General features: G+C 45.1%; 1 protein-coding gene and 1 pseudogene across 3 annotated transcripts; both read right to left on the reverse strand.

The window, feature by feature from the left end:
• Window positions 1-22170: 22170 nt before the first annotated feature.
• Window positions 22171-36552, reverse strand: LOC147911313 (butyrophilin-like protein 9). Of its 3 annotated transcripts, none has more exons than XM_087428111.1 (8): window positions 36404-36552; window positions 34779-35062; window positions 31984-32016; window positions 31688-31708; window positions 30302-30322; window positions 30053-30079; window positions 27107-27133; window positions 22171-26259 (listed from the first exon to the last, which is right to left on the reverse strand). In XM_087428111.1, the coding sequence occupies exons 2-8, from the start codon at window positions 34960-34962 to the stop codon at window positions 25622-25624; spliced, it is 951 nt and encodes a 316-aa protein (XP_087284237.1). In that variant the 5' UTR covers window positions 34963-35062; window positions 36404-36552; the 3' UTR covers window positions 22171-25621. The 3 variants fall into 3 exon arrangements, with proteins under 3 accessions (XP_087284237.1, XP_087284239.1, XP_087284240.1); XM_087428113.1 differs by lacking the exon at window positions 36404-36552 and adding an exon at window positions 35380-35488; XM_087428114.1 differs by lacking the exon at window positions 36404-36552 and adding an exon at window positions 32687-32848 and having other exon boundaries at window positions 34779-34874.
• On the reverse strand, window positions 36407-56011 carry LOC147911314 (butyrophilin-like protein 9 pseudogene; annotated as a pseudogene).
• Window positions 56012-57576: the final 1565 nt, after the last annotated feature.

The following is a 57576-nucleotide window of genomic DNA, read 5'->3' on the forward strand; positions in this document are numbered from 1 at the left end:
AAAGCCAGACAGAGAAAGACAAACAAACACTGTATGACCTCACTCATATGTGGAATATAAACTAACACATGGACAGAGAGAACAGTTTGCTGGTTACCAGGGGGAAGGAGGTTTGGGAGGGGGCAGAAGGGGTGAAGTCAGGCATTTATATGCTGACTGATAAACAATAATGTACAACTAATATTTCACAATGTTATAAACTATTATGACATCAATAACAAAAAAAAAAGTCGGCCTCATGTACCCTTGAGGTACTTATTTCCCTTTCACACATCACAATCCTGAAGGAGTTTGTCATCAGGAGGGGGATTTTTTTGCCCCTTTTGCAGTCATATCCCATGTACCCAGTCCAGAGCCTGACGTAGAGGAAGAGATCTGAATGTTTGCTGAATAGATGTTGAATCAAGTATGATGCCAGTGTTAGGATAGATTGTAACTGAAAAATATCTTGAAAAACTAGAAATGGAACTGAGAATATGCAGGATCTTAGTGTATGCTAGGAAAGCACTGTCAGAATCCTTCTGCCAGTAATTGAACAAGTTGAGTGTATTGCTCATTGCAATGAGGAAGAACTCACCTCCCAGGGGCCGTGGAGCGTCTCTAAGAGGGTGTTAGAATGGATTTATCATGGGATTGGGACTCTCGTTAGTGATTCTGAGTAGTGTTGAAGGAAGCAGGACTTTGCTTGGCATTGCCTTCTGTTGGGAAGCAGGGTTGATTCTAGGACAGGCATTGTAATAAATCCTCTCCAGAAGGAGGACAAGGCTAAAGCCATGACTGGTGAAGGGCAGCAGTCACTGACATTGACCAGCAGAACGGGGGGCATGGTGTTGTGGTTTGCACAGGGATCTTGTTTCTGCCTGTGCTCAGACAAGATTAGAGTATCTTGCTTTTCCTCACTTCATCCCAGTATCAACGGCCTTGTCTGATGTTGCCATTCTGTGAAATTGCTGTGAGCGGGCTGATCATGCCAGGCCAATTGTGAGTTGTCAGCAGCTGCTTTTCTCTTTCCTAGTATTTCTCAGCATAATTAATGTTAAAATAATTTGTTTACTATTAGGAAATAAGCAAACCTCTTTACTTACCATATTCCAAAATGAAGAATAAGGAGTTAAAAGTAAGCAAGTAAGCTGACACCTTTCAAATGACAAGGGAAAAGTCTTTCTAACTTCAACAAAAAAAGAAATCACACAGATTTGTACTTGAATATAATATCTGTTTATTAAGATATTCGTGTATAAAACAGATAAATGACAAATTGGTAATATTGTCAACTTTTGACCAAGAGACAGATTGATTAACATTGCCAACATGTAAAGAGGGCTACTAAATAGAGACATACACTTTCACAGAATCATGGACAAAACCTCTGAACAGCAATTCAGGCAAGAAATTGAAATGGCCCATAAGGATGAAAAACTAGTATATTTATTGATTACTTTTTATTTTTTTGGTGAGGAAGATTGACCCTGAGCTAACATCTGTGCCCATCTTCCTCTATTTTGTATATGGGATGCTGCCACACATGGCCTGATGAGTGGTGTGTAGGTCTGTGCCTGGATCTGTACCCGCAAAACCCTGGCCACCAAAGCGGAGTATGCAAACTTAACCACTACACCACCGGGCCAGCCCCTGATTACTTTTTACTGTGAGATAACCTTCCACTTAGCAATTCTCTCAGATTGAAAAACTAATTCTCCCTGGAGATGGAGAGGGGATGCAGCTGGCTGTTGTTCTGACGGGAGGACGGGACACAGCACGTCTGGGGCCGGCTGAGAGTCTGCATTCATAACAGGCTCCCAGCAGATGCTGCTGCTCCTGGAAGTGATGAATGGAAGCAGTGAATCAGGTAGTGTGTGACCATCACCAACAGAAAGCACAGCTGTTTACAGATTTCATTGCTGTTGTTGCGGACCCCTCAAAATATTAAGTTTATCACTTTGAAATTATGTCATTTATTAGACCTACTGCTATATCTTGTTATTTACTGTATAATGAGTTCATATTACTATTTGGTTGAACTATATGAAATTACCATTGTCAGACTATTTTTGACATAGAAAAATGCCCCACCTAATAGAATACATTTGTTTAATTTTTGATAACCATATGTTAATATAACGGCTTCCCTTTGTAACACTATGTATTTTGTGTTTTTACAAACATTCTGAGAAGGGCTCTATGGTACAAAAAGGGTTAAGACTGCTGCTTTAGTGCAATGGTGCTCCTCCTTGGCTGCCCAGTAGAGTCACCTGCAAGCCTTAAATGCTTTTATCTGGGTCCCAACTGGGGGCTTTCAAATTAATCGGTCTAGGATAGGGCCAAGGCAACATTTGAAAGATCCCTATGTGACTCTGATAGGCAGCTAAAGTGTGGAATCATTGCTTGCAATGACCTCTTCCCACTCCCTCAAATCCTGGAGCAGGGAAAATAAATTGAGATGACCCATGAGTTCAACTGGGAAAGCAGCAGAGTGCCTACAGCCCTCTCCCCAACACCCAGTCAACAAACTCGAGAAAGGCCCGCACAGACTCTGGGCCTTGATCAGTGGGTCTCTCCGAGGTAACTGTGCTTAAAAGTCATCCAGGTTGCTTGTTGATGGTACTGACTTGGGGTCTATCTGCAGAGGTTCTGATTCAGTGCGTCAAGTGTGGACTCGGTGGGGAGCTGGTGGTGCAGGTGAGCCACCCACACTTGGAGACACGCCACATCGGGGAGTTGTTCTTTCTCTTGGGCTTAGCTCAGGCCCCTCCCCTCTGCAAAGCCTGCCCCAGTGCCTCCTGCTCACTTAGCACCTCACACCTGTCACCCCTGGAAGCCCGGTTCCTCCCGGCCATGCTGACTTAGTTGTCTCCCAACAGCTTTCTGCTGCCTTGGGGTTGTGGGCACCTGGAGAAAGGAAAGGTACCAGCACCAGAGGGAAAAGCCCCACTGACCACCCATTACTTCTAGGAATAGCTGAGGAAGGAACAAAACCAAATTCTTCTGTCTTCTGTCCTCTTCCTAGCTCACCCTACCAGCCTCTTGTCCCTGGCCCCCAGCCCCTCCTGTCTCCTTCTCCAGCCCTCTGCTCAGGGACCTCCACCCCACCCTCTTCCCTGAGGCCCTGTGTTCTGCCCTCTCCTGCCTTCCCTGTAACTGGCCCCTGTCTTTCTCCAGCAGTGCAGGTCTCATCCTGCATTCCCAGTGCACGTGTCAGCAAGCTTGGTTTCTGCTGCCTTTATCTCACCTTCCTCCTGCTGACTGCACACCCTCATTGCCCCTGCCGACCAGCAGGAACAGTGAGTGTCTTCCCCAACTGTTTCTTAGGGCAGAAAAATCATCAGTGGAGGGGAGTTGTGTCCCGTCCCTTGAGTTTGACACTGAGCAAGTTTCTGACCTAGTCTGGCCCAGGGGCTCCTTTGAGATTTTTCTGGTCTTTGTTATGCAACCCTCCATGCAGGTTAAACCAATTTTTTAAAGACAGTCATTAGCTCTCATCCCCCAGGGCTGTCTCCTGCGTGAGTCTTCTTATAGCTCAAAGAGCAGCAGCTGGTGGGTCCCAAGGTCAGGGAGGACTGAAGTTGGAAGTCAGTGAGCGTCACATTTGTGTTGCAGCCTGGAAACTGGTACAAAGAGAGAGCTGATGAGAACTGGGCACTGGACTGTTATGTCTCAAGAAGGGAGGTATGAAAGCAGAATTAATGTGCTGTAGAGAAGTGATTGTTTGGGAGATCAGCTGTCACTCACTGAGTCTCCTCTGGAAGGTACACAGGACCCTCCCTGTCAGAGAACATCCAGGACAGGGCTCACTTTTTACACCCATCTCGGACCCTCTATCAGACACAGCTGCCTTTTGGCCTCGCTTGTTCTTCCCCATCTACACTCCTTGCACACCCCGTCCCCTGAACCCCCAGGACTGCTAGAAAACGTACTGGGGCTCCAGACCTTCCCAGGAGTGATGACCATCAGCCCATCACTCCCCTCCCCGCAGCAGCCTGATTCTCCTGGCTTCTAAAATGGGTCCACCTGGGTCAGGGTCACCCAGATCCTGTTACACCATGAGTTCCAGGGTTCCACTCCAGACCACCTGAATCAGAGTGTCTGGGAGTGGGGCTCATGGATCTGCATTTATGACAAGCCCCTGGGTGGTTCTGAAGCACCCTAAAAGGTGGAGACCAGGCTCCAGCACTGCCCACTGTGGGGGCTTCCCAAGCTCTGCTCACCTTGTCCATTCCCTCACTTCACCTGTCTGAGACCTCGCCTACTGAGTGGTGGCTGTTTCCACCCGCCTCTCTGTAGCTTGGCACTTCTTGATCAGCATTGGCCTTTGGTCCCCAGTGCCTGGCACTTAGTGGGCTCTGAATTAGTGCTCCCCTTTCTGCCCACACCAATGGCAAATGCCTCATAAATTCTGTGTGGAGGCTTGTGGAGGTGGTGGGGACAGTGGGCTGGAGGAGGAGCACAGGCAGCTGTGTTTTTGACTGGTTGATTCACATAGGGGCTCAGGGACTCTCTGGAGTTGGAGTATCCAGTGGCCCCATCAACATTCACAGTCTGGAAGAGATGCTGAGCCTGCAAATAAAACATGTGAGTGACCACCACTGGGATGTGGCAAGGCCCATTTCAGGAGCAGAAATAGAATTCCTAGTGAAAGTGGTCCAAATTGGAGATGAATGTGACAGGATTCCATCCAAGGGGCCACATGGCCATGAAACCACCTGATCATCTCCAGGGAGGTGGGATAGTGGCAAAACAGGGGCCAGGGTAAGATCTGAATACAAGCTCCACTTGAGCAAGTGACATGCTTTACTATTCCCTGAACAACGACCAGGCTCCCCAACGTAATTCTAGCTGCCTTGGCCAGAGCATGGTTTGAATGGTTTCAGAACGAAGTGATGGTGATCATACTTCATTACAGGGCAGGGGAGGGGTAGGCAGCCGTATTCCAGTGCTCTGCGGGATAGTTTGTTAAAATGGATTTAGCCTGAGGCCGGCTGGGAGACCAGGCGCAGCTAGTGCTGCCATCCAGGTGTGAATGATGGTGTCTGCGACCAGGTGATAAGAAGTGAGTTTATTTGGAAAGTAAAGCTGACAGAATTTGCTGACAGTCTAGGTTGAGATGTGTCAAAGAAGAGGTGAGGCTGACACCAAGGCTGTGTCTTGAGTGACAGGAAGAATGAAGCGAGTTACCTTTACCTGCAATGGTGGGGAGCAGGCTTGTTGGGGGGAGGGTGGGATGTCAGGGGCTCTCTTGTGTTCAGATTACATTTGCAGCAGCTCTTAGACGTTCCAGTCACCCTCACCACCTGTCCAAGACACCATGCCCTTTCCCTAGACCTCAGCTACACTAACTTTTTACATCCAGACAGTTCACTTTCTAACTTCTGCATCCTGAAAGAATACTTAATAAAGTGAAGAATCCGACTTGAGTTGTGGGTGTGACCAATCTTTGATGGTCTCCTATTGCTCTTGGGGGAACACCTGCTCCCTTCTTGTGGTTCCCATGGCCTCCAGTTGTTCATTTTACTCTAGTCCTGCTGTGATTTTCAGGTTCTTGGGTGTTTCCCCACCTCTGGGGCATGGACTGTGCCCTCTTCCTGGCACTTCCTCTAGGGCATTGAACTAACTCCTTCTCTTCCTCCCAGAGATCCTCCGTGTTCTTGCCCCATTCCCTGCTCAGGTGGGGACTCATCATGTGCTCCCTTCACTCCCCACTGCCCCGTCCCTAGCGTTAACAATCCTGCTGCATGTGAATGGGTCCATGCCTTCATTCCCTGCTAGGCCGTGAGACCCACACTGGACCTCAGCCCCCAGCACAGGGCCTGATACCCTCTAGGCTTTGAGCACATTGGTCAAATCCACCAATGGATGGACTTACTAAGTACCTGCTGCAGGTGAAGCTTCTCTGAAATAGCACCACAGTGGCCTGAGTCCCAGTCCGTCTGGGCCTCTGCTCTGTCTGAGGTCTTGTGTGGGCCAGCAGCACTGCATGTCTATCCTGCCTGATTTTGCAGAGGTCCTTGTGCTGCCACAGTGGTCTCTACTGTTCCTCATCCCTTTTCTTTTCAGTTAGGATCACGGCCATACTTCTCTCAGATTCCTCTGTGGCTCTCCCGCCCCGAGATTCTGAGCTAACACCCTTTTATGAGTGTGGGGCCAAGCGTCCTAGACCTTCATTCTCTGAGCTTTTGGAAACCTGCTTTCCTCAAATCTAGGCCACCTTTTTTCTTATTAAGAGACTTTATTTTCTAGAGCAGTTTTAGGTTTACAGACAATTAAGCAGAAAGTACAGAGGATTCCTGTATACTCCTTCTCTCCCACCTCACAGTTTCCCTATTATTAATATCTTGCATTGGGGTGGTACATTTGTTACAGCTAATGAAGCAGTATTGATACATTATTAACTAAAGTCCTTAGTTTACATGAGGGTTCACTCTTGTTGTACATTCGACGGGTACATTCGACGGGTTTTGCCAAATGCATAATGTCACGTATCCACCATTACAGTATCATACAGAATAGTTTCACTGCCCTAAAAATCCCCTGTGCTCCTCTGTTTATCCCTCTCTTTCTGCCCCTCAAACCCCTGGCAACTATTGATCTTTTTACTGGCTATAGTTTTGCCTTTTCCAGAATGTCACATAGTGACATCAGAATCATACAGTATGTAGCCTTTTAGACTGGCCTCTTTAAGTAATATGCATCTAAGGTTCTTCCATGTCTTTTTGTGGCTTGATAGATCATTTCTTTTATCACTGAATAATATTCCACTCTATGGCTGTAGCATAATTTTTTTATCCATCCACCTTTTGAAGGACATCTTGGTTGCTTCCAGTTTTGGGCAATTATGAATAAAGCTGCTATAAGCATTCACATTCAGGTTTTTGTGCGGATACAAATTTTCAGCTCCTTTGGGCAAATACTTAGGAGCGTAACTGCTGTATCATAAGACTATGTTTAGCTGTGTAAGAAACTGCCAAGCTGTCTTTCAAAGTGGCTGTGCCATTTTGCATCCGCACTAGCAGTGAATGAGAGTTCCTGTTGCTCCACATCCTTATCAGCATTTGCTGTTGGCACCATCCTGGATTTTAGCCATTCTAATAAGTATGCAGTGGTATCTCATTATTGTTTTAATTTGCGATTCCCTGATGATATACAATGTGGAGCATCTTTTCATGTGCTTTTTGCCATCTGTATATTCTTTGGTGAGGTGTCTGTTCAGATCATTTGCCCATTTTTAAATTGGGTTGTTCATTTTCTTATTGTCAACTTTTGAGTTCTTTGTATATTTTGGATACAAGTCCTTTATTAGATATGTATTCTTCAAATATTTTCTCCCAGTCCGTGGCTTGTGTTTTCCTTTCTTTTGACAATGTCTTTGGCAGAGCAGAGGTTTTTAATTTTAATGAAGTCCAGTGTATCAATTTGTTCTTGCATGGATCATGCTTTTGCTGTTGTATCTAAAATCTCATCACCAAATCTGAAGTAACTTAGATTTTATCCTATGTTATCTTTTAGAAGTTTTATAGTTTTGCATTTTACATTTAGGTCTATGATCCATTTTGAGTTAATTTTTGTGAGAGGTGTAAGGTGTCTAGATTCCTTTTTTTTTTTTTTTTGTAACTTGTGGATATCTAGTTGTTTCAGCACCATTCCCTGTCAAAGATCAGTTGGCTATATTTGTGTGGGTTTATTTCTGAGCTTTGTATTCCCACGCCCCTTTTTTAAATTGATGTTTTAATGGTTTTTAACATTGTGAAATTTTGGGTTGTACATTTTTGTTTGTCCATCACCATATATATGACTCCCTTCACCCCTTGTGCCCACCCCCCACTCCCACTGCTCCTGGTAACCACAGTACAGTTTTCTCTGTCCATGTGTTGGTTTATATTCCACATATGAGTGAGATAATACAGTGTTTGTCTTTCTCTTTCTGGCTTGTTTCACTTAACATAATATGCTCCAGGACCATCCATGTTGTTGCAAATGGGACGATTTTGTTTTTTTTTATGGCTGAGTAGTATTCCATTGTATATATATACCACATTTTCTTAATCCAATCGTCAGTCGAGGGACACACAGGTTGCTTCCACTTCTTGGCTATGGTGAATAATGCTGCAATGAACATAGGGGTGCATAAGCCTCTTTGTTTTGTTTTGTTTTGTTTTTTAATTTTTTGTTTATTGCAGTAACATTGGTTTATAACATTGTATAAGTTCCAGGTGTACATCATTATACTTCTATTTCTGCATAGATTACATCATGTTCACCACCCAAATACGAATTACAACCCATCACCACGCACATGTGCCGAATTATCCCTTTTGCCCACCTCCCTCCCCCCTTCCCCTCTGGTAACCACCAATCCAATCTCTGTCCCTATGTGTTTGTTTATTGTTGTTGTTATCTACTACTTAATGAAGGAAATCATACGGTATTTGACCTTCTCCCTCTGACTTATTTCACTTTGCATAATACCCTCAATGTCCATCCATGTTGTCACAAATGGCTGGATGTCATCGTTTCTTATGGCTGAGTAGTATTCCATTGTATATATGTAGCACATCTTCTTTATCCATTCATCCCTTGATGGGCACTTACGTTGCTTCCAAGTCTTGGCTATTGTGAATAACGCTGCAATGAACACAGGGGTGCATGTATCTTTACGCATTGGTGTTTTCAAGTTCTTTGGATAAATACCCAGCAGTGGAATAACTGGATCATATGATAGTTCTATCCTTGATTTTTTGAGGAATCTCCATACTGGTTTCCATAGTGGCTGCACCAGTTTGCACTCCCACCAGCAGTGTATGAGAGTTCCCTTCTCTCCACATCCTCTCCAACACATGTTGTTTCCTGTCTTGTTAATTATAGCCGTTCTGACGGGCATGAGGTGATATCTCATTGTAGTTTTGATTAGCATTTCCCTGATAGTTAATGATTTTGAACATCTTTTCATTTGCCTGTTGGCCATCTGTATATCTTCTTTGGAGAAATGTCTGTTCAGGTCTTTTACCCATTTTTTAATTGGGTTGTTAGTTTTTTTGTTGTTGAGATGCATCAGTTCTTTGTATATTTTGGAGATTAAGCCCTTATCAGATATATGGTTTGCAAATATCTTCTCCCAATTGTTAGGTTGTCTTTTTGTTTTGTTGATGGCTTCCTTTGCTGTGCAGAAGCTTTTTAGTTTGATGTAGTCCCATTTGTTTACTTTTTCTGTTGTTTCTCTTGCCCGGTCAGACATGGTGCTTGAAAATATGTTGCTAAGACCAATGTCGAAGAGCGTACTGCCTATGTTTTCTTCTAGAAGTTTCATAGTTTCAGGTCTTACATTCAAGTCTTTAATCCATTTTGAGTGAATTTTTGTGTATGGTGTAAGGTAAGGGTCTACTTTCATTTTTTTGCATGTGGCTGTCCAGTTTTTCCAACACCATTTGTTGAAGACACTTTCTTTTCTCCATTGTATGTTCTTGGCTCCTCTGTCAAAGATTAGCTGTCCATAGATGTGTGGGTTTATTTCTGGGCTTTGGATTCTATTCCGTTAATCTGTGTGTCTGTTTTTGTGCCAGTACCATGCTGTTTTGGTTGCTATAGCTTTGTAGTATATTTTGAAATCAGGGAGTGTGATACCTCCAGCTTTGTTCTTTTTTCTCAGGATTCCTTTACTTATTTGGGGTCTTTTGTTGTTCCAAATAAATTTTAGGATTCTTTGTTCTATTTCTGTGAAAATTGTTGTTGGAACTTTGATAGGGATTGCACTGAATCTATAGATGGCTTTAGGAAGTATGGACATCTTAACTATGTTAATTCTTCCAATTTAAGAGCACGGAATATCTTTCCATTTCTTTGTGTCTTCTTCAATTTCTTTCAGCAATGTTTTATAGTTTTCCATGTACAGCTCTTTCACCTCTTTGGTTAAGTTTATTCTTAGGTATTTTATTATTTTTGTTGCAATTGTAAATGGGATGGTATTCTTAATTTCTCTTTCTGCTACTTCGTTACTAGTGTATAGAAATGCAACTGATTTTTGTACGTTGATTTTGTATCCTGCAAATTTACCATATTTGTTTATTACTTCTAAAAGTTTTCTGGTGGATTCTTTAGGGTTTTCTATATATAAAATCATATCATCTGCAAATAGTGACAGTTTCACTTCTTCCTTTCCAATTTGGATCCCTTTTATTTCTTTCTCTTACCTGATTGCTCTGGCTAGGACTTCCAGTACTATGTTAAATAGGAGTGGTGACAGTGGGCATCCTTGTCTGGTTCCTGTTCTTAGAGGGATAGCTTTCAGTTTTTCACCATTGAGGATGATATTAGCTGTGGGTTTCTCATATATGGTCTTTATTATGTTGAGGTACTTTCCTTCTATACCCATTTTATTTAGAGTTTTTATCATAAATGGATGCTGTATCTTGTCAAATGCTTTCTCTGCATCTATTGAGATGATCATGTGATTTTTACTCTTCATTTTATTGCATAAGCCTCTTTGGATTGTTGATTTCAGGTTCCTTGGATAGATTCCCAGTAATGGGATGGCTGGGTCATAGGGCGTCTCTATTTTTAATTCTTTGAGGAATCTCCATACCGTTTTCCATAGAGGCTGCACCAGTTGGCATTCCCACGAGCTGTGTATGAGGGTTCCTGTTTCTCCACATCCTCTCCAACACATGTTGTTTCCTGTCTTGTTAATTATAGCCGTTCTGACGGGCATGAGGTGATATCTCATTGTAGTTTTGATTTGCATTTCCCTGATAGTTAATGATTTTGAACATCTTCTCATGTGCCTGTTGGCCATTTGTATATCTTCTTTGGAGAAATGTCTGTTCAGGTCTTTTGCCCATTTTTTAATTGGGTTGTTAGTTTTTTTGTTGTTGAGATGCATGAGTTCTTTGTATATTTTGGAGATTAATCCCTTATCAGATGTATGGTTTGCAAATATCTTCTCCCAATTGTTAGGTTGTCTTTTCGTTTTGTTGATGGCTTCCTTTGCTGTGCAGAAGCTTTTTAGTTTGATTTAGTCCCATTTGTTTACTTTTTCTATTGTTTCTCTTGCCCGGTCAGACATGGTGCTTGAAAATATGTTGCTAAGACCAATGTCGAAGAGCGTACTGCCTATGTTTTCTTCTAGAAGTTTCATAGTTTCAGGTCTTACATTCAAGTCTTTAATCCATTTTGACTTAATTTTTGTGTATGTTGTAAGGTAAGGGTCTACTTTCATTTTTTTGCATGTGGCTGTCCAGTTTTTCCAACACCATTTGTTGAAGACACTTTCTTTTCTCCATTGTATGTTCTTGGCTCCTTTGTCAAAGATTAGCTGTCCATAGATGTGTGGGTTTATTTCTGGGCTTTGGATTCTATTCCGTTAATCTGTGTGTCTGTTTTTGTGCCAGTACCATGCTGTTTTGGTTGCTATAGCTTTGTAGTATATTTTGAAATCAGGGAGTGTGATACCTCCAGCTTTGTTCTTTTTTCTCAGGATTCCTTTACTTATTGGGGGTCTTTTTTTGTTCCAAATAAATTTTAGGATTCTTTGTTCTATTTCTGTGAAAAATGTTGTTGGAACTTTGATAGGGATTGCATTGAATCTATAGATGGCTTTAGGAAGTATGGACATCTTAACTATGTTAATTCTTCCAATTCAAGAGCACGGAATATCTTTCCATTTCTTTGTGTCTTCTTCAATTTCTTTCAGCAATGTTTTATAGTTTTCTGTGTACAGCTCTTTCACCTCTTTGGTTAAGTTTATTCTTAGGTATTTTATTCTTTTTGATGCAATTGTAAATGGTATTATCTTTTTGAGCTCTCCTTCTGTTAGTTCATTATTAGCATACAGAAATGTAACTGATTTTTGTAGATTGATTTCGTACCCTGTGACTTTGCTGTAGTTGTTCATTATTTCTAGTAGTTTTCCAACGGATTATTTAGGGTTTTCTATATATAAAACCAAGTCATCTGCAAATAGTGAGAGTTTCACTTCTTCGTTGCTTATTTGGATTCCTTTTATTCCTTTTTCTTGCCTAATTGCTCTGGCCAAAACCTCCAGTACTATGTTGAACAGGAGTGGTGAGAGTGGGCAGTCCTGCCTCGTTCCTGTTCTCAGAGGAATAGCTTTCAGTCTTTCCACATTGAGTATGATGTTGGCTGTGGGTTTGTCATAAATATCCTTTATTATGTTGAGGTACTTTCCTTCTATACCCATTTTGTTGAGAGTTTTTATCATAAAAGGATGTTGTATCTTGTCAAATGCCTTCTCTGCGTCTATAGAGATGACCGTGTGGTTTTTATTCTTTGTTTTGTTGATGTGATGTATCACATTGATTGATTTGCAGATGTTGAACCATCCCTGCGTCCCTGGTATAAATCCCACTTGATCGTGGTGTATGATCTTTCTAATGTATTGCTGTATTCGGTTTGCCGATATTTTGTTGAAGATTTTTGCATCTATGTTCATCAGCGATATTGGCCTGTAATTTTCTTTCTTTGTATTGTCTTTGTCTGGCTTCGGTATCAGGGTGATGTTGGCCTCATAGAATGATTTAGAAGTGTTCCATCTTCCTCTATTTTTTGGAATAGTTTGAGAAGGATGGGTATCAAATCTTCTTTGAATGTTTGATAAAATTCACCAGAGAAGCCATCTGGTCCTGGACTTTTATTTTTTGGGAGGTTTTTTTTTTTTCTATTTCTTTTTTTTTTTTAATTTTTTGTTTATTGCAGTAACATTGGTTTATAACATTGTAAAAATTTCAGGTGTACATCATTGTACTTCTATTTCTGCATGGACTATATCATGTTCACCACCAAAATACTAATTACAACACATCACCACACACATGGGAGGTTTTTGATTACTATTTCAATCTCTTTACTTGTGATTGGTCTATTCAGATTCTCCATTTCTTCTTGGTTTAGTTTTGGGGGGTTGTATGAGTCTAAGAATTTATCCATTTCTTCTAGATTGTTCAATTTGTTGGCATATAATTTCTCATAGTATTCTCTTACAATCCTCTGTATTTCTGTGGTATCCATTGTAATTTCCCCCCTTTCATTTCTAATTTTATTTACTTGAGCCTTTCCTCTTTTTTTCTTAGTAAGCCTGCCTAAATGTTTGTTGATTTTGTTTATCTTCTCAAAGAACCAACTATTTGTTTCATTAATCCTTTCTACTGTTTTTTTGGTCTCAATTTCATTTATTTCTGCTCTGATTTTTATTATTTCTCTCCTTCTGCTGACTTTGGGCTTTGTTTGTTCTTCTTTTTCTAGTTCTGTTAGGTGTAATTTAAGGTTGCCTATTTGGGATTTTTCTTGTTTGTTAAGGTGGGCTTGTATCACTATGAGTTTCCCTCTCAGGACCGCTTTTGCTGGATCCCATATGGTTTGGTATGCCATATTTTCATTTTTGATTGTTTTCAGATAGTTTTTGATTTCTCCTTTAATTTCATCAATGATCCATTGGTTTTTCAGTAGCATGTTGTTTAATCTCCACATTTTTGTCACGTTCCCAGTTTTTATTCATGGTTCATTTCCAGTTTCATAGCATCATGGTCTGAAAAGATGCTTGTTATGATTTCAATCTTCTTAAATTCATTGAGGCTTGCTTTGTTTCCCAACATATGGTCTATCCTTGAGAATGTTCCATGCACGCTTGAGAAGAACGTGTAGTCAGCTGTTTTTGGATGGAGTGCTCTGTATATGTCTGCTAGGTCCTTCTCATCCACTTTTTCATTTAAGTCTACTATTTCTTTATTGACTTTTTGTCTGGATGATCTATCCATTGATGTAAGTAGGGTATTAAGATCCCCTACTATTATCGTGTTGTTGTTAATGTCTCCTTTTAGGTTTGTTAATAGTTACTTTATGTATATTGGTGCTCCTATGTTGGGTGCATATATATTTATAAGTGATATATCTTCTTGGTGGAGTGTCCCTTTTATTATTATATATTTCCCTTCTTTGTCTCTCTTAACCTGTTTTATCTTGAAGTCTACTTTGTCTGATATGAGTATGGCAACACCTGCTTTCTTTTGTTTGCCATTAGCTTGAAGTATCGTCTTCCGTCCTTTCACTCTGAGCCTGTGCTTGGCTTTAGTTCTGAGATGTGTTTCCTGGAGGCAGCATATTGTTGGGTCTTGCTTTTTAATCCATCCTGCCACTCTGTATCTTTTGATTGGAGAGTTCAATCCATTTACATTTAGGGTAATTATTGATATATGAGGGCTTAATTTTGCTGTTTTGTCACTTATTTTCTGGTTCTTTTGTGTTTCCTTTGTTTCTTGTCCCATTTGTTTTGAACTGCCGATTCAGTTTGGTTGTTCTGTCTTATGACTCTTCTAGTTTTCTCTTTGTTTATCATATGTGATTTTGTCTTGATTATTTGTTTAGTGGTTACCTTGAGGTTTGTGTAAAAAATCTTGTGTATGAGATATTCCATTATCTGTTGGCCTCCTATTTCCTTATACTAAGTCAATTCAATCACTTTCCTCTTCCCCTTCTAAGTCGTTCTTGTTATACCTTATTTTATCTTGTGTTGTGGCTGTGTGTTTACAGTGATGAGGTTAAATTTATTTTCGGTGAATTCCTTCCTTTGACCTTGATTTTAGTATTTAAATGGTTGCTAACCTATTCCGGTAAAGATCTTCTATTTTTCTGAGTTTGTCTACCTATTTTTCTCCTTGCTCCAAGCTTTGTATTCCCTTTCTCTTCTTTTTTTAAGGCCTGAGGGCCTTCTTGAGTATTTCTTGTAGTGGGGGTCTCGTGGCCATGAACTCCCTTAGCTTTTGTTTATCTGGGAGAGTTACTATTTCTCCATCATATTTGAAGGATATTTTTTCTGGATAGAGTATTCTTGGCTGAAAGTTTTTGTCTTTCAGTATTTTGAATATATCATTCCAGTCTCTCATAGCCTGTAAAGTTTTTGTTGAGAAATCCGCTGATAGCCCGATGGGAGTTCCTTTGTACGTTTTTGTCTAGCTGCCCTTAATATTGTTTCTTTGTCATTGACTCTGGCTAGGCTTACCACTAGGTGTTGTGGAGAGGGCCTTTGTCTGTTAATATATTTAGGTGACCTGTTGGCTTCGCTTACTGGTATTTCCTGCTCCTTCCCCAGACTTGGGAAATTCTCAGCTATTATTTCCTTGAATAGGCTCTCTGTTCCTCATTCCCTCTCTTCTCCCTCAGAAATACCTATAATTCTTATGTCACATTTCCTAATAAGAGTCAGATATTTCTTGGAGACTTTCTTCATTTCCTTTTAGTCTTAGTTCTCTCTCCTCTTCCATCTGGACCATATCTGTATTCCTATCCTCTAAAATGCTAATTGTTTCCTCCATATTGTCAGCTCTGTTCTTTAAAGATTCCAGATTCTCCTTTATCTACTCCATTGTGTTCTTCATCTCCATCAGCACTGACTGGTTTTTCTTTATGACTTCAATCTCTTTTGTGAAGAAACTCCCAATCTCATTGAATTGTTTGTCTGTGTTGTCTCGTATTTCGTTGAGTGTTTTTATGATAGCTATTTTGAAATCTCTGTCGTTTAGATTATGGATTTCTATGTCTTCAGGGTTGGTTTCTGGGTGCTTGTCATTTTCCTTCTGGTCTGGTGATTTCATATATCTTTGCACAGTGGGTCCTGTGTTGGCTTTGTTTTTCCTCATCCTGGAAATCTCTGGTTGCAATTTCCACCTGCCACCACTGTGTGGTGGTAAAAGGCTGTGTAAGCTAAGCCCCCTGCACTCTGCCTCGGTTTTTCTGCTGAGATCCGTGGGTCAGATTGCTTGGTCTAGTCTGCCACGGATCGCTTGGTCTGGTCTGGTCAGCTGAGCTGCAGGTTCCAGTTTGCGGGGATGGGGTGGCTCTCTCTTTTGCCCTCTGGGTCCCTGGTGTGGGGGGCTTCTCTTTTGCCCCTCATTATCTGCTCTCTGGGGTGCTCAGATGTTGATGGTAGCCCTGTGACTCTTCTGAGTCCTCTCTCCCCACTTCCTCCAGGGGCCCAGCACATTCCACTCTCAGATGTGCGGTAGTTTGGATCTTTGTGATCTAGCTTTTCACTGTCTTGGATTCCGTTGTTGGTCTGTGACTGTTCCTTTTGTTGTATCTTATCGGGGGAAGAGTTCACGGGAAAACTCACTCCGCCGTGATGCTGACGTCACTCTCCTAGCCTCTGTATTTTTTACCATTGATCTATTTGTCTATTTCTTTGCCAATACCATGCTGTCTTGATTACTGTAGCTTTATAGTAAGTGTTGAAGTCAGGTAGTGTCAGTCCTCCAACTTTGTTCTTCTTCAATACTGTGTTGGGTATTCTGAGTCTTTTGCCTCTTTTCCAGGTAAACTTAGAATTAGTTTTGTTGATATTCACAAAAATAACTTGGTGGGATTTTGATTGGGATTGCATTGAATCTATAGATCAAAGTAGGAAGAACTGACATTTTAACAATATTGCGTCTTCCTATCCATGGACATGGAATCTCTCTCCATTTATTGAGAATTTCTTTGATTTCTTTTATCAGAGTTATACAGATTTCTTCATATAGATCTTGTACCTATTTTGTTAGATTTATTCCTAAGTACTTCATTTTGTGCGGTGCTACTGTAAATGGTACTGTGTTGTTTTTAGTTTCAAATCCCAATTGTTCATTGCTGGTATATAGGAAACCAATAGGCTTGTGTATGTTCACCTTGTATCCTGTAACCTTACTATAATCACTTCTTAGTTCCAGGAGTTTTTGTCAATTCTTTGGGATTTTCTACACAGATAAACATGTCATCTGTGAACAAGAACATTTTTATGTCTTCCTTCTCAATCTGTATGCCTTTTTTTTAATAATTTTATTTATTTTTCCCCCAAAGCCACAGTAGATAGTTGTATGTCATAGCTGCATGTCCTTCTAGTTGCTGTATGTGGGACACGGCCTCAGCATGGCCGGAGAAGCAGTGAGTCGTTACACACCCGGGATCCGAACCCGGGCCACCAGCAGCGGAGCGCGTGAACTTAACCACTAAGCCATGGGGCCGGCCCTCTGTATGCCTTTTATTTCTTTTTTCTTATCTTGTACTAGATAATTGCACTGGATACAGAATTTTAGGTTGACGATTTTTTTTTCTTTCAACACTTTAAATATTTCACTTCATTCAATTCTTGCTACCACGGAATTCTGATGAAATTCTTATCATTGTTCTTCTATAGGTAAGGTGTTTTTATCCTCTGCCTTCTTTCAAGATTTTTCTTTTTGTCTTTGTTTTCTGCAATTTGAATATGGTATGCCTAGGTGTAGATTTTTAGTTTTTTATCTTGCTTAGTGTTCTCTAAGCTTCCTGGATTTATGGTTTGCTCTCTGTTATTAATGTGGGGAAATTCTTAGTCATTATTACTTTGAATATTTTTTCTGTTCCTGTCTCTCTTTCTCTTCCTTTTGGTATTCTTATTATGTATATATTGTATCTTTTATAATTGTCCTACAGTTCTTGAATGTTCTAGTCTGTTTTGTTTTGTTTTCACTTTTTTCTCTTTGTATTTCAGTTTGGGAAGTTTCTATTGACATATCCTCAAGCTCAGAGATTTTTTCCTCAGCCATATCCAGTCTACTGGTCAGCCTAGCAAAGGCATTCTGCATTTCTGTTAAAGTGTTTTTGATTTCTAGTATTTCTTTTTGATTCCTAGTATTTCTTTTTGATTCTTTCTTAGAGTTTCAATCTCTCTCTTACATTATCCATTGTTATTGCAATGTTGTCCCCTTTTTCCCTTAGAACCCTTAGCCTATTAATCATAGTTATTTTAAATTCCCAGTCTAATCATTCCAAAATCATTGCCATATTTGAATTTGGTTCTGCTGCTTTCTTTTTCCCTTCACACTGTTTTTCCTTGCCTTTTAGCATGCCTTGTAATTTTGGTTGAAAACTGGACATAACGCATTAGGTATTAGGAACCAAGGTAAACTGGCTGTGATTAAGTGTGATGATTTATGTTGACCTGGCTAGGAGTTACACTGTGTTTGCTGTGGCTGTAGCTCTCTGAGAGGTCAGGTTCCTCTTGTGTCCTTGTTTTTATCTACCCGAGAAAGTCCTTCATAAATAGAGTTTGAGCCTTGCAGTCTTTTCAACTGCAATCTGCTGTTATTGTGCAGGGGTCCTGTTGCTGTGTGGTGAGGTGTTGGGAGGGGGAGTGGCCTATGGTTCTATGATTAGGTCTCAGTCTTCTTATGGGCCAGTGCCCCTGAGATATGACCTTCACAAATGATTCTCAGCTTTTTTCCTGCCTTACATATGACAGGAAGGCTAGAGGCGGCTGGAGTTGGCTAATCGCTCTTCTCCAGGTCAGAGGAAATAGTTTCCCTTGAGTGCTGGTCTTTGTTACAGAGAACTGGAGGAAGAACAGGGTGCTCCAGCGTATTTCAAAATGGTGGCGTTTCCTCTGTCCCTGCTCATAGCAGGAGGGGATTTTCCTCCAGTCTTCATGGTGAGAACTTAGTGAGGCTCCTGAAGGTAAAACTCAAGAAAGCGTAGGGGTCCCCTGGAGTTTGGAACTCTCCAGCTAGTCCACAATCTGCCTCCAGCAGTTGAAAAACTACAGTTTGTGTTCCTGCTGGTACTGGGTCCACCAGCGGACTTCTCCACTTGGGCTCTGCTCCTGGTAACCTGTGATTCTCTGTATCCACCTCTCTCCAGTGTTCAGGGTAGTAGTCGGCCCTGTGACCTCAATTCTCTGACAGATCTAAGAGGAGATATTGTTTTTTAGTTTATTCGGTTGTTTTCTGTTGTAAGGATGGGAGTGATGCTTCTAAGCTTTTCATGTTGCAGAGCAGAAACCTGAAGTCTAGGTTACCTTTCTCCTGTGCCTGAGGTTCTCTCTCATGCTGCCAACAAAGAGACCTAATTCCACTTAAATGACCCATTCCCTTGCATTGACTTGATTTTTTTCATGCTATTGGTCTATTCTCTTGCTTCTTTGACCTACTGAAAGCAACTTGTCCAGCAAGAAAGTGACAGTTGAAATCGTGGTCAGTACCTGGCCCCACAATGAGGTTGTAAGCTTCCAGGTTACTAGAAGGCAGATGACAGCTGGGCCCCAGCTTGTGTGGGGCTTATCTTGCCAAAACCAGCTCCAGGCTGAGCAAAGACTCCACCCAGTGCCCCCATCCTGCCCAGGTCACCTGCTGCTTCTCTGTTTCCCAGTCCTAGGGCTCTTGCTGACTGTTCTTCTATAAATCCACCCTCCAAGGGAGGTTTGGAGAGCATCCCAGGGAGGCAGCAGCAGTGAGAGATACACAGAACCCCAGAAATGACATGGTTTTGGACCTTGGTCTACAAAGTCTTCTCCAAATTGTTGCTGGGAAAGAGGAAGACTGTAAGAGTTCCTTGGCCTCATGTGGACTGTGGCAGCCAGTACACAGGGGTCCGCTGGCTAGAAGAAGAGTCCCCCAAGTCTTATCAGCGTGGGGGGGGTGGGTTTCAGGACTGAGTTCCAGGCCAAGACTTTGGAAGTAGGCATCACCACCAGACACGACATGGCCTGAAGTCAGTCCGGAGCTGCTAGTGGAAGAGCCCAGGAAGGAAGCAAGTGGAGTGTTGGGAGTAGGGCGAAGGCTGGGCCCAGGGTCACAGATGCCAAACCAGAGACGCCCATGCTGGAGGAATGCTGGGAGAACACCAGCATCATTAAGTTTGCAATGATTCTTTTAAATAATTTTTGAAAATACTTTAACCTTTAAGAATCAAAATGGTTACATTTGGAACACTATGTATCAGTCAGTTTTTTGACGTTAGAAACTGGTAGGCCATGGTCTTCAAGACAAAAAGCAAGCATTGCTGTCCTTTGAAACAGCTGGTGAATCTCGCGCTGCTGTGTGTGCATGAAAGAACCTGCTTTTATACTTGTATTTTTTGTGTTGAATATCTATTTTTAATTTGCATAATTATGTTTTGATTCTTCATGCTTTCTCATTTTATAGAATTAATTTGCATTGACCATAAGCTATAAATAAAAGAAATAAATGTGTGAAATAAGTGGCTAAAAGACGAGCGGATTTCCTTTGACGAATGGGGGCGGGGTGGGAAGAAAACTGTAGATGGGGTGGATGTGGGGGTTTCCCAGGCCTTGGGAATGTAATGCTCATGAGAGGCAAGTTCCTGCCCTCCGTGGAGAGGAGGGGAGTGCTGCCACTCCCCTAAGCCAACCCTAAAAGATCATTAGGTAACTTTGGGGGATACCTGCAAGAAGAGCTTGGCATCTTATTTGATAAGACTGTTGATCTGCCCAAAGGAAAACTGGGGGTTTAGCCCTTGGAGAGAATCTGCCCAGCCCCCCAACAAGGCACACACAACAAGGTGTGAGTTTCCTGTGGGTCAAAGAACATCTGGAAAGCTGGCCATATTGAGCCATTTTGCTGCATCCTTTCTAAGCACACTGTCTGCTCGGTGACAGGTCCAGCATCACAGGAGCATTGGGGTGTCCTGGAATGAAAAGGCAGAGCAGAGGTTAGGGGTTCAGCCAAACCTGCAGGAACTGAGGAATGGGGAGGACCCAGAGGAGGCTGTGGTTGCACGATGTTTCCCTCATCTCTCTCTCTTGCCTCTGGTGCTGAGGGAACAGCAAGAGCCTGTCAGAGGGAGGAAGGGGAGGTTTCTGGAGGCAGAACAATCCCTCCCCATTGCAGGCCCGCAACCTGTCAGGGGTCAGAACTGGATGTGAGTTCAGTGTTTGCAAACTGGACAGATCATTTAACAATTAAATTTATATGAACACTGTGGGCCCTGCCCAAGATGCTACTGAGGGACAAGAAAGAAGGATGCCACAGAGGCAAGCAAAGGTAGTGATGTGAAAACGCTAAAAGACATAAAAACATGTCATGTCACTACTTCGTAGGAAGACTGTTAAATCAGGTTTCAACTGTACATTTTAAGATTTTCTTGTGATTGTTTCCCATCGACATGAGGCAGAAAGAAAAGAAGCATTGACTTACTTTTTTAATTACAAAAGCAATACATGATCCCTGTAAAAATTTATGTACACCACAAAAATTTACAGTGCCACAGTACCCCATACTTTATTTATCTGGTTTCCTAGTAGCATGTAGGTGGTTTCCAACCTCACACTGCTGCAGTGAGCAGCCTCAGTAACATTAGGTACTGGTGTGAATATTTCTGTAGAACAGATTCCGGGATGTGGAACTGTTGGGTCAGGAATGTTCACATTTATAAATTGGTTGACATTACCAAAATTGACCTCAATATGGCTGCACCAATTTAGAAGCCTGCCAAAAATGTGTGGGAGTGCCTAATTCATGGGAATGTTTGTCTTCTCATGTGAGATTCCTGTGTGGCCAATGATGACTTGACTTGCACCTGCAGTGGAGGTTGAGGTCCTCTCTCAGCCTTTGTGAGTTAGTGTCCCCAGGCTGCCTCAAGCAGGAGAAGCCTCACAAGCAGACTCGTCACAGGTGTGTTTGTTCACTGGACTGGGATCCACCCATAAGTACTGGGTTCACCGGTTCCCAGTCTTGAGGGATAACGGCATGGAAAATGTGAACAGTAGGGAGGACTAAATATATCATGCCCTGTTTTTAGAAACTTGCAAAAGGGTCATGGGACATGGGCTGGAAGGAGATGGGTGTCTACTCTGAATGTTCTGGCCTCCTGAATGGCCTCCAGCACAGTCTTTGTGGCTCACAAAACATGTAGCTGGATGTCTAAGATCCCTTCCAATTTAAGGCCAGGCTTCCCATCATTTAAAATGTGCTGATGGAGCTACTGGTCATTTAAAAATGATTTAACGTTGCCTTTTGTATCAGCTATATGTTTGCTTTTCTCTTATTCTTTTCCTTTCTTTCTTCTTCTTTTTTTTTTTTTTGTGAGGAAGATCAGCCCTGAGCTAACATCCATGCCAATCCTCCTCTTTTTGCTGAGGAAGACCGGTTCTGAGCTAACATCTATTGCCAATCCTCCTCCTTCCCCCCACCGCAAAGCCCCAGTAGATAGTTGTATGTCGTAGTTGTACATCCTGCTAGTTGTTGTATGTGGGACGCCACCTCAGCATGGCCGGACAAGCGGTGCATCGGTGTGCGCCCGGGATCCGAACCCAGGCCGCCAGTAGCGGAGCACGCGCACTTAACTGCTAAGCCCCGGGGCCAGCCCCTGCTTTTCTTATTTAATGCACAAAAATGATCTCAAAGGAATAGATAATGGTCGCATACAGTCAAGGAACATATCTTTAATGTTATCACAAAAACATTTGTGAGTAGGATCCCAAAATATTTGCAAACTAATGCAAATCATTACAGAAAATGAAACTTCATTTTTCTGAATATCATACACAATATGTTAATAAGGCTATAATTTTATCATAACAGGTGGCCGAGCATACTTTCCTAAGTTCAAAAATGCATTTATTTGATTTGTTAGAGAAACAAATCACAATAGATGGCCCAATGCCCTGTTTGGAATTGTATAAAACGAGTCCTGTGCGGGAGCTGGTGTCTTCCGAGAGCCAACCATGTGCATCTCCTTCCAACTCCACTAGCAATGTCACATTGGCAGCCAGAGGTCAGCCACGGTGGGACTACTTACACCATGGAAATCAGCAAATGCTACAGACTTTTTTCCCCAGACAGCCGGTTATTAAACATTTTCCAGACACCACTGCATTCCTTTATCATTCTCTTTATATATTACTATATTTTGGAATGAACCATTTGAGAATAAGTTACAAACATCAGGTCCCATTACTCCTTAATACTTTTTTTTTGTGTGTGTGAGGAAGATCAGTCCTGAGATAACATCTGTTGCCAATCCTCCTGTTTTTGCTGGGGAAGATTGCCCCGGGCTAACATCTGTGCCCATCCTCCTCCACTTTATATGGGACGCCAACACAGCATGGCTTGACAAGCAGTGCGCCAGTGCGCGCCCAGGATCCTAACCTGCAAACCTCGGGCCACCGAAGCGGAGCGTGCGCACTTAACCATTGCACCACCGGGCCAGCCCATTACTCCTTAAGAGTGTATTTTCTTAAAACAAGGGCATTCTCCTACATCAAAATCAGGAAGTTAGCATTTGTCCAATATTACCATCTGATCCACAGCCATTTTTTAAAATGTCTCTTTTTCTCCAAATAATGTCTTCTATAGGTCTAGGGTCCCACCCAGGGTCACCTGTTGTGTTTACTCTTTCGTCTCCTTCAATCTGAAATAATTCCTTAACCTTGCCTTTATTTTCTATGACCTTGACATTTTTGAAGAGTATCAGCCAGTTTGTCTGATGTTTCCTCATGATTTAAGAATGTTGGGGCAGGAACACCTCAAAAGTGATGCTGCTGTGTTTCTTCACTGCATTGTATCAGGAGGCACATAGTGTAAATTTATGTCATATCTGGTAATGTTAACTTCCGTCACTTGGTTAATATGGTGTCTGCCAGACTCCTCCACTATCAAGTTGATTGATAAGTGTTTTGTACTTCTAAATTAATAAGTAATTAGTATTTTGTGGGGAAATATTTCAGACCTCTATTGTAGGGTAGAGCTTTCTCTTCTCCTTCATTTATTCATTCATTTATTTATGTATATCAGTGTAGATATAGATACTCTTGGATTCCTATTTTCCTTAATCTGTAACCACCATTAATTATTTGATGTTCAAATTTGGCCAGTGGGAGTCCTTTAAAGCTGACTTTTCTGTACAATTGGCATCTCCCCATCATTCCTTGAACATTTCCTTACTTTCTGGTAGAGGATGTTGGAGACTCATTCCGGTATGTTCTTTTCAACACCACCAAGCTATTAACTCAATTCTGACACCATCTACCTAGAGATAGTGTCAGATCCGACAGGTGAAGGGCTCAGTCCTACAAGATTGCCCCCACCTCACACACCAACTGCAAGTCCAGGTTGTTACCTGTGCTTTTGACCAATGCACGATAAATCAGAGGTTTCCACAATCCACTCCTTGGGTTCAATTAATTTGCTAGAGCATCTCACAGAACTCATAGAAACAGTTTACTTACTAGAGTACTGGTTTATTATAAAAGGATATAACTCAGGAACAGCCAGATGGAAGAGATGCATAGGGCTAGGCATGTGGGATGGGGTGCAGAGCTTCCCTACTCTCTCCAAATGCCACTCTCCCTGCATCTCCAAGTGGTCACCAACCTGGAAGCTCCTCTAACCCACTCCTTTTGGGTTTTACGGAGGCCTTATTACATAGGCATGATTGATTAAATCATTGGCCATCAGAGATTGAACTCCATCTCCAGCCCCTCACCCCTCCAGGGGAGGGGAGTGGGGCTAAATTACAACCCTCTAATCACATAGTTGCTTCCCCTGGCAACTAGCCCCATCCTTAGGAACTTTTCAGAAGTTATGGCATAATGTAAACTCAGGTGTGGTTGAAAGGGGCTTGTTATGAATATGAAAAGACAACCTTATCACATAGGAAATTTCAAGGGTTTTGGGAGCTCTGTTCCAGAACTTAGGTTGAAGATTAAATATATATTTCTTATTATAAATGAGAATATCACGCCCATCTTTTCTCTGACCCAGCCCTGGAGTCCTTCATTTCTGTAAGGAGCCTTGGTTCCTTTCAGTGGAAAATAATACTAAAAACCAAGTTCTGGGTGCTAGGAGTGCTCATTGGTACAGGGGTATTGTTTCTAAGCTCTCAAAGCAGCTAGAGCTAGGAATCATCTGTATGCACACATATCCAACTCCCTATCTATCTATCTATCTATCTATCATGCACCATCTATCTACCTATCTATCAATCATCTAGCTATCTATCATGTGTGTGTTCCATCTATCTATACAAAGTAAAAACCACAAGGTCACAGAGTTATTCTTTCATTCTCTCCTTTCCCCTGTCTGTATTTTTTGTAATTTCCTTTCTCTGACAGAGAAACTTGACTCTCAGCACACTTGGTGAATTTTCTTATTTGCTTGTTGAGCAATTCTTGTCATTCTTTACTTTAATGTTCAGATTGCCCCACAATTGATGAGTTGGAGCCTCTTCAGCCCAGCCTCTCTGTCCTCTTGCTAGACCCCATCAGTTATGAGCACATCTGTACTTTCTGGCACAAGATGCTCCAGATGCACACCGTGCTTTCTCTGCCCCAGCCCCGGGATCAGCTTTCTCCAAGTTCATTTTAGTGGGGACTGACATTTAAGACTAGGATCTGAGCCCTAGATGAACTCACTGCTTAAGAAGTGACATTGCTTCTAGATGTTTGTAGAGCTAGAAAATATATACAAAAAATATACAAATTAACTGATACCTCTAATCCAATCCAATCAGGTTTCTCCCTTTTCCCCCCATTCCAGTTTCCTTCTCCATCTTCCACAGGAACACCCCGGCTCCTGGCAACATCAATCTATTTTTACTCTATTGTTCATTCCTACCATACACACAAACAAGCCTTGGAACTGCCTCTTTTTCTTAAAGAAGGTCATACACACACATACACACACACACACACACACACGTCGACATGCGCACAGGTGCCTCTGCCCCCCTGCTGCGCTGAAGTCTTTAGCTTTTGCTGTCATTTTGGCGGGACACTCGGGTCGTGCACTAGGTCACTCTAGACAAAGCAGGAGAGCCAAGCGCTGGCCAGGCGTCCAGGAAGCTGCCCAGCACCCAGCCCTGCGGCCGCGAGAGCGCTTCACCACAGCCCCAGGGCGGGGTTTGAGGGCTCATAGGGCTGTAACCACGTGTCACTGTCGTCCTCTTCGGGGACGCGTATCCCTCTAACCGGCAACGGGCAGATGGTGAGGGGATCCGCGTGTTCACCGCCATCGTGGCCTCTGGGCCTGAAACACGCGCAGAGCGAGCCCGAGAAGCTGTCCGTGAAGGTGAAGATGTGGGAGCTGTCAGAAGAAGGATATTGAAGAAGGACATTGAAGAAGGATAGCCGTCCCGCCTCGCAGTCCAGGAAGACACCCACGCGCCGGGGCGGCACGCGCAGGGTGAGCGCGACGCGGTGCGGGTCCAGGACAAAGTACTCGCAGCGGTTCCACAGCCCCATCACCCAGTAGCCGCTGGCTGGACTCAGGCGCGCCGGCCCCGCGGCCAGACACACGCCCAGGAACCAGCGGCTGCGCCGGCCCACGTGCACCTCCCAGTAGTGGCGGCCGGCAGAGAAGCGCTCATGGCTTAGCACGCACATCTGCTCCGAGAACCGCTGCAGACCGCCCGGCTCAGCGGCCAGGCCGGGGGCCGCCGCGCGGGAGGACACGCTCTTGCCATCCTCAGAGACCTCCAGGCTGGGATGCGCCGAGGCTGGATCCAGGGTCACGTCCACTGCGCAGAGGCGTGGGGTTAGTGCCCACAGAGGACGGTTCTGGGCCCCACCTGTCCCCTCCCCTGACAAGCAAACCTCTGATTCTCCTGCTAGAGCAATCCGTGGAATCCTCACATGCACCCCTACCCCAAACACCCCCTGGAGCTGAAGTGGCCTGCAAGTCACTCCCCAGCATTTGAAAGTGTTAAGAGGAATCCTATTTCCTGCCCAGACAGGAAGGTTCTTCAATTCCATACTAGGTGCCATGGAGAGCAGAGATAGCAAACAAGGTAGATTCGTGGGGATAGAGGCGGGCTCACTTCCCCAAGTTCTGGTCAAGGAGGAGCTCAGGGCTGGTTCTAGTCCTGGCTGGTGCCACCACCCTGTGTGACCTGGAGATCACCACGTGAGCTCTGGGCCTCGGTTTTATGGCAATATTAGGATTTTAAAACTGAAAGAGACTGCTGAGGTTATCTAGTCCAGTGCCAGGTAGTCCAACACCCCATCCCCCAAAACACACCCATCTGATGGATGGGAACCCCAGGGATCCTTCAGTCAGATGAGAGGTTCCTCACAAACTCTGTATTCTTTCCTGCAAACAGGCCCTGGTAGCAGCCTTCCGACCAGATGGAAACAAACCTAGTGTACTAAAACCCAGAAAGCAATATGCGTGCCTGTGGGAGCCTGTGAGTGCAATCACATGCACGCGTGCAATGCGTGTATGTGTAAATGTGTGCACACGCAGAAATCTGTGTCATGTTGTGTGTCTGTGTGTGCAGGCCCCATACTCGGCTCTGGACAGGCCCTCTAATCTCAGATCTTTCCACCTCCCTTCTGTCTAAGTCACAGTTCCTTGGCTTCAGTTACCTGCATATTGTTGGGCTGCTCTCCACTCTGAAACCAAACAGAGAAGAAAAAGCAGGTCAGAGATCTGAGTCAGGAACTCTGGAACCTCGAGGAGGCTCAAGATGCATGAGGGGTGCCTGCAAACTGAATAACCCCATTCTCACCATGACAGTTGGTTTGGATCCAGGCAGGTCTGGGCCCACCATGGAATTTTCCTGGGTATTTGGGATTGGGTAGGGGTCGCATTTCAGTGCTGGGTTATACCAAGGCTGCACACAGGCTGAAGTTGTGCTGGACAAAGCAGGAGAACACAGCATGTGGGCAAAGAGAACCAATACATGCGGCTGGGATGCCCTGAAGGACAGAAATGAAGCCTCAGCTCTGACCAGTTCAGTCCCCAGGAGACTCAGCTGAGCATGGCTCCAGTCTTAAGATGTCCTTTAGATATCTTGTCTTGCCTCCTTCCTAACGTGAGCCTTTCTAAGTGGATTTCTGTTTCATTTTATCTTGTTCTGTGTTGGGGCCGGGCCCGGGGCTTAGCGGTTAAGTGCGCGCGCTCCGCTGCTGGCGGCCGGGGTTCAGATCCCGGGCGCGCACCGATGCACCGCTTCTCCGGCCATGCTGAGGCCGCGTCCCACATACAGCAACTAGAAGGATGTGCAGCTGTGACATACAACTATCTACTGGGGCTTTGGGGGAAAAATAAATAAATAAATAAATTTATCTTGTTCTGTGTTACAATAGAGAGATCACCAAGTTGTAAAATATAGTCATGCACCACACAACGTTTTGGTCAATGAGAAACCGCATATATGACGGTGGTCCCAAAAGATTAGTACCATATGGCTTAGGTGTGTAGTAGGCTATACCATCTAGGTTTGTGTAAATACACTCTACGATGTTCACACAATGACAAAATCACCTAATGAGGCATTTCTCAGAATGTATCCCTGTTGTTAAGCAACATGTAGCAAAAGCAATAGAAGATGTTTTCAGAGCTCCATAAATTTACAGCAAGGCCGTCCAACCCTGCTTTTGCATCAGAATAACCAGTAGACTTTAAAAACATATAGCCCTTGCATAGAATAACTCAATTCTATAAAGATGCTGATTCTCCCTAACTTTATCTATAAATTCAAAGCAATTCCATGTAAAACTACATTTAGATTTTTTTTTGGAACTTCATACATTTATCCTAAAAGTTCTATTTTAAGGAGGTCCATTAACCTTAAAAAGAAAGCGGAAATGGAGGAGAACTTGTACTTGCAGGTACTATAAAAGCCACAGCAGTACAAACAGTGCAGTGCTAGGTGCCCAATGGACAGACTCTTCTCGACATGGGAACCGAGTATGCACTGAAGGTGACCCCACATCAGCGGGGGAATCACAGACGGCAGAGCAGCTGACTTTGGGAAAACTGACTCACCATATGGAGAAAAATCACTGGAGTCTCACCTAACACCAAATAAAATGGTGAATTTCAGATGGATTAAAGACCTACACATAACACACATAGAGTGAATAAGAGAAAGTGTAAGAGAATATCTTTGAGACCTAAGAGTGAGGAAGCTCCTCTTCAACAAAACATCAAAAACACAGGGTACAAATTTGATGAATTAGATTTTATCGAAATTAATGATTTCTTTTCAATAAGGGGCAACACGGACAAAGCAAATAGCAGATGACAGAATAGAAAAAGGAATTCACAATGTTTAATATCAATGAGGGATTAATATCCTATATATATATATATAAGAACTCATGTGAATCAATAAGAAAGAGACAGCATCCCATAGGAAAAAAGGGCAAAGGCCACAAACTGGCAATTTTCAGAAGACGAAGCCCCAAAACTAGCATATAAAGAGAGGTCCAGACTTCTTAGTGTTCAGAGGAGTGCAGACTAAAAGCACAATGAGAAATCACTCATCCTCACTGACTGGCTAACTTAGAAAGCAGGCTCATGTGGCATGTGGGCACGTGGAGCCTCAAGGCACTGCCAATGGCAGGATAATGGTGCTGCCTTCAGAGGGTCCCTCTACCCCACTTGTGACACATCCCCCATGGGCCACCAACTCCCCTCCTGGGCATACATCCCAGAGAAATCTCCACACACAGCCAGAAGACTACACAGTTGAGGCTACTCATTCAGCGTTGTTTGTGGTGGTGTGGAGTGAGAGGCAGGCTTGAGTCTCCAGGAGAGTGGCTGGCTAAAATGGGTGCTCTGCAGCAGGAAGGAGAAACAGATCAGATGTACATGTGGAGGCAGGTAAAACACAGTGATGAGTGAGAAAAGCAAGGAACAGCATGAGACTATAAATGTTATTTACAGAAACTAAAAGGTATGTGCACAAAACAGCAATTCACGTTTTGCAAGAATACAGTCATGTATCACTTAACCATGGGGATACGTTCTGAGAAATGTGTCATTAGACGATTTCATCATTGTGTGAACATCATAGCGTGTACACAAACCTAGATGGTACAGCCTACTACACACCTAGGCTGTCTGGTACTAATCTTATGGGACCACCATCCTATACGCGGTCCATCGTTGACCGAAACGTCATTATGTGGTGCATGACTGTATATACAAAATAAAGATACACATTAGACTGTATGCTGTATGGGGGGAAAGGAGGAAGGTACAGGGAGAACTAGTTACATACAGGGTAACATGCCCACTCCAGACCCATGAGTCAGTCTTTGAGAGTGGGCACCAGGAATCTAGATGACTCTGATGTGCAACCAGGATTGGCACCAACGATTTACAGTATGCTTACACCTCAGGACAATATAAAAGTAAATGCAGAAGTAAAACTCAGATATAACCTCTACCAAGTGACAGAGATTAATATATGCCATGTGGCTGTGGAATAAACCAGAAAGAAGCATGTTTGGTTAATCATAGCAATGACTGGGATGCTGAGATGTAAAGTGGACAGTGGGAGGGACATGAGCTTCACTCACCGGCCTGGCCTTCAGCTCTTCTCCAGTCTGAAGCAGCCAAGGGAAAATGGAATTAGAACACCAGGTCCCTGCAGCTTCCCTGCTCACATGATGCATTTTGCACCCACCCCTGCCCCTCTCCCCTTTCTCCTGCCACCCATATAGCCAGCAGGTTTCCAGCCTGGGCATCATACCTAGTTGGGAGATGAGAAGAACACACATGGATACCCAGATGCTAAAGAAGAAATAGTTCTAAGAACGGTCGCTTACCAAGTTCTGTGTGAAGCTTCCCTGTAAACAAAATGCAGGGAAAACATCAGCCTGGGGATAAATGGAGACACCTTCCCAAGGCAGTAAGGCCACTGGGAACCACTACTCACCCCAACCCCATCCTTGTCTCTGCATCACCCTAAAAAAAGAAGCCCATCTGCAGGATTCTTACGCCTCATCCTATTCTTTGCTCTAAAGCAGAAATCTGCACAGGGCCCAGAAGGGAAAACACTCTTGGTACTCAGGAGCCTCTTCCCAGGGCTCACGGCTGGTTTGAAGAGGCTACTGCTCTTTTGCCCTGAAATCACATGCTTTCCTGGGGAGGAGGTCCTGCATGAGCCTCAGCGTGGCTTCCTGGGTACATTATTTAAAGGACTGGGAGGACATCACACACAATTATTTCCCCTGACCAGATACCAAGACTGATATTTTGCCATTAGAAACGCATTCCTTTCATTTTTTCATGCTAGGTCCTCTTTTTTTTTTTTTCCTGAGGAAGATTGGCCCTGAGCTAACATCTGTGCCAGTCTTCCTCTTTTTTGTATGTGGGTTGCTGCCACAGCATGGCTGACCAGTGGTGTAGGTCCACACCGGGAACTGAACCCTCGAACCCTGCCAACCTAGGCCACCAAAGCAAAGCAGGCCAAACTTAACCACTACACCACCGGCCGGCCCCCCAGGTCCTCTTTTAAAACTAAATGCTCCTGGGAAAGGCAACACTATACACTAATTCCAACTACAGTGTTAATGACTTATTATAGTTGGGTTTTTTGGGTTTCCTTTTTCCCCTTCAGGACTGGGTAGGCTGCAAGACAAACTTCTCCAACCTCACAATTTTGTCTGGAGTTTTCCTGGAGCCGGCAAGGTGGCTCCTTAGGTCTTCCCCCTACCCATAGCGGCCTTCTCCATTCCCCTTCCTTTGGATTCACTCTCCCCTCCTCTGTACACACACACACACACACACACACACACACGCACCATGGTTTCAAGGTGCTAAGTCCCTGTAGGTAGAAAAATGAATCTGATAATTCACTCCACTTTGGTGCAAATTAAAGGCGTTCCTTGCCAGTGGCACTTGTATTCAAGAGAGAAGGACATTGCAGGACGATGAACAGGAGGGAGCAGACGTGTAATTGTAACTGAAGCGTATAATTTGCAGGGGAGGGGCTGGCAGGGTCTGTCCACAGGGTCTCAGGCCAGACCTCCTTGGCAGCTGCGCTCCAGGCTGGGAGTGGAGAGGTGGGAGGCACAGAGGGATGGGTCGTTGCCATCCATCGCTCTCCAAAGGGAGCCTAAACTCACTGAACTCCTTCTTCCGCTGTGCGCAAGCAGGGTTACCCCACTAGCCCGCAGGCCAGCACGGTGTGCGCGGCACCCAGAGCTTACCCAGTTCCGCTGTGAGTTTCCCTGGAGAAGAAATGAAGAAAAGAGGGAAATCTCGACGATGAACACCGAAGCCTCGTTTCCCCAAAGTGCACAGCCTCGGGCCCCGGCGTTCTGGGGAGCAGGCTGGGGTGGACGCGAGGGAGGGGCGGGCCCGGAGGCTGAGGAAGCGGAAGAGCACCCCTCGGCCGCCCCCTGTCTGCCCTGCCCAAGGGTCTGCAGTACCGGCCTTCTGGACCCACCGCCCTCCCTTCTGCTGTCAGGGCTGGGAGCGAAGAGCGCGCCTCTCCCTTGGTTACCTTTGTCCTTCTCCGCCTGCTCCTTCAGCTTTTCTGCAAGGAGGAAGAAAGGAGAGAGGACGTGAGTGCGCGCTCCCGCCTGTCCCCTCCCGCCTCAGCCCCGCCCGCGGGGGGACGGCGCCCCCACCGCCCCTCCCGGCAGGGCCGCCTCGTAGCCCGGGCCCTCCGCTGCTTGCGAGAGAGGTGCAGCGCCAGCGCCCTGGGCAGAGCCGGGAGGAGCGGCAGCGCCGCCAGAGTCCCGAGGAAAGCTCTCCTCCAGGGGGAGGTTCCGGGTGAAAATACGTCTGGAAAACACCCCACAGGGAGTTGTCCCGATTTAGGCGCCACGAAGACACTAAGTGACGACGCTGTTCCGGCCCCTGCGTGCCGGAAAACCTTCCCAGGGACCTGTTGGCGCATTCAACCCCCTTGGCCCCACCGAAGCCATCTGTAAAGTGGGACTGGGACCTGCTCTCGAGGGGTGGATCCCGAGGAAGAGCGGCGAACTTGAAGCTGCTCGGCGGAAAGGGGGAAGTGCTGCCAACTGCAGGACGTGCAAGGACAGGGGCCGAGCGGCCGCCCACTCCCCCGGCTTGACGCCCCTGTGACCAGCGCCCTGGCCTCCTCCGCTTCTTCTACTCTCGCCCTGCACCTGAAGATCAGGAGAATCCGAGGCGTTTTGTGGATATCTGGAGCCCAGTGAATTATTGCTCTCTACCCTCACCATGGAATCCACAAGTCATCCGCCTGCTCCTTGCAAATACTTGGCTTCTACTTTTCTTCACACCGTTGGCAGAACTGATAGCAAAGCCCCTCTGTCCTCTCCAGGCTCCCTGGGGAGGATCTGCCCAGAGGCAGGATGTGGCTCAGGGCAGATCCACAGTGGCTACACAGTAAAGAGATAGGTGCAAAAATGGAGAGCAACCCTTTAGAAATTCTTGTGGCATTTTAAGATAATAATTTTGTGTCTATTGAAGACAATTATAAAAAATTGGTGCTTTTATCACAGCGGTCTTTTTAAAAAATATATTTTCCTTTTTTATTGTGGTAAAATATACATAACATAAAAACTACCATCTTAACCATTTTTAAGCTTACAGTTCAGTGGCATTAAGTACATTCACATTATGCATCCATCACCATCAGAACTTTTTTCATTTTCCGAAACTGAAACTCTGTCCCCATTAGACTGTAACTCCCCATTCCTTCCTCTCCCAGCCCCTGGTAACTTCTCTTCTTTCTGTCTCTATGAATTGACTGTTCTAGGTGCCTCATATAAGTGGAATTATACAGTATTTGTCCTTTTGTGTCTTATTTCACTTAGCACAACATATTCTTTTGTTCTTAATTTTATTTTTCTAGCAATGCATTTTTATTGTCTTGTACAGAAGTATTGGGCCACAATGGATTGGTCTTTCACCACAAATGGTTTGCAAAGCACTGACCTAAGAGTTAAGAGCTAGGGCTCAGGGTCAGATGCCACCCTGACCTGAAATCTCAACATTGTCCCTCTGTCCAGCCTCTCCTGCCTCCTCCCTGCTCCTCCAATAGCCACCCACATTCCCATCCCAGGACCTTTGCACTTGCTATTCCCTCTACCTGAATGACCTCCTTGCAGATATCTGTGTGACTCACACCCTTTCTAAAGGATAAACACAAATCTAAGAAGGAAAAAAACGGATTTTCTCTGGTGCAAAAAGGGAAAGATACTCCCTCTTTCCCTTTTCTTAGAGTATTTCCTTTAAAAAACTGTAAATCCTTTCTCTACCCCTTTGAGATTGTATGTAAATCCTTTTGAAAGCTGAATTAGCCTCTGGCCAGCACAACCTAGAATTTTTTTTTTTTTTTTAAGGAGCTCAGAGCCATTTCTTTGAAATGTAAACATCCCAGGAGAAAGTGTCCCTAGCCCCATGCCATAAGTTTTACTTCCTAGCCAGGTTCCAAGTTGTAACTACTGTGCTTGTCATAAAGATGTAAGGTGTTTTATTTTTCCTTTGGATAAAAACAATTAGCTAACACAGATGGCCACCCCAATTACTAGGTGAATTTCAGATGAACTATGTGTAACACATGGTGTTGTCAAGTCCTCTTCCCTGAGGTCAAGTTATCGCTTATAAGGGTGAGGTTTCTTTCTTATGATAATGTAACTATTGATTTGGACCAATGTGAAAAATGGCTCATAGGTTAGGTTTATCCTCAAGATTTAAAATAATTGGAGCCATGAACATTAGACCCTTCAGTGCGTGTCTCATAATAACACTTTGATCCTAGATAATGGCCTCACCTTGTACTGCCCAAGCAATTTCTTTCCTGACCCGTCCACCCACATACACACCCCACCACGCCTTCCAGCGCTCCCTGCTCCGTTGTTCTCTATACACCAAACACCCTCTAAGCTATGATGTAATCCACTCTTTTGCTTGTTTCCGCCACTGGAATAGGTCAGCTTGAGGGCAAGGGTTCTGCGTACACTGTGGTTTTGGGTACTCAATAAATATTGTTTGAGGGATGACATTAGGAACACACGGGCTCTCATGATGACCCCTCATGAGGAGAGTTATTTCAGGGTCTTATGGCACGGCCTTTGGTACATAAATGTTGGCTTTCTGGGGCCTCGCCCATTAACTCTTTGGGTTATCAATTGTACTCTTAGTAGGTTCCTGATATCCAAATTGCTGACTTTTTAGGTGTCAAGGTCAGCCCACCCCCAACACGGCCAGGACCTAGTACCACTGTGTCCTTAAAGATGGCCTTTGGGACAATGGACATGGAGGACATGATAACTGCGAGGATAGGGTGAGCCAGCATCCACTGACCTGCTATCTGGACCACGAACTCTTTCTTCTGGATCGGGGGGGGTGGTTCTGGATGGAGCAGGACACGTTGCTGTGGGCCCCCTCTCGGACGACCACATATGTTTCCAGACTGAACATGCCCTGGGCGTCCTGGATGATGGCTTCCGTCTCTGGAGGCAGGCACTGTCCCTGATGGTCTCTCCATTGAGCCTTGGGCTTGGGGTACCAGCCACTGGAGCTGCACCTCAGCTGAATGCCTCCCTCCTTGAAGCCCTCAAGGGAGATATGAGGGTCTGAGCCCAGCCCTGGGAGAGGCAGGAGGAGTGGGAAAGATCAGGCTCCTTCCCAGAACTTGTACGTGAAGTTCATGCCACTACTCAGCATTTGCAGTCACCGTAAGGCATCACAAACTGTGACTGCTCTTAACACACATGTGGGCTCACAGCCCCCACCCGTGGACTATAATAACAGTCTAAATCAGTTGTGCTGTGTGGGACATGGGGACAGTACTACCCTTGAGGGGCATTTGGAAATATGAGGGGGGCCATTTGGCAGGGAAGGACTACTGGCATTTAGTCATATTATGCATGGGACAGTCCCTTAGAATGAAGAATAGCCTCACCCCAAATTTCAATAGCTTGTTTTCTGTCTCTTGGATCCCACCAGAGCTCAAGGGCTTGTGTCATATGCATTCCTTTATCTCCCCATCCTTGTGGAGTTAGCCTTCTATTCTGAATTTGCAAAACATTAATATGGTTTAAACATCAATACTGTAAAAAATGTATATCAAGACAGCCCCAGACCGTTCTCCATCTTTTCATCCCAATGCACCCCCCTTCTTAAGGCAGCAGTTTCGTTCGTTTTTAGTTTATCCTTCCTGTGTTTCTTTTGTGCAATGTTTCTCCATCATCCTTACACAAAAGTGTACATGCTAGAGAACCTCTTTTGCAATTTGCTTTTTTGTCTTAACAACATCTTAGAAATCACTCCACACTGGTTCATGGAGCCCCTCCTCATTTTTCCAGCTGCACAGCATGACTCACTCCGTTGTGTGATGGACCATACTCAGCGCCTGTGCCTGGACATTTCAGTCATTTCCATTGTTTAACAATTACAAATAAGGCTACAAAGTGAAACTTATACATCCTCCTCTTTTACATTGGAGGTGTGGGAGGTGTATGTTCAGCGGAAACTCCTAGAGGTGGGACTGCTGTCCAGAGGGTGGATGCACAGACAGTCCTGTTAGCTATTGCCAAACTCCCCGGCACCAGAGTGTCTGAACTTTGAACTCTGTCCATGTCTTCAGAGCAGAGGGCCTACTTCCCAACAGCTCCACCCTGTGTGGTCCAGCTGTTGAATTTTTGCCAATCTGATAAGTAAAATAACTGCATCTCACCTTTGATTTGCCTTTCCTTCATTATGAGTAAAAGTGATCATCTTTTCATGTGTTTAAGGGCCATTTGTGTATCTTTTTTATGAACAATTCTTTTGTTCGTTTTCTAATGAATCTTTCTTTTTAATCTTTTTTTTTTTTAAATAGAGATATTTTTCCTTTTCACTGTGACTCTCTACTCCTGAGCAAAGCAGTTCTATCCAAATGGACCCCTCCTCCCTCTTCCCTGCTGGGGCTTGCCCGGGTCACGCACCTGCTACCTCCGCTCCCAGACCGCTACCCCAGAGAAGTCACTGGAGAAGAACCGGCACCCATATGGGCCCTGGTCTGCGGGGACGACGCCGCGGAGCTGCAGGATCACGCTGCCATCGGCGATCTCGTCCGTGACGAGTTGGGTCCTGTTCTGGAACTGCGCCATCTGCCGACCGTGGAGCTCCTGCCCGTCCTGGTACAGGTGCACCACGTCGGAGGGGCCGCTCCGGAACCAGCGGATCTCCATGTGCTGGGCGTCCAGGTACGGCGACAGGTGGCACGAGAACTCCACCTCCTCCCCGACAAGCGCCAGGATGGATTCCTCGGGGCCTACCACCTTGACCTCCTCGTCGAGCGCCTCTAGGACGAGAAGCCAGAACAACGGACAAAATCAGCCCTCCTCAAACATGTTTTTATCACGCCCCTTTGCAGCTCAGGAATTGACAGTAAACCCTTCAAATGAGGAAGATGAGACACACTACAGGACGACTGGTTCGGTTTCTTGAACAAGTAATTGTCATGGAAAATGTGAATGTGCCAGATTAAGAAATACACAAGGCACTTTACAAACAGATACAATGTGTGGTATTGGACTGGTTATTGGTTTGACCCAACCAGCTGCAAATGATACTTTGGGGACAATTATATAAAAGTGGCCAGGGCATTCGATGAAATGGAATCTTTGACCAAAAAAAACCAAATGTCAAAAAAAATGTTACTATTCTCTTATTTGATTAAAAAAATACATATTTGCATAAATGTGCAGAGAAAAAGATCTGAAAGGAGATATACCAAATTGTTGATGGTGGTAACTTCTGCATGATGGGAATAGATGTTTTCTTATTTTTCCTTTGTCTGATTTCCTAATTTTTGTATAATGCATAAGTACAGCTTCTGTGATAACAAAGGGTATTAGAAATAATCTGTGGGCTCCCTGCCTCATGGGTTTTCCTATCTAAAGGCTAAATCCTGCCTTGGGGAGTTGTGTTTATGAGGATCTTTCATTTGGTCGTCGTCTTCGATGGTGTCTCCGTGTGGCCCCTCTACTCCCCCAAGCTAGTCTGTTTTCTGCAGTTTCCATGAGTGTTGCCATTCCTGCAGCAGCTCCTTTGCACGTGCTGTTCCCTGCCACCCGGCATGCCCTCACTCTTTACTCTGGCTTCTGTGCACTTCATTTCCTTCCTTTGAAGTTCAGCTAAAACCCCATCCCCAAGTTCTCCCTTCATGGATCCCACAGATCGTGGAGGTGCATTTCTGTGTTCACGCCATTTGGGACCCCTTGCTGCCCACTGGGCATAGCCCATCACCCTTCCTACCAGCTTCCCTCTCTGGCTTCTCTCCAGCTGCCTGTCCCCCACACCTGATGCCCGGCCCTCTCCTTGGGCACACCCTGCCTCAGTTTCCCCCCATCTGTCATCTTGCTGGAAATGTGCTTCCTGGAAGGCTCTGCTCAAACACTACCTCCTCTCCATGACTCTTCTTGGCTTTCTGGAAAAAACAAACTGCTCTCTTAGCTGTGCTCCCAAATCCTTGGATAAGTTTCTCTTGCAGCCCTGATCACACAGCTGGACAGCCAGCTGTTGATATCACGTCCGTCTCCCTCTCTTGACCACAAGCTGCTTGAGGAACTGGGCTGTGCCCAGTCACCTTGGTATCCCTGGTTCCCAGCTCAGGGAATTAGGGAATTGCATTTGCATAATTAGTTGATACTCTGTGTTGGCTGCTTCTTTCATGAGAGATGGTAGTCCCGAGGTCCTTCCTGCCCTTTGAAAGCTATGGCTTATATGCAGGAGTGGAGTTAAAAATATTTACCAACTGGTTCAGCCCAAGCACAGACCAGCAAGAGTTTCTTTGTACCCTCTTGCTACACCCCTGCCATGCCTGTGAGCTGTAGGGTCGTGGACAGTGTGTAAGGGGTGCCAGGTGGCTGGAGAGATGGTAGAGGAATACTCTGGGGCTGGATGGTGCTCAGGGCCAGTGGCTCTTTAACAACTGGAATGGAGATCTTGTATGTTAGCCACTGGTGTGGTGTGGTACAAGGCTACAAGATCTTAGCCTGGGAGCAGCTGGCAGGAGGGCTGGGCAGAAGCAGATGTGCTCTCATCCTGGCTGGCTGGGCTGCAGATCAGACACCTACTGAGTTCAGCTCCCCAGGCTGGAGGAGAAGGAGGAGGTTGGTGAGGAAGAAGAGGCTGCTGGGCAGAGGTGCTCGCTGGGACGAGTCCAGGGAGACTGGGAAATCCACCATCTCCTCAGCAGTGGGGCCACCTCGAGAAGGACAAAGAGACGGTGGAGTGACGCTGGAGAGCTGGCACTCAGCCCGTCAGGCCTGAAGTCTGTTGATGCCTCAATTATTTTTTATTTAATTCTTACCAGGCCCAGTGACTGGCTTCTTTTAAGCCACAGTCAGATGTGGGAACTCCTTCTGATTTTACCAGGCAGCACTGCTACCGGCGTCGCTGGCCTTGCAGGACTCACGCAGCTGTGAAGGGACAAGGCTAAAGGGTCCCAAAGGAGGCGGCTCTGAGCTTTGTATTGTTTAGAGCCAAGAATAAAGCCACACATTGTGTGTGGGCTCAGCTAAGATTCAGTGGCTTTCCCCAAACAAAGGGAAATCTACAAGGACTCTCAGATGCATTTTCATTCTCCCTGCCCCACCTTGCTCCCATTTCCCTTTGGCCTGGAACATCAGGTCCACAAAACAGAAGAACAAACACAGAGCTCTGATCTTTCGGAAGTGGTATGCGTGCCTGGAAGCTGCCTGTCAACTCCAGCCACATCTGGGACACCTTCCTCCAGTCCTGGGACCTCAGGTGGAGTCTCTAGAAGGTCAGCTGGTAACTGCCACTCCATCTACAGCATCTTAGAGGCCACGGGGATGGGGTGGTCCCTCTAGCCATGCCCCCTGATCTGTGGTCCAGGAGACCCAGCCCCAGCACAGGCAGAGGCGTCCACTCGCACCCCTGATGCCCCCTGGGCCCTGTGGTCATGCCTGGCAGCCTGACAGCCAGGGCGTGTGGGTGGCTGACACATTGTGGGAGGTACGAAATCCTCTCCACATTTCTCCTCTGTTTAGATGTGCCACATTAGGCAGATTTTTTAACTGGCTAAACCTCAGTTTCTTTGCTGGAACAGTGGAAGAAAACACTGCCCACTCAGAAGGCTGTTAAGCCTCCCTCGGGCTGGCTGGGTGCTCTTTATAATAAAAGCCAGCACCTCCTCCCTCGTCCTCCACCTTCCAGACATCTGCTCTCTGTCTTCTTTCAGAGACTGCACCCCTCTCCTTTCACTCCATCGGAGACCCCCCCATTCTACTCTCCAGTACCTCAGTCTCCCCTCTCCCTCCTTCTGCCCCCCACCCCTTTGCTTGATTTTCCTTCTCCTGCAGACCTGCCACATGGCGCATGTTCCTGAGGTCCTGTGGCTGCAGAGCCCCCAAGATGCCATCAGCAATACTACCAGCAGGGAGTGGACAAAGGACTTTAAAAGCTGCTGGGTCATGCAGGAGAAGAGTGGTCAGAGGAGGTGTGAGAGTTAGTTAAGCGGCGGGGGTGGGGTCCCTGAGTGACTGTGAGCTGGAAGGCCCTGGGCTGGTGGAAATACAGCCGGAGGGAGGGGCAAGGGCCTGCGAGGCAAGTGGCCAGTGTCTGGGGGCCCTGCCCTCTTGTAGGCAAAGGGACAAGTTGGGTGGCTCCATTCGTTTTTCAGGAAGAGCCCCTTTAGGGGAGGAGGCAGGAGTCTCCTCTGTGGAGACTTGGCCATTTTGATGGCTGGAAGCTATTGGAACCACTGTTTACCCAATAGCCAGCATAACAGAAGCCTTGGGTCGGAGTCCAGGCTCTGGCCCAACAGTCCATCCTCTTGCTCTTTTGGTTGATGGTAGGAATGTGTCTGTGACAGGCCTGGAAACCGGCAACAAAGGACTCCAGAGCAGGGGTGCACGCGGCTTTGCATTTTCTCTCCGTCTCCCTGTCCCCTTCTCTTTTGTGTCCCAGTCTTTTTTCTGGACTCTCACATGGAGCCCAGGAGGGCACAGCCATCAGGGCTATATCAGCACCAGCTAACGCCTTCCAAAACAAACAGGGCTCACAGGGATCCATTTGGATCGGCTAGATTCTCAGGAATCAGTCAAGACTTGTGTTAGGTGGTACTCAGGTCCTCCCACAAGGCAGCGAGGGGGTGTTAGGCCTCATGGCTGGGGTTGGGGGTGCCTCACAGGAGGAGCACATGCTCCAACTTCCCTGGGCCGGGGGATGGTGCCCCCTCCTGGGGGGCAGTCAGTGTGTTCCAGACCGTGGAATTACTAACGGGACTGCAGTGCTCTGTTGTGATACACTTGTGTGATTTCCATCACTAAGGTGCAGGGCGAGGAGGTTGTAAACACAGGCACACACATACATGTGCACATGCCCACAGCAATAAAAACTAACATGAACTGAGCGCTTACTATCTACCAGGTGCTTACCTATACCAGAAGTATTAATATTATTATTACTAATAGATCCAAATTACAGACAAGGAAACTGAGGCCAGGGAGGCTAAGTGACTTGCCCTGAACACACAGCTAGGAGGTGGTGGAGTGGGGGTTCCTCTCAAGCTCAGCGCTTCGCTGGACACAGAGTCCTCAGCAGCTGTGCCGTGTGTCAGGGCTGGGTGCATTCTCAGTCCTCCAGCCCCCAAACCATGACCCTGTTAGGGACTTCCTGGCCACAGACCCTGACGCAACACTCACCCTGATGGCATCTCACATGCTCTGAAGAAGTGGCTTGAGTCCACAGGTGTCAGCCACAAGACCAACCAACCAACCAACCATCAAATGAATAAAAATCTAAAAACCCCACCGCTGATAATACAACTTAAAACTGGAATCTCTCTCAGACCTGTCAACAGCATCTTCTTGGATAGGAGACAAATGCCCCATGGTCCCTTTCTCCCAACACACAAGGACATGGCCTTGAAAGCCTTTAATCGGAAGGAGACAGTCTGGCAATTTCCTGAAGTGACTTCAGAGGGGCTGAATGCCCTTCTTGCCCTCCTTCCCACATGCTGCCTGAAGTTACCCCTCTTCCAACCTCACTCTGAGGTTTAAAGGCTCTGATCCTTATCAAACAAGTACCCTTGTGAGTGGAAACACTGTAAATGGATTTCAGAGTCTATTTCTGGTGGGGAAAGGTGAGAGACTGGACATGCTGGATATCTGGGGAAGAAGGAGGGCCCAGTGAGGAGAGGGACAGCCAGAAAGGGGGTCTCAGACTGGAGCTAAGCTTTGCTGGTGGGGTATGTTCTCCCTGCTTTCTAGGGGCCTCTAGGTTGTTTCCTCCTGAAGACACAGAGGGAGGAATAAGGGTTGTGCACACTAATGCTGAAGAGATCCAGGGGAAGCCCATTTCTCCTCTTCCTCCTCATTTTCTCCCTGGCCCCACTCCAACCCCATTCGGTTTTCTCCTCCTGCAGCTGCAATTCCTAAACAACGCTTGACGTTCTCTTGATTTCCAGCCCTTCAGCTCCTGGACGTCTCTTTATTTATTTCTTTAATTTTTTATGAGGAAGATCAGCCCTGAGCTAACATCTGCCAATCTTCCTCTTTTTTTGCTGAGGAAGACTGGCCCTGGGCTAACATCTGTGCCCATCTTCCTCTACTTTATATGGGACACCGCCACAGCATGGCCTGACAAGCAGTGCCTCGGCGTGCCGGGAATCCAACCCCGGGCTGCTAGCAGTGGAGCACGTGTGCTTAACTGCTACGCCACGGGGCTGGCCCCTGGGTGTCTCTTTAAAGATTATTATTTTTTTGCTTTTGTTACTTGGTGAGGTTGGGCTGCATAACAGTGGTGTGCATTGCCCTCCTCCCATTCCCCACGTCCGAAGCTGTAAGCTCCACCGGGTAGGGCTTCTGCACTCTTGCACCTTCTCCCCATCCAGCGCCAGCTGCGATGCTTTGCCCCCGAAAAACTCTCAGTTAATGCCCACTGGCTTGTTTTTGTTTGATTTCAATAGGCCCACAAGAGGATTTCCACCCCTAGTCTCCTCTAAGAAAGATGAACCACCCCAAGAAGGAACCCTCAGGGCCGGCCCGGTGGCCTAGCGGTTAAGTGCGTGCACTCTGCTGCAGTGGCCTAGGGTTCGCAGATTCGGATCCCGGGCGTGCATACCCAAGCAAGGCCTGTCAAGCCATGTTGCGGTGGCACCCCATATAAAGTGGAGGAAGATGGGCACGGATGTTAGCTCAGGGCCAATATTCCTCGGCAAAAGGAGGAGGAATGGCATCAGATGTTAGCTCAGGGCTGATCTTCCTCACAAAAAAAAAAAAAAGAAGGAACCCTCAGTGAGGCTTGAAATGGCTTGAGGTGGAAATGGGATGTGTCTGAATCCTGCCTCCTCAGTGGAACTGCCTGAATGGGCATCTCCCCTTGGCCACACTTGAAACACCCTGTCCTGCAGCCAGGCTCAGCTGACAAGAGGGTGCCAACCCATCTTGTGCTCTCTCCAAAACCTCCTGCTGTCATTTTCTGCTTTCCATTTCTGCAAGGTGGACAGTTAGATAGGCAGTGAGAATGAGCCACACACCTGACAGGTAGCAGCAAAAGGTCTGAAATGGCAGATGAGTCCTGGTGATCTCAACTCCCCTGCAAAGGAGACAACTGTTGTAAGTGTCTTGGTCTCAGATGCTAAGATCCCCTAGACACAGGCTGACAGTCGAGTCAGCTCTGTCACAGAGGGGCCAGCTCGTCTGTGACAGAATTATCCGCCCACCTTCCACCTTAAGACACACACTGCTTGCTCTGTCCTTTGCTATAGAAATCGAGATGGAGAGAACAAAGTGAGGAAGTCCCTGTCACATCCTGTCTCTGTGAGGCAAATCATGAATTGAATTTCCATGGAAAGTGTCCTGCCAAAGTTTTAGAAGGAGAGCAAAGGTATCTGGGGGCTTTGTAGAAACTGCAAACTGCAGAGGCTCAGAGCAGGAAGAAAATGCTCCAGCTGGCTGCCCAGGATCTCTGGGATCCAGGGAGGCAGGATGGCCATCCCTGACTAGCCCTTCTCTCTTAACCATCACAGGGAAAGACACAGAGACTGGACTGGAATATCCGCTAACTAAGGGTTGGGAAAGGGCTGATGCCCAGCTCTTAACTTGCCATACTCCCCCCTGCAGGGCAAGAGCAGGAAGGAAGACAGCCTGGGAGCGTTGCCATAAGTAAAACCCACAAGAGCTGTTCACACACAACTTGGAAATACAGTGGGGCACTGTATTGGGATTACTCTAATGGAGTGGAACTCAAAAAAGAAGAAGCAACCACTACCCTAACCCACCCCATTTTGACATAGGCCTCGGTGCAACTTTGATATTAGTGGGAGAGAAGTACAGTGGACCAAGGTGCCAGCCACCTGGCTGCACCCCACACTGACACCCTCCCTAGGGGACAGATCAGAGCTGTGGCACAGGGTAGCTAAAGCACATGCAGGACACCCCCAGAGACTCTCAGAAATGCCTGATGTTTGGGGTGGGGCCTGGCAGGTGCTCAGGCTCTGGGTGAGCAGGTGGAGGTGAGAACACTGAGCTATGGGGCACTGACTTGAAGGTGACCCTCCATGTTCAGGCAGGCTGGTGCATATATCCTGGGCTTATGCATGCATAAAGATGTCCTACACAGTAAAGGGGGCTAAGTGGTGAGCTCAAATGGTGGGTGCAGGTCCTTGGGGCTGGGGAGACACAGGAGTGCTCAGGGACAGATTGAACTTAAAATGGACACTGAACAGGATCAGGGAAACAGGAGGGTGAGGGGAGGGGGACAGACATTCTGAGGGCGGGGGGTTGCTGTGTGGAGACGAAAAGTCTACAGGCTTGCTGAGAGAGTTTATGAAACGCTCCAGTGGAAGGGAAGGCTAGACAAAAATAGATAGGACCCAATTCCAAAGGACCTTTCATGCCACACAGGGAAGTGGAGCGACATCCTGGGCAGCTGAGAGCCATCTGGGAGTTCAAAGGATCTGAAGTGATTCAGGCTAGAGAAGGAAAATGGCAGCTGGACCAAGGGGCTATTTGGAAACGTTAATCCTTGCTTTTCATTGCCCTTTACCTGAGGTCCTCCACACTGCCTGGGGAGAGGTGAGACTGTCACAGCAGGAATGCAAAGGCAGCAGGCAGAGTCCATTTCTGTGATCCCAGGCACAGCCTTCCTGGGATGTGGGAGGGAGACCCCACCTAGCACTGCCTGCACACCAGGGTGCTCACCCAGCAGGAACAGGACCCCATGGCCGTCTCACCAGCTGTATATGGGCACCTCCAGTCCAAGGCCTCAGGAAAGGTACAAAGTCCTGTACTCAAAAAAAGAGTGAGCGCTGGACTCCTGGTGGGTTATAAGTGAGACAGGAAGGACCCTCACCTGTCCTTGGACGGTGGAGAACCCACCACGCTTCAGCCTCTCCATCAGGTCCGTTAGGACAATTCTGCTTGGTGGACACCAGCCCTCACCATGACACGGTCTGAGGGAATTCCCGGGCAGAGGAGCGGAAGAGTCCCTTCCTCAACACAAAGGCCATTCTCACACACAGCTGGGACACCAGAGGAGATGGAATGAAAGTCATATCCAACTCACAGGTAGGTGGATTAATCCTTCTCTTCTGCCAAGGAAGGATGGCAAAAGACAGCAGTAAGGGTGGCTTAAGATAAACTTGTGAGCACAGAGGCAGGCTTGAGAGGGAGGGGAGTCATCTCCCCTCCTGAGTTTGAAAATAAAATGTTTCCCTCATCCTCAGAGTCCATGCAGGAATTTGTGTCACCTCTATCTCCCCACTCAGTGACCATCCTAGCTTTCCAGCCTTCTCTCTTTTTATTCTTGGCCCCTAATCTTCACCAGCCCAGCGCGTGCAGCCTTCACATCCATGCCCATGCTTTTGCATGTGGTGTCCTGCTCACTTCTTCTCTCTGACAATCCATGTTCTCTTTCGCCAAGGTCCTCACAACACTTCTTCTTCCAATGTCTTCATGGGTGAACTCTGTGCACAACCTCTTCCTTGTCACTCTTCAAGTTGCTACCTATAGTTTGGACTTGTGAAAATATCTCATGAGGCACATTTGCAAATGTCTTTATGTGACTGTATTTTCTTTTCACCTACAGTTTGGACCCCTGGAGTTCAGGGATCAAGTCTCCTTGGCCCTTGGCATATTCTCAGGCACCAGCAGATTCCACCTGGCATAGGTGAGTCACATGGGTTGACTCACAAAGGAAGAGACAGTCATTAAGGCAGATGGTTTTTGGTCTACACTGCTCAGGGGCTGTCTTGACATGAGTACAGGCACGTTTGCCCGCTCCATTGACCTACAGCCACCAGCACACAAAGAAATATAAAGCTGCTTTCTGTGTGGTGGGGACTGGCTTTTTCCCAGGAACTGGCCTTTCTCCCATGGAGAGAGTTGCAAATTGTAACATTTCAAGGCTCTTGGAGCGTCGTAGCACAGGATGGACTGGCCATCTGTGCCGGGCTAGGACGATAACCAAAGAGAACAATGCACGTACACAATTACTGGGCTGGGATATTAGCCAGGGGGCTCAATGCACGCACGCCACTGATAACCATTTGTGCGTGGAAACACTAAATGCTTGCTCTGCGAACTCTGTAATTGCTTACTCAAAAAATTATTGATGGTATAAAAACTGCTGGAAACTGAGACCTAGTGAGAGTTCCACCTATGGAAGGGACGTCTTGCCCAGGACGTGTGATCCTTGCCCAGCCGCGTTGATTGACAGGACTCTCCCGGCAGTGGGGTGTGAATATTGTGAGTAATTGATTTGATGTGAAGTAATTGATTTGATGTGAAGTAACTGATCTGATGTGTTCTCTTTTCAGTCAACCTGGTGTTTCTCTTTCCGGTTGATTTGTGTCATTTCTCTTCCGCTGATATGGATGTTTTCCCTTTCCAGTCGAGCTGATGTTTTTTCCCTCTTAATATTTGACAATACTATTCGGATCTGTTTGCAGACTATCGGCTTTACTATCCTCTATATAATAAAATATACCTTCAGTCCATTTGTTTGGAGTGGAAAGTGTCTTTTACGTCTCCGATCGAATCCCCGAACCTCTCGTAACAGGGGCAGAAAGAATGGATTGGATAATTTCACATCAACCTCCCCCCGAGCCCAAAGCATTGCTCCCGAACCTTCCTCATTACATACTTTCCTTCGTTTTTCTCCAAGGAACTCATACTGAAAATTCCTGTGCCACCATTGTGCTTTTGTCACACAGGCGGTGAAGCACACACACACTGAGAGAGAGGGAGAAGCACATTGCTCTCGGAGCTGCAGGCACTCATCTTTAGCTGGTTCCCGGGGGATGTCAGGGGCTGCAGGGGCTGCACATACTCTTCCACTGCCCAACCAGCCTGAAGTCTCCAAGGTCAACAGGCATTTCTGGGGTAACTTGTAAAGTGCTACCCAAAGGCATCAGCATTGGATACTCCCACCTCAGAGGAATTCCTGTGCAGTAAAGAATTAGCCAGCATCCTCTCCTAGCATGCAGAGACGTATAGAATGAGAGTTGGTTGTGAAGGAGCCACCAGTTCAATGCAGGCCCTGTGAGAACAGTGCTCACACGAGTGCCATCCATTTGGAGAGGCAGTGGATGGGCTCTGGTGGATGTATCTTCATTATGCTCTTTCAGAGAGCCAGCCCAAACTTAGAGTTTGACAGAGATTGAGTTACGAAAAGATTGTAATGGAAGAAAAAGTGATAAGGCTGTTTCTTAAAGATGGTGCTCCACGCCCATGGGCATCAAACCTGTGCTTCCTTCCCCAGCATGGGCGGGCTGCACAGTGTCGTCCACAACCTCTCCTGGCTCCTCTGGCGAACAAACAGCACCTGTTTGTTCTGTTCGGGGGAACCCATTTTAAGGAAAACTATTTACAATTTCTAAATAAGGCCAAAAAGTGGCCAACATGTCCTTCCAATGTCATATGGGGGCACTGGCACAATAAGGATTAATTATTTATTAGGGCACTTGGTTTGACTATTGTTTACTATTACTTGAAGGTCCCAGACTTAGTGCACTTGCATATTTAACTTGTAGATTTTGTCCAACAGAGTTGCGAATAATTTCTGTCTAATGGAGAAAATAGTCTCAAAGGTATGGTGTCCCAAAAGGTGGGACATTAACCACTTCATATATAAGCTGGTAATCTTATCCCAACATTGCTATATTAAGCTGCCTCGATGTACCTAACTTTTCAAATGCTCTTTGAACCACTCTTTACCATATTATTGATTCCCTCAAGAACTAATGGGTTGAATAAAATCTTTGACACAAGTTCATTTATATTTGAATGATTCATGTTTAAATTTTTTAAAAATTATACTTTGTTCACGTTTTAAAAATTATGAGAAACTAAAAACACATTTATTATTGTTTTAAAAATTATACCTTGACAAGTCATTAGCCTAGAAACAGCTTTTCTGGAAAGTGCCCTGACCCTGGCCCTAAATGAGCAGTAACTGGCAGGACCATCCGCCCGGCCTCCTCAGCACCGTGCACTACTCACTGTCGTGATGAGCCCCAGTCCATCCCTGATGGAGCCCAGATAAAATGGGATCATCTGGAAAACATTGCCAGAAAAATCAGCTTCAACAGTGTCTTCTCCCAAATACTAGAGGTCCTTGTAGGAGACCCTTCTGCCTTCCTCTTTGTCCTTTCAGGATTAGGTTTCTAAATGTCTAAGTAAAAATGACAATGTCATTACAAAGACTTTTAAAAAGGAACATTCACAGCCTTAGTTGTGAGAACATCCACTCACTGCTGTACTTACATCATTGGGCCTAGGAACTAGTAAGGATGCAAATCCCCAGCTAAAATTGAGCAGCTATGTTCCCGTCACAGGGCCCAAGAGGGCAAATGGTGGCCCCCTCTGAAGTTTGAAACTAAGAATCAAGCTGTTTTCAGTAATTGCCTGAGGGAGAAATAGGCGGGTAACGTGGTTCAGAGTTGACCTCTGGTGACTACTAAAATGTCTGTCCAATAGTGGGCTGGGGGAGGGGAGGGGCTGCTGGGAGGTAGAGAAGCCTGCAGTGGATTTGGTGGCCAGCCAGGGCCCTTCCACGGCACATGGGCCACTGTCCTCAACAAGCACAGTTGGGACAACACACCAACTCCCAGGAGGAAAACGGAGGCGGCAACAAAGAGACTAGAAACAGAGGTGAGCTCCTCCACAGACGGAAGAACACGGTGAGACCTCAGGGATCATCTCGCCCAAGGCCCTCACTGCGCAATCCAGAACCAGAAGCCCCGGACTGTGAGGGACTCCAGTGACCTAACAGGGAGGCAGAGCTTCTAGGACACCACACATCCTACGGCCGAGTGCAGCTCTGAGAACCTGCCCCAGATGGGCCGAGAGCTAGTCATGGACACAGTGTCCCTGTTGAGACTCGGTTCTGAAGTCTGCAAGGGACGCTCCACAGGGCCCCACTCCCATTGCTCTGTGCACTGTTTCCATCTTGTCCATCTTGGCATCTGATATGCAGAAATTCATTGTTACAAAAAATGCTTCGGTGAATGTGTTCTGTGCATTTGTGTAATTATGTCCTTAGAACAGAAGAAGATTGCCGGATAACAGGGAACATGCATTTAAGGTTTTGATGGCTACCCTGCAAAAATGCTGTGCCTATCAGTACTTCTAGAAGCAGAGTACAATGGTGCCCATCTCTGTACACGCTTTTTAATAAACATTGATGTTGCAAATCTTTTGCATTTTGCTAAATTTATTTTACTGCACCCTTTCCTATCCTGGTGAAGTTGTGCATCTTTTCATGTTTATGGTCTGCTTGTATTTCAGGTCTGTGAGTTGTCTGTTCTGTCTCATGCTTATATTTATACTCGACTGTTTGCCTTTTCTTATCCATTTGTAGGCATTCTTTAGATATTTTGGATATTGACCAGAATTATTGTCTGTAATCATTGAGGCAGATATTTTACCCATTGCTTGTGTTTTTACTTTATTTATGGTATCTTTCATCTTAGAGAGATGAAAATTTAATGTAGATAAATATGCCAATAATTTATTTTATAGCTTCTGGGGTCTGTGTCATGATTGAACATAAATTTAGTTTTAAATGATTAACATATGGTACAAATATTTCTAGGATCTTCTTCTAATAATTCTATAGGTTTTGTTTCGTTTATATTCATTAGGAGTGTGTGTGTGGTGGGGGAATATAAAGTCTCCCATGCGAAGCAAATATCATATCGCCTGTTAGAGAAAACCCCAGTTTCCCCGACTGAAGCGGCCTCTTCATACTTACTGCATTTCCGTACATTGTTAGGTCTGTTTCTACAGGCTCTGTTCTGTTCCATTGACCTACTTATCTCTTCCCATATCAGTAACACACTGTTTTAGTGACAATTTGATATCTGAAGGGCATCTCACTTCTGATTATACTTCCTTTTCTAAAGTGTTTGAGCTATATTTACGTATTTGCTCCTCCATATGAACTTCAGAATCATCTCCTGTATTTTTCAAAATCAATATCTTGGGGTTTGGATTGGAGTAACTGACACCTTATAACATGTTAGTCTCCCACCCAAGAATATAGTCCACTTTTTGTCATTCAACACAGTCTTTTAGTTTTCTTCTTCAGCCACATTAGTTGTTGAGACTTTTTTCCTGGATTTTATTTCACAGATTGTGTGCTATTATGAAAGGGATTTTAAAGAGTGTTCTAATTTGTTATTGCTAGTGTCTGGGGAAAATCATTGCCCTGTTGTTTATATCTTGTACCTGATCACCCTTTAAAGCTCTCTTATCAGTTCGAATAGTTTTTCGGTTTATTCTCTTGGGTTTTCTAGGCAAACAATTTTATCATCTGCAAGAAATACATTCTTTCTTTTGTATTTCAATATTTATGCTTTTAAAAATTGCATTGTTGGGGTTCTCAAGAACACTTGTAAGTAATAGCATTGATAGCAGACATTCTTGTGTTATTCTGGATTTTAAAGCTAATGCTGCTGGTGTTTTTAATATTAACTGTGGTGTTTGCTACATGTTTTCTAAAAGATACACTATCGAGTCTTTTCCTTCTATTCCTAGGTTACTGAAAGGAATTTAAAAATATGGAATGGTTGTCTAATTTATCAATTGCTTGTTAAACATCTATTAACTTGATAGTTAATAATTTTTGTCCTTAGTGAAATGAGTTTCATTAATAGAATTCCCAATGCTGAACCATTCTTGTATTCCTCCAATAAATTCTACTCAGTCATGGGTATTACTCTTTTAATATTCTGCTGTTTGTATACTAATATTTAATTTAGGGTTTGTCTTCCATATTCATGAATGAGATAGGTATATAATTTTCTTTCATTTATCTTTCTTTTTTTCTCCCTCAGTGTTTTCTTTATCCAATTTGGAATAAAGATTGTGCAGTCATCTTAGAAAAAGTAAGAAAGCTTTCCATCTTCTCTGCTAAGTTTTTTAAATATCACAGAACTGTTTGTTTGATCGAGTAACTTAGAGAACCATCTGGACAAGCCCTTTGGGAGAAGCAGATGTGTAACCACTGTAGAAGTGTATTCTATTCAGGTTCTCTGCCTAGACAAACTTGCCAATTTTGATCATTTAGTTTTTCTGGAAATTATTCATTTCATTTATGTTTTCATATATTGTTCATATTTATTGGTTTAAACTATGCATGATAATCTCATAATTTTTAGCCTCTATATCTGGTGGTATATTCCTTTTATTGTTTATGATATTACTTATGTGTTCCTCCTTTTCTTCCTCCCTTCTTTCCTTCTTTCTTTTGAAGTCTTGCTAAAAATAGTTTATTTTTTTACCATTTGAAAGAAAAAGCTATTGTTTTTATTTAACAAATCTATGTATTTTCCTAGTTCTTTGATATCTGCTTTTGTCTTTTAGATTTTTCCTTCTACTCTTTTAGAGGTCATTTTATTATTCTGTTTTGGCATCTGATTGACATGCCTATGGCCTCATTTCCTTTGTGTCACTCTAACAAATTCTCTCTAACAGAGTCTTTAAGGTTCATCCTTATTCACTGTGTATCCCCTAGAGCCCATCCCATGTAAGGTTTATTTATTATTGTTTATTTCCAAGTAGTCTGTCATTTTAGTTTCATTTTCCTCTTAATGAAAGAATGACTTAGAAGAATACTTTTTGTGTGCTTGATCACATCCCTTTGTTACAAGCCTTCTCTGTGATCTTGTTTTAGATATATCTCTAGATAAATAAGTGTCTATATATAAAGCATTTAGAACGGTGTCTGGTATATAGTTAGTGTTTGCTCCTTTCATCCTTACTGTAATCTATTATAAGAAGCATAAGACTTTTTTTCTGCCACAAGATAAAGTTTCCATATTTTAATAGGAGAATGTAATTTGTCACATTTTTTGTGGTTACTGATTTGCTCTGACTTCTTCTTCTCCTAACTTTATGTTCCTATGAAAAGTGATTTCTTTTTGTTGTATGTTTTCTTTTCTGACTGGGTGGATTGTACAGTTTTCTTTCTCTGTGTGCCCTCTAGTGGTTTGAAAGTTCTATAACCTAATCCATTCCCCTTAGAAATCCATGAACCTGCATTTTTTCTCAGTGGCTAGACGTGCTGGTCACTTCTGAATGAGACACAATGTTGAGTTTGCTTTCACATCTCTTCCTTCCTTTCTACTCTTCCCTCCAAACTCCCAGGTTTGGCGGAAATCGTCTGGACGTTTTGTTTCAGATGCTTTTACATACGATTTTTCCTTCTTCTATTCTAGAAAGTATTTTCTAGAAATATTAGAAATCACAGATGCATTAGCAGCAGTTATCATAACAATCACCACTTTTGGCAACTTTGTGGCTCCTCACTGTTTCTTGTGTGACATGTCTCATCGCTTTCTCTTTTCTTGGGGTCATTTTGCTTGAAATATCCTCCAGTATTTTATCTCATTAAATGTCCTTCGGTAGTCTAATTTCTCTGATTCCCTTCATTTCTGAAGATTTTCTTGTACTTTCTTAGTTGAAAGATAATTGTTCAAAAATGTAAATATGACCATGGGAGGCAATGGGATTGTAACAGAGTCATGTGGGAACGGACGTAGAGGGTGGTGTAAATGAGTTAATCCTGATCCCTCAGCGCAGGGAGTCAATAGAGGGTGATGGTGATATAAACACAGGATTCAGACATCAGAAAGTAACCACAGAAAAACCAAACCCAAAGTCACAAAGTTCTCCCTCGGGCAACAAGACTGGGGTGGGGAGGGAAGAGATGAAGAAGGGAGGGAGATTAGGGGGCTGTTGCTTTTTATTACAATGCTTTTTGTTCAGTTTTACTCTTTAAACATGAACCTGCTTTACTTTGATGAGAATATATGTATTTTAAATATAAGGGGCTTTTTAGTTCTGACCAGATCTGAGATGTAAAGTCAGGTTTTATGTGAGTAATTCAGCTATTTTTTTGGCCATATAAAGAGAGATTAAACCACATAGGAGCTCACAAAATGAATCTCTCTTTCTCCTGCTATGTCTCACACACACACACACACACACACACACACACACACACCCTCTATGTGTGGGTGAGTGGCTATGTGCATGTGTGTAGCCAGGCCCTCCCTGGTTGTCCCAGCCCCTCGCTCGCTCTCTCTCTCCTTTCCTACAAGGAGGTAAATTTCTGATATCTCCTTCCACAGTGTCCTCTGGGCTGACCACTTTGTTTCTAGACAACAACCCCTTGACCCAGCCCACCACGTATCCCTCATGATGGTCCTCTGCCAGTTCTTGGCTTCATATTTCTTACTCCCTTCAGGACACACAGGAACCAGCCCTCACATGTGCCACTCACCAAGTGCTCTGAGACCCCCTGCTCCCTCTGGCCCCCTGGACTCAGTCCATCTTCTGCAACCCAGTCTGTTTCCTCTCCTTAAGGCTCCTCAGGAGACATGCCTCCTCCCCAGGCACAGTCGGTGGGCCTCGCTCCTGACTCAGGACCTACAGTGCTGCTCCCCACCACTGTCCTGAGGTGGGAAAGCTCAGAAGGCTGCCGCAGAAGGCAAGGTCTCCTGAGCCTCCAGCAGCCGAGGTCTGCAGTGGTTGGACACTGACACCATCCTGGGCTCCAGTAATAGCCACTGGGGCCTGCAGTCCTTTCCATGGCTGCTGGTTTTGCTTTATTCATTTTTATTATGAAAAGCATGTGGTGGTTGGGATTTTTGGAGGAGATGCACATTAGCACCCATTTTTCTAATCTGACTACCATGTTGCATTGATGTTAACTTTTTCACCTATTCATATGAAGTTTTGACAAAGATTCCTTGACAAAAATCAGGTTCCTTTGAGCCCTATTCTTCACTACCATCAACCTTGGCCTATAAAGACTGTAGTTTCCCAGCACAAATGATTTCTTTTACCACCCTACCTAAGAGACTTGAACAAACTCTAGCATCATTTCTAACAACTCAAGGCTGTGTCCCTGGGATGACCCATTCTCCTTTGAAGTTCCTACCTGGGAAAACTCAGAGCTCACAAAGGAATTTACCATTTGTGTCAGCCAACACTTGAAGATAGGGTCCCTGTCTCCCAGTCTCTCTAGGAGAGTGGGAGCCAGTGTCCACAAGCAGTTAGCAAACCCAGATAGCCTAGTCATATGGACCAATCCTCCTTCCTGCTTTTTGTAAATTTCCACTTCCCTGCTTTCTCTCCCCATTCCCTCATCCTCCCTTTAAAACATGTAGTTACCTCTGCACTAGTTGAATTTGGGCTGAACTTACACTAGACTCTCTTCTGTCAACTTAAAAAGGAAATTTGCCTGTTATTTTATCTCAAAATGAATTTATTTGGGAATAGCCAAAAGAATTGCAATTTGGAATCTGCATGCTATGGCAAACCGTAGGCAAATCCAGAAAACACAAAAGGCGAACTACATTTATAGAGAAAATGGGGGCAGTAGGGAGGGGCTATTGTAAAGGAAAGTCCATTAGGGGAGAGTAACAGTTCAGGGCAGCGATGGCTTCTCATTGGCTGAGCTGTGGCATTTCTCATTGGCTGGGCTGTTGCCAGGTGGGGAGAGAAATGTTCCTTCAATAGTAAAGTAGTTTTACTTGCTGTCCAATATGCAAACATCTCTTCCTGTTTGGTTTAATTGAGGATGTGTGATAGGGTGTGAGAGCTCCCCCTACAGGCCTTAACACCAATTGTGTTAAGATTTCTACTATTAATTTCCACACTTCCATACTGCAATAGTTATTACTGAATAAAATCTGTCTTGGTTGCTTGGGCTTCTTATGAACCCATGCAGAAGCTCCCTGATGGGCATCTGAAACCATCAATTCATGGCCTAAAATGAAAATACCCACTACCTGAGAACCTAGAACTTGCCCTTTCAAAGCCGCCTTTCCCTCTATCCCCTCAGTCTAGCCACGCTGCCGTCTCTTACCATAAATCCTCCCTCTGGACCCCCAGGACATCCGGCTTACCTCAGAGTGCTCCTTGGACCCTCACACTAGCTGAATAACCCATACCTTTGCAGGCCTCTTAGAGCCACTGCTCCATGCCACTGTTATCAAAAGGAGAAAACATCACAGTGGAAGGCCCAACTCCTACATTATACAGACAGGAAACTCAGCCACACAGGCACATCCCCAATTCTGTGCACAGAGGATTCAAAAGAGCATAATATCTGTAGCACATCTTTCTGGAACATCAATTTTACTATAAGATTTGGAAGAAACAAAGCTATTTAGAGTTCTAGGCAGCTCCCACAAATCCATCAGTGTCGGCTACAAGATCAAAACTGTCCTCAGATAGCAGAGAGGAAACTGGCACCAGCAGCTGAAATGGGAAAAATGGCTCTCAAGAAGAATAGATGATCCACCCATGCCCTTGAATTCTCCTGAAACCTCTTTTTTGAGCTGTAGGAAGATTACTGTACCCTATGATAGACTACCAGAAATGCTTGTGACTCCTACTCTTCAGCAACCAAATGCTCTTTTGGACTCTTGAAGCTTGGAGGCTGAACACAACAGAAACCTGCTCCTGCACATGGAGCTGCTGTGAATGCAGAACCAGAGTCAGCTGTTGAAAGTCCTTGGTGAAGCTAACTCCCTTCCAGCTCTTCCCTAAGGCCGAGGAGTAATGAGTCCTTCCCCTATGGGGTCATTCCACTGTGTCCTCTCAGTTGGCTAGCAGGAAACCCTGAACCATCTCCTCTCACCCATAAACACGGAAGAAAAGAGGGACAAGAGTAGGAGAAGGGAGAAGGAAAAACAACTTAGTCTCTGAAGTTTTGCCCAGGTGAGGGTGGAGGGGCTGGCCTGCACCTAGGTCCAATGGACCTCTCCTCTTATCTTCCAGGTGGATCCTGGCCATCCTTTAAGCTCAGCAGTTATTTTGGACACAATGCTTTTGAAGGCCATGGAGGTGCCAGATAGCATCTTAGTCTGAAAACCATGGAGAGAATGTCACAGTATTTGTACACCTCCATCCTCCACTGTACAAAGTCCTCTCAGCTGGGCTTGCCATGCACAAACAGCAGCATATATTTCTTGCACTGCTTCTACCCACACTATTTGTGTCCCACACCTGGTCGACTTCCTGCACCATGTTGTTGGGCTCCATGGAGCTTATGATATTCATGCTCCACAAAGTACAGGAAGCATGGCTTGAATTCCCCACACTGTTTCTTGTCTTAGCTGACCACCACTGGATGTTTGATAGCTTCACTCTCTTTGAGCTTCCTGCCTGGTCTTTCCAGCTGACCTGAAACACAGATGTCTTCCTATGAAGGCCACTGATTTTCTGAAAAGTGATGCTGATGAACTTCAGCCCTGACTCCTGGCCCTCCCCAGGCTGTTGATTTTCTGTGTTGCTTCTCTTATAGTAGCCAGCCCTGGTGGGCTAGTGGTTAAGATTTGGTGCACCACCATGGCTCATGTTTGTTTCCCAGTCAGGGAACCCAGCACCCATCTGTCAATTGTCATACTGTGGTGGCTGGGTGTTGCTGCAATCCTGAAAGCTATGCCACCAGTATTTCAAATATCAACAGGGTCACGCATGATGGACAGGCTTCAGCAAAGCTTCTAGATGAAGAGAAACTAGGGTGAAGGGCCTGGCCACCCACCTCTGAAAAAATTGGCCATGAAAACCCTATGAACAGCAGTGGAGCATTGACTGATATAGCTCCAGAAGGCGAGAGTAGGGTGTAAAAAGACCAAGCAGGGTTCTGCTCTGCTGTACACAGGGTTACTAGGAGTCGGAATCCATTCAACATCACTAACAAACTCTTATAGTAGGAATTAAAGGTGGAAATGGCTTAAACTCTCTGCTTTGGGTTTGCAGACACCCTATGCTGTGGCGTGCAGGATGGGAAGGACTGCAGCTGTTGGCTGGCCCAGCTGATGGCAGGGGTTCTATGGTGATGGTGTAGCCCTCCAGCTCCAGTCTTTTGTAGCCCAGGAGCAGAGAAGTGGCCATCACTTCATCATACTCCTGGCCCATCAATGAGTCCTGGATCTCATCTCATGTGTAGCCCATAGACACCATTGTGGAAATTAATTACTGGAAACCTCGTTACAATGGAGTCAGGAGGTCAAAGTGGGAGCTCTCACACCCTATGTTGATAGCAGAGCCCAACAGGAAGAAAAGAAACTTCCTTTCTTGACTGGCAAGAAGCTCAGCCAGTGAGACTGTCACAACTCAGCCACTACACTTCACACTCCCAGTCTCCTCCAACGGACTCTTTGTGTACAACAGACCGCCCAACTTCTTCTTCCCCTCTATACAAGCTTCTCCTCCCTCTGCTGCTGGAGTCTTCAACATGGCTTGCCATGGTTGCAGACCTCAAATTGTAATTCTTTGCTGATTGCGAATAAACTCATTTTTGCTGGAGACATAACTGGCTGCCTCTTTGGATAAGGTCAATGCCATCAACTCAGCCAGGGGTCCCTACAGTCAGGAGGTGGCTTGATATGAGGCTTCAGTTCCTCTTCATGGTCCCTGTTCATCTGCGGGTCATTCGCAATTTCTGCTAAAGTGCCTCTCTCACTGGGGTTGAGGATCAGCAATTTCTTGAGCAGATTTTCACACTCCATGAATATGAAGAAAGAAATATGGTATATTCTGTTCAGTACCCATTAGTGCAGCTCCCTGAAGTTCTGTCCATTGAAAGGCAGGGACCCAGTGAACGTGTAAGAAGATGACTG

Source organism: Ceratotherium simum, unplaced genomic scaffold, assembly GCF_057802395.1.
Source record: "Ceratotherium simum simum isolate JZ-2026a unplaced genomic scaffold, ASM5780239v1 HiC_scaffold_43, whole genome shotgun sequence".
Lineage (NCBI taxonomy): Eukaryota > Metazoa > Chordata > Mammalia > Perissodactyla > Rhinocerotidae > Ceratotherium > Ceratotherium simum.

Coding starts and splice junctions, on each gene's coding strand:
- LOC147911313 (XM_087428111.1), bottom strand. CDS start 34,962: ATGGAGAGACCATCAGGGACAGTGCCTGCCTCCAGAGACGGAAGCCAT. Junction 31,709..31,983: donor GCAGGCGGAGAAGGACAAAG/GTAACCAAGGGA, acceptor TTTCTTCTCCAG/GGAAACTCACAGCGGAACTG. Junction 27,134..30,052: donor AAGAGCTGAAGGCCAGGCCG/GTGAGTGAAGCT, acceptor GTTTGGTTTCAG/AGTGGAGAGCAGCCCAACAA.